Source organism: Armigeres subalbatus, chromosome 2 (genome assembly GCF_024139115.2).
Source record: "Armigeres subalbatus isolate Guangzhou_Male chromosome 2, GZ_Asu_2, whole genome shotgun sequence".
In the NCBI taxonomy this organism is placed as follows: domain Eukaryota; kingdom Metazoa; phylum Arthropoda; class Insecta; order Diptera; family Culicidae; genus Armigeres; species Armigeres subalbatus.
Genome location: NC_085140.1, coordinates 186,128,235 through 186,185,733, shown reverse-complemented (window position 1 = coordinate 186,185,733; position 57,499 = coordinate 186,128,235). Strand labels below are relative to the sequence as shown.

The window sequence follows — 57,499 nt, the reverse complement described above, 5'->3', positions numbered from 1 at the left end:
TTCGATGCACTGGACAAAATACGAATGGCGACGAGAAAAACGTCAAAATATACCGTAGTCAAAGCGGTAGAAGCACAGTTAAATTTACCATGAAAAATAGTACTACGAGAATGACAACCACATAGTAATGAGGACAATAATGTGGTAGTTCATAGAGATGATGAAGTCGTGTCTACCAAGATTTTTTTATGTACAGGTTATAATATGTACATGTTATAATATCGTCAGTAGATGGGAATAACCAGCGCGGGGGGGAAACATACATTTTCAGTGCAAAACGTAAACAAACGAACATAAATTCCATATAAAAATACAAGATGGCTTAGTTGGGGATATTGACAAGTCAGAACACCCCCCATAATAAATGCATCCTGGTGTCTACCATTATCGTGCATGGTAAACCTAAACAGGACTGTGTAGTTCATTCTACTATATAGATTTTTTTTCAGTGTGGCAACGTGATCTTTTATGATAATGCACGTGGACCTTGTAAAATTTGTTATCTTGCGCCATCGACAGCTCGCACTTTTTGACAGGTAAATCGACGAACCCGGCCATTTTGACTCGTCATCATCATTGGATATCGATCATTACATCATCATTTGGAAAAATGAATGATTAACGGTGGTCTCGAAGTGCTTCGGTTTTCAGTCGGCAGTCTGGAGTGTAAGCAGCGGTTTGTTATTTCGAAATTTTCGTACTAATTCTCCGAGTTTTGGGACTGTTCTATAGTGCAACATCTTCCGCATAATTTATTACGTATCATAAGATAGTTTGTGAGTCGAAATAGGTAAGAATAATTTGATAAACTTGTAAAAATGGTACCGTTAGATAAGAATTCCTGTTTTGCTTCGCAAACCAATATGATAGTATTGGGTATAGGTGCCAGGTCGGAGCTGTATATCTAAAAAGAAAATGACTATTGTTCTAGCTTTCAATTCAGAAGTGATGTGTTGTGTGCACCTTTTAAGTTGATTTGTTTCAATAATTTAGTAATAATTTAACATTTGATATGTACAATTAGGATTAAAAATAAATTCTCGTGTCCATTGAAATAAGTTACAAAAATTGGGACATCACCCTATCAGCCGAGACGCATAGAAAAATATGAGCATTACTACCGCAGGTGCATTTGCATGATGCATTTCAACTTGTTTTACACAGCTGTGCGATATTTGACTGAGTCTTATAAAACAAAAAGTTCACTTTTGGAAACGCATGTTCAACCAGCACGACGGAAATAATTTACAAAATGGTTTTTAGCTCAACAGCTAAGAAATAAGCAACAAAATAAGAGCGAAGAGTTCTACAACCTCGTTTAGTATTTTTTTAAAAGGCTAGTCGGTTAATTTTCATTTTTCACCGGTGGCGTTTTAGAAATTTCTAACGACTTTTTGCGCTGTTGAGCAATTTATGGATTTAATGATTTGTTCAGTAAAAATAATAATCCTCCAAATTTTTGAGCAAATTTGGATGTACAGTGGCCGTTCGATAACTTCAAGATGTTTACTTTTCAGTTAATGAATGCCGTTCGATAAGCAACACATTCTAGACGTCAGACGGTTGTCAATCGACGTCAGATGCAATAAAAGTGCATCCAAATGTGCAGCGCAATGCAGCTGTTATTGAATCTGACATCAGTTTGAAGTTTAGCGGTCCGATAACTGCAAAACTGTTGCAACTATCGAACTGCAGTTAAAAAGCATTGCAGTTAAATGACTTGCAGTTATCGAACGTCTACTGTAATTTTATTGTGCACACGTCATTTAAATAATTTTGTTTGGAATTTACTGTCGACTTTTATGTGAAGGACCGTTCCGTGAGGTGGCCCATGAACTATTTAAATATATTTTTTAAATTTTATATTTATATTTTATATAATCAATATATTGGCTACATGGAATACTTCTGCGACGTGATTTGTCGTTTAGAAGCGAAGTTTTGAAAAAAAAAACAAAAATGCTCATTATTGATATTGATGTTATTCTTTTACGTGTAAAAGTAAATTTACCACGATTCAGTATTTCCTTAAGAACTTTTCTTGCAAGTATCAAATCGTTTCGCAACAAAGACAGCCTGTTTCTTTATAAAATTATCAATGTTGCCGACGAGCTTGCCGATGTATGTTTTAAGAGTTTAGAGGGAAGCTTTTGGAAACGGTTAATTCCATGAAAGCTACTGTTTTGATATTAATTTTTATGCAAACTTCAAATTGCGCGTGTTCGCTTAAATTGCCATGAATTTCAACAACCTGCTGATCCGACTAGAAAACGAGGGATGAGCCGAACGGAATCACACTGATGAGTTCATATTTCTTTGAAAAACGATGCGCTACTAACAATCTAGCAATTTATTCTATTTTAAGCGATAATTTTAGTAAAACTCAATGAGAAACTAGTTTTCCATAGACATCGTAATCAAAATCACAATAAGAAACGGGAAACATATTCAAAACTGTCATCCTCGTTGATTATTTACGTTTCTATCATTCTCACACGCACACTTTCTCACTACAGTGCATAGCAAATAAAGGCTGCGTACTTAATACCAGTTTGATGCTTACCGAACGAGGTACTATATTTCAAGCATAATTTTTCATAAGGACGTATGTAACAAAAGTAAACAAAACGAGGTTTTTAATACAACATGACAATCACACACGACTTTATATAATACGCATCGACTTTACTGATTTTAGATCTTAAAATTCTTTAATTTAATATTTTTACGAATCGACGTATGTAGAATTTTCTATTTTTGAAGTTTCACTGTTACATACGTCGCTTTAACATATGGGAACTAAGAGCGACCTATGTACCAAAAAAGCAAAACAAAACAAAACTGCATTTGCGTCAATCGTGCACTATGCCGACCAATGTATGTACAGCATACCGGTGTATGTATAATTTTATCGTTTTTTCACAGGGAATTTGAATTAACTAAGCTATGAAATGAAGCACGCTTATTGAGTGCCATGTATTGATGCACGCCAGCGGAAAAAAAATATTGAAAAAAGATTTAGTTTTAAAACAGTTTTAGAAAAAGTTTTGCACACTTTTTGCAAAGGATTTCTCGAATCCTTATATAATTGTTACATACGTCGTTATGAAAAATTATGCTTGATTTAAACCTGGATTTTTAACCCGTATTAAATCTACACTCTGAGAAAAATCTATACTAAATAGATTAAAAGTCATTCTAACTGGCTATTCGCCTGGTTGACCCCGATTTCGTATAAGTGTCACCTAAACTAGCTTAGTATAACTTTGAGTTATTATGACATAGTATAGTTTGAGGCCATATTTTTTCTTGATGTAGATGGATTCTCAGTGAAATGTGTTGTTTTGTTTTGAAGAAGAAGAGAATGACGAAGTAAATAAAATACACATATATTTTATTATCCTTATCATAAGAAAATGCGACGTAATTAGCTTGGTAATTAGTTATTAATTATTATTGTCAGCATTCCGGAGACTACTTGGATGATTATCGTGATTAATTCGCGATTACATTGATGGTTAAGTGGCCAAAAAAAATTTGACTCAGTTAGTGGGTGAGTTTAGCACCGCATATCCTATCCATCCCAGCAGCTGATGACTTGTTTGTTTTTTTCTGGTAAATTCCTTGATGATTTACTAATCTTCCTGCAACCGTAATCGAATTTTACAAATTAAAATACATATCTCAATTTAATGCATTTTTTATGTGGTACAGATCATACCATGTCAGAAGTATGCTGCCGTGTCAAGCATATCTGTCCCATGTCAAAAAATATGCAACTGAGAAAAATGCGATTGAAGTTGGAAAGATATTTTTAGTTTGTAGCTAAATTGCTCCCCATGAAATTTTGATTAATAAACGTATATCGATGAAAATAGTGTATTTCTAATGATTTAGTATGTTTCTGGGAAGATAAACACTGTTTTTTTTTAGTGGAATTTATTCAGTGGGACATTTATGCTGCGAAATTGAAGACAAAATTGATAATTCCAAGCATATTTGTCCCAGTGCTACAGTATCGTCAGATTACCCCTATGCTTTAGCAAAGTTTAGTTGGGTCTGGATAACAACCTGTTTCAAATTAGATGCATTAAATCTTTTCAAAGCGTATTGTAGTAAAGGGCCGTACACTAATAACGTAAGTTTGGGGGAGGGGGCTTACGCTCCATAGAAAAAAAATATGGCTTAAAAAGCTGACATGGGGACGAGTAAAATCTGAAAACTCCAGAGATATTATATCTTACATAAGTATATGGACAAAAGAATTGGTTCCTATACATAATTTAATCCTGAAATAAGTTCTGGTCAGTGAGTGTAGCCATGGGGTGGTTTCTTGGACATGAAACTTCAGAGACAAAAAATTTTTAGAATTTTTTTTCGAAGAAAAAGTCTGGAAAACCCCCTCCATTTTCTGGAAACGCCACTGGTTTAGGTGAATTATGTGTTTCAGCTCTGATGGATTTTTAGAAGAAGCATCAACATCAGATTACGTGGTAACTCAATACCGCAATACTGCGAAGGTGTTTGATGATTCCTATAAAATTTATTTCAGATTAGCATCTGATGTGTCGAGTGGAAATCTCCACCTGTGTGTAGTGCGTGTGTGAACATTTGTGTCATGTATACGTTACACCATTTATTCGTACAGTTGTACTCGATGGGAAATTCGGCCCCATTGTCTAAGGCTATTGAAAATCGATTAGTCACTTTCGAAGCTATTGGAAAAATCTTGTATATATGTAAATTAATTGGGCCCAATTTTATAGCCATGTGATTAGAAGCACGACTACAAAGCGATGATGCTTAGGTATTTATGTTGGACTCACGGTCAAAAGGAATTTCTCAAGTGCAATAGGGTACAAAAAGTATTATCGTGTTAGCAACTCATCATATACGAATGCAAAACATAGTAATGCCAACCAGAAAAGAAGAAAAGTCTAAAATGAATACAAAGAATGCGAATAAAAATGAGAGACTATTCCTCACTCAAATTTTAATATAAATCATTCACATGTCATACTTCAATTATTACTTTTCAATTTTCATAATGCACAAGAAAGGCATCAACGATGTTAGGTGGATTATCCTTTTTACCCATTGAAATCATACTACAACCCATATTCTTTCTCTGAATGATTTGATAATGAAAATTGGCCTCTCTGAAGTAATTTAATACACAAGTATGAAATTTGTTTCAATGGGACAGTTATGCTTGGAAATTCTACAATGGGACAAAAATGACCTGATATTTTTCGCCAAGTTTTCGAACAAACTATATGTATTTATTTGTTCCACAATAAAATATACATTAATTTAGAACGTTTATGCATAAACCTTAAAATGATAAAAATCGACATGGGATGGATACAAGCTTGGGACGGTAAATGGTAACTTACCACTTTAAGAAGTTGATTTTCCATGTCCATGTCTGTTCAACGTCTGAGTCACCATCTTCGGTGCAAATGGAGCGAGTGAAATCAGGAAATGTGTATATCTCAGCACTTTCAAGCAATTTCCGTATTGAATTATTTTAAAAAGGTGAACTAAAGGTTTCCAGTTCTCTAGAACCATTTTATTATATGTATCTGGCGGTAATCTTTAGAGAATACGAAAGAACAATTTAAAATTTTCAGCGATATCTCTCCTTGAACACTTTACATTTTGGTAAAATAGTTGAGTGCCAATAATAACGAATACATTAACAATATATTTGGATACAAATCAACTAAAGATTTAATTTCAATATTCGGTAGTATAGATTTTAATCTATTGATAGTTTAAATTCGTTGAAAATGTCAACATAGGTTAAATTTTATTCTAACAAAAATTTTCTTTATTTCTGAGTGTAGTATTATCCTCGTTGGTGCTTCCCACCATAAAAATAACAATAACAATCTGGGCGATTTCTGTTTTAAAAGCTTGAATATTTACTGTACATCAAGAATTACATCGCTATGACATTTGAGCTGTAAATAGATTCTTCTTCTTCTTCAATGGCTTCACATCGCAATAGAAACATGGTCTGATCACAGACAAACAGACATAACACATGTAATATTTCCCGATAAAATTCATCGTCGCGCCAACACTGACGACATCTGTTGTTTACGTCGGCATTTAGGGCAAATCCCACAGAACCAGGTGGCGGTAAGGAGTAAACGCTAAACCTGAGTAAAACTTTTGATTATGCGCCGTGAGTCATCAATTGGCCAACTAATGATTATTTGAATTGACCGATAAATCAGTGAACGATGAAAGAATCTCGAGAGTTATGTCTTTTTGTCTGTGGTCTGATGTTATCAGCTTAGTGTTCTGTTAGCATTTCCACAGTATTGATTAAAATCCTTCTATATACCAGCAGCGAATAACGCGGTATGTCATTTACTATGGCGAGTGCTTGTGTAATTTTCCGCAAATATGTTAATATTTACATCTGAAATTTGAATGATTAAAATATTCTCCTATATGATAATTTTAACCTTTGGCACCACTTCTCACTTTTCCAGCTGTGCGACGACGGCCGTTTCCGCGGCTGCATGCGAACACATCAGTGGTGATCGATCATTAGCATCATCATCATCATCAATGTGACCGTCACCATTTTCGGCCATCATTGTCAGCATCAGTTTTTGGATCAGCAGCGGCCAGAGCAGCAGCAGTCGTCCATCTTTGAATATTGTCGAATGATCAAAAGCAGCCTGCTGTGTAGTTCGCGTTTTTTCTCGTTATTCGTTCGCATTCGTACGCCGTAAAGTGCTGAGGAAGGATCACGGAGGTTCTCTCGTCGGTTTGGGTCAAGAGTGAAAGCATTCGAGAAAAGTGTAGTGCAAATTGTGGATAGCAGGGAAAATTTCCCACCTTTCTTTTTTTTTTGTTCTCCATTTCGAATGGTCGTCGCAGTTTATGCGAAATCATCGCGGTGTCCCAGGGAAAACTATCATTTCCAAACAGGAAAGAGGAAAATAGTGTTTGCTTGAAAGTTAAGGAGAAACGTTTTCTCCGTTTGTGCAGCCAGCTTGGATCAGAAACCAGCCAAGATGAGTTGTCCAATGCCGGAAATCGGTTCCTGCATATCGTTGATTTCGAAAGCCGACATCCGATATGAGGGCCTGCTGTTCACCGTGGATCCGGATCGTTGTACCATTGCTCTAGCACGGGGTAAGTTCCAATACCAGTAGCACGAATAACGCTACGAATTTGTGTAGAAAGCTTTTAGTTTTGCAGCAGTGTCGAGGAGGCATTGAAAAGCAGCCATTGTGTTTGAAGGCTTCTTTTTGATCATTCAATTTTTTACTCGTGGTGCTGAACTTTACAGACTGCTACGATGATGACGGATACTATACCGATGAAAAGGGGGCGGAGGGTATCTAACCTCATTTCTTTCGGATGGCTTTTGTACTCAACAATTTGTATACGAAAGAAGAAGAATAAAACGTAGAACGCGACAAAAAGACTCTCGGGCGGAAGTTTGTTTTGCAAAGTAGGCCCTTTTCTATTCTGTTTTGAAGTGGCTTCTCATTGTTTCTACGCCGCCGATGACGATGACGGTAGCGTAACCCTATTTCATCATCGTCGTATGGGGCTGTAGGGGGAGTGCCAGGGCTGGTTGCGAGACGAATTTATTTGAGACAAATCGGTTTGATATTTACCATTTACCATCCCAGTAAAACTAAATGATTGTGCGCTTCGTTATACACACATAGTTAAGTCTTCAAGTTCAAGCCAACACACTACAGAAAGTATAACCAAAGACACGTTGATGTAATGAATTATAGAGGACGATTGTCGCTGTCGTCATAAGCAAAACATGTCTTGCATTCTTGAGTAGGCAAGTTTGCTGATATAGAGCATATTCGAAACATGTAATAAGGGCCAGGATACGAGAAACGTGAAATATAGAAAACATAACCACATATAACATTGACAATAGGGCAGCTATTTTTGTTTTCATTATAGAAAAACATGTAGATACGCAATAACAACATAATCTAAACTTAAATAAATCATTTCAAGCACACTACTCAAAAAAAAAATTAATAACATTCAAGAAATCCATCGATTAAAGTTGGGGAAAGTTTTTCCTCAATGGTTCTAAAACTTAACCATTTTTAAACAGTTTTTTTCCACTACGACTACGGAAATAATTATAAGGCATTCGCTGATTTTCATACAAAATGGTCATGTTTGAGGACCAAAATCACGATTTTTAGTGATTAGATTTAGGACATATTTGGCATCCCAGCCAAAGATGACCTAAATTTTCAATTGTGATTTTTCCTTTGTATGTACGTTTAATGAAAAAGCACGTTTCAGTTGGAAATAAATAATTTAAAAAGCCACTACACTTGTATGGTGCTCCATATAGAAGTGGTTGTTTTATAATCACAGTAATATCCCGATTTTATCACCCCCCTGGTGAATTTTGGGGTGATAAAACAGGGTATGTGACAAAATTGAAAAAAAAAAAATAATATTTTCTAGCTCTTTTTTTCTAAATTTATTCCACAAATAATATGAATTCATTTTATGCCTTGAAAGGCCTAATGCGGTGAACGGTACCCATTATTTCTTGTCGAAATTGCTTACATGGTGAATATTTCCCAGGTACTCAGAAGTTGTTCATAATAAACTACAGGCGGTGGAAGGTTATTTCGTATGAAAATCAATGTTGTTTTTGGTATTATTTACGAAAATAAAAAGAATGAAATTTTTTTTTGGGGTGACAAAATTGGGTCGAAAACGTAACAAAATCGGGAGTCGGGACGTGATAAAATCGGGTCGAAAACGTGATAAAATCGGGGGTAGACAAAAATGGGGGGCTGACAAAATCGGGTCAACACTGTATTTCCAACTAAAAGGTACGTTTTTCAGTAAACGTACATATAAAAGGAAAAAAATCATCATTAATTGAAAATTTAAGAGTCATTTTTGGCTGGGATGCCAAACATGTCCTAAATCGAATCGCTAAAAATCGTGATTTTTATCCTCAATCATGACCGTTTTGTATGTAAATCCTCGAATGCCTCATAATTATTTCCGGATGTATAGTATACATCAATGCATAACACGTAATAAAGAGCTGGTGATTTGATTGCCTTCATTACGGAATTTTGAGCCCGAGACTGATGCATCTCAAAGTAATAAAGGGCTGTCCAGCGTCCATATACAGGGTGTCGACTACCTGGAAAACCTGGAAAGTCAGGGAATTTTCATTTTGACCTGGAAATGTCAGGGAAAGTCAGGGAATTTGATTGAGGGTCAGTGGAAAAATCACAAAACCCTATTATTGAAAATGTATTTTATTGTGATTTTTTAACAATTCGAGCCACAGATAGAGTGGAATCAGGTTTAGCAGCATCTTCGTTCCGTCCGCAACGTTAATAACTCGACCGCGTTCCAACCAAATGGCTTGAATTTTTGTACATCACTAGATATCGACAAAAACTAACCATGTACTAAAAAACAAGTAATTCGGTTGTAATATGCGCTCGAGTAATGAATTTTGCGGACGGGAATAGGGGGTGCTGCCCAAATGGTTCTCTACCCTATACTAAATTAAGGACACTTATGACAATGAAACCCATTCTAATCCACTGAAAAAGGAACTATAAAGGTACTGAACGTCGGATCAGAATTCTAGACCAACATTTGAAAAGGGCGTTAATATATAGCGTTAAAGCTGGTCATCAGACTGCATAGCCGATAAACAATACTCGGAGGCAGTTACAGTTGACAACCACCATTACCATCAAGCTATAAAGCTTTTTTTTTGTGTTGCCGTTGGCAGTCTCTAGACTAAAAGTCTACTCCGGGCCCTCCTACATATTCCCCATGGCAATCGAGTTGGTTTCTATTCATCACTAAGCAATAACAGAGATTCCAAAGCCACGTTGCTCAAATGGTCACTGTTGAGACCTGATCCAAATAGTTTTTTTTAAGTCCCCTTTAATATTTTAGATTAAATTTCAGTGGTTTTGTGTCGGAGTCGTTTTGAATTTTTTGAAGTTTTTCCTTTTGAGTCATGTTCCCATCAAACAAAAGAAGTACGGAAAGTTCGTTCGAATACTTAATCATCAATCAAGAGTCATTCCTTATAAAACTATTTTGATGTACATCAAAATAGTTTTATAAGGAATGACTCTACATCAAAATATTATGATATAAGAAAATTTCATTTAATGCGATATATTTTGATAGATTTAAATTGTTGACTACTGCCAATATCAGTCAGTGACTAGTAACTAGTAACTATAATGTAAAACCTAATATATCACATTACCTTTTGATGAAAATGTAACGGCCAAATGTTTGAAAATTATCTAGTGAAAGCAGTCGAAACTGAATCAAATGGCTGAAATAGGCCATAGTTCAGAATTGTTCAACAAACAATCATCATGTTTGATGATTGTTTGTTGAACGGTTCTGAACTATGGCCTATTTCAGCCATTGAATTCAGATATTTGAAAGCTTGTTAAACGAAAACCCCGAATAGTATCTTTGTTGACCTGGAACGGCACTCTACAGCATCGGCATAATCCTTAAACAAGATTCTGTAGATAATGTTTTAAAAACATTTCGGGACCTTCCATTTGATGGTGAGCTTTTAAAGTCATTGGTCGATCTTCACGTCCTTAGGTGGTCAAATGAATGGTCCTGCAGAGATAATGACAGTGTATTAAAGCATCATATGGTCTACCCCATGTACGTAGGTGGCGATGGTCTCAATTAAACCACATTAAACGTTACTCGATACTCCATAATTATGCTCGGACGCAAAAGGAGGATGATGTTGTTGTTGTCAATAGTAATGTTTCAGTTTTACATTCGCTGTTTTTGATGTTTATAAAACAATTTTATCAGGAAGTATTCTGGTTGATCTTTGAGAATTTTGTCCAGAAATTACTTCAGAATTTTGACTGAAACATAAAAAAAAATCCCGTAGGATTTAAAAAAGCTGTCATGATAGTTTTTATCGATGGATGTTCAGTATATTTTTTTAAAAAGCTTCGCTCCAAAACTTGGTAGATTGTATCGTATTCACTAAAGTTTAATTTGAATGTCTTCGTGAAGGGATTCATACAAACAATATGCAAAGGAATCTTCTAACATATTTTCACGAGTTCTTCAAAAAACTCTATTTGATGTTCCTTATTAAGTTTCATTGCTTGTTGCAGTTGTCTAACATCTAGTTGATAGTAGTTGAACTTTCTATAAATAAAACAATGCTGGAACTCCAAGACCATATTTGAAAAACAACTAAAAATCGATAAAATAAATAGAGTACATAGGTGTAGCTCCCCTTAGCGTTTGAGACTAGTTAGGTCCCTTCTTAAAAAAACGACCTAATTTTTTTGGATATTTCTCCTTGGGACCATTCCTTTATTTAAACCGAAGGCCACAATCGACAAAATTGAACGACCTCAGTGTGTTCAGACCAAATTATTTCAAGTATTGCAGTGGTTACAATGTTTTGCTGGGCTTACTATAAGTGCTGCATAGATTTATTAGGGATTGTATTCTTGATGATCTGGAAGATTTCAAGCAGTCCTTAACTAGTTTTTTGCAATTCCTGATCATAATATCTGGTTTACAGTTTGTCTTTGAGTGATAAAACGGCTTACTTTTCCATACCAACGAAATGGGTGCTATAATGAACATTATGCAACTCAAATGGGTTGCATAATATTCATTATAACACTCATTTTGGTGCTATAATGAAAAACCAACATCAGAACAGTAGTTACATGACTCCATTTTGCTGAATTAGCTTCGGTAAGTGCTCAAATAGTGTATTCTATGCGCCCCGTAATAAATTAAATAGTTTGGTGGATACGACATCAAAAATTTCCAAAGTCAAGTACATTCATCGCTTCACGGCTTATCGAGCTATGCAATGTGGCACGGTAACATAAAATCTGATTGTTCTCCGCATCAACATAATTTATTGTCAAGAATGATCATGTGGAGTGAATTAGACTGTACAATTTTGGTACAGATTTATCAAATTAAAGTCCATTTTCGTCATTGCAAAAAATAGCGTGTGCAACTCGTTGCAAAACTCGATTTTTTCAGCACTCGTCAATGTTATCCAACTCGGCAAGCCTCATTGGATAAACGTACAACTCGTGCTGAAAAAATCATCTTTTTGCAACTTGTTGCACAAACTACTATTAGAAGTCCATATACTCCACAGACAGTGAATAAGAATTCTAAAAAGTCTCCGTAAGTATACTTGAGAGCTAATGAAGGTTCCTCGATGTTCACGAAAATACCAATCAGTAAGATTTTTTAACGGCATTAGAAGGTTTTCTAGAAGCTTCCACGATTGTTTGGAAACAGTTCAAAAGTCGTGTCAAAAGATACAAGATTTCACATTAATTTACAGAAAGATAATGAAAACTTCAACGATTTGAAGAAGTCCGTCAGTAGTATTGGAGGTCTATTGCGACTCCAGGGAGTCCGTGAGAATTCCCAATGGTGGATGAAGGCACCAGAAAACTTATAACATTAATTTTGTAAAGATGTGAAGTATGAAAATCTTTCAGGAGCTCTGCGTACTTGAATATTTGTGAACGACCAGAATTGCCTACAATATTCTACAAATCCATAAAGTTCTGTTTCTAAAAGTGATTAGTCTTCCAGTAGCTCAGGAACTCATATTGACTTCAAAGATTTACACATTCAGAGATTTTTATACACTTCTAGGAAATAAAGCAAACATTTTACATACCTGGAATTTTTCGAGGAATGGTCTGGAAAGTCAGGGAATTTTATTCTCAGATTTGAGTCGACACCCTGATACCACGTGGACAGTTTTTGGTCAGATTTATATATCCTCCTCCCTTTTAGGATGAAGATGTGTATTTTTAATTTGAAATCGATAGGACGGAGCCAAAGGTGCTGATTGAAAGAGATGGCGCCACAACATTTGGAGTAAAATGAATTTTCTTGTATGGGCAAATCACCCGTTCTCACTAACTACACTTCACCGCAATATGTGATCTAGGTAGAAAAGCTACAAATATTTTTTAGATTTTTTATACCTTTGTTGCATTTTGCAGCTCCAAACAATAAATGAGATCTGATTACAGCTCCATGCTAAACTCGAGCGGTTCACTACAAATTTCGTTATGACTGCTCTCCACCTAGTGTGTACGAAAGTAACATGCATAACTTACGCCATTCAGCAACAGTTGTCACTACTGTATATGCAAAATCAAATACGCAGCATCGCCACCGCTCGTTTGATAGTCTCAATATAGCAATTTCTACCACCAGGTGTACTAGTGTTTTTGAAATGATTTGAAAGGGCCTCAATCGGAATTTTAGCTAGAATGCCACTACTGGTCTCGTCCTATTCGAAGCAAATGCTACTTTGAACCCTTTATAAGGCAGACGAATCTAAACAATAAATTAACAAAACAACAATAGGACACAATGTTGACATAGTATTAAACTCAAATGTACGTTTGTCATACATTAAACAGTTCAGAATCATTGAAAAATTGGTGGCAATATAGTTGCCACTGCCCGTTAAGCGGGAAAACATTGGTGGCAATATAGTTGCCACTACCTACCCGGCAAGCGAGAAACATTGGTGGCAATATAGTTGCCACTGCCCGGCAAGCGGGAAAACAGGCAACAACAAAAATAAATAAAAGATTTTTAAAAATTAGGTTTTACGTTAAACCAGTCAAATTAAGGCACGTTACATTTTTTTGGGAAGAGTCCTACAGTCAAACCTCCATGAGTCGATATTGAAGGACCATCGACTCATGGAAATATCGAGATGTGGAATAGAACATCCTTGAAAAGCTTTTTGAGGGACCATCACAGTAACCCAGAAAATAATTTTTAGTATGGAATAATATCCTAGGGAATAATTTGCTTCCATGAGCCGATATCGAGTCATAGAACATCGACTCATGGAGGTTTGACTGTAGTTGGAAAACGCATTATAAGTGAAAACAATTTTTTTTGCGCTTTTGTTCCCAAAAAACATAATTTCGTCAAAAATCCAAAAACCAAAAATACAGAATAGCAAAGTTTTTTTCACGCTAATCACGTAATAATCTAACACAGGAGATTCAAAATAATTTATACCAACGGGAAAAAATATATCTTTGTCGTTTTTTTAACGAATAATAACTGAAAATCCTTCTTCCACTCAAAATTTACGATCTGTTCGTAAAAAACTGTTCTCAAATTGACATTTCAATTTTTTTATGGCTCAAATTCATCTGGGGTGTTACTAGGAAGCAAATAGAGATGTCGTTGAATCCCGATTAATCGATTAGTTACTAATCGATTACTCTTGATTCTTGTCGATTATTGAATCGATTAATCATTGTATAGTAATCGATTCAAAATTAATCGATTATCACAACGATGAATCGATTAATCAAAATAATCAATTAATTTTCGACATCCTTATGATGTCGTAAAATACTGATTAATCGATTAGTAACTAATCGATTACTCACGATTCATCTCGATTATTGAATCGATTAATCGTTGGCAGAGGCGTCGCGTGATCAATTCTTCAACCTGTGCACTACATTATTATTTCGAGAAAAACACATATAAGGGACCTGAAATGACGAACGAGTCATTTTTTGGCGCGTTTCTCAATATGTTTGCTTATTTTATTGCATCTAATTGGTTCTTAGCTACTATTTATTTTCTGAATTAACTCAAACTAAACTAAGCTTAAAAGTGATAGTTCTTAAAATTAAAAATAACTATAATCAGAATCGTTTCCAATGTGACAAATAAGACATATCTTTACGGAAATTATTGAGCTGGCACTTTCAATTCTGATTTGAGTTATTTCGAGGTTTTGAATAAAGAAAACATTCGCCATTTGACCCATTGACGGTATTGGTTTTCTCGGAAAAAAACTTCAAAAATAAATTTCTTTGAAAATACTGACCTAATTCGCTAATTCTGCGACAATATTTGTATGTAGATTTTTATCAGAAGATGAAATGTCTGTTTACATGTTAATGTTAAATGTCGAATATAATCAGCGTATTTGTAAACAGGCTTTATTGCAAACGCTTATTAACAGATGACTATTCTGTTTACATTGAGCTAATGTCGCGCTAGTATTATCGGACATTGTCGCCAGGATTAGTGGATATGTAAACGGGCCATCCGATTCAATATCAAATATTAAAAGCGCTTTTTCTTCGCAGTGCTTATTCAAAGCGGAACTTTTGTCATGGAACGCTTTGAGTGAGCTGAAATGCGCGCGCTTTACTCTTCTCTTTCGATTTTGTTCCAATAGCGCTCTCTTCACCGAATCGCGCATGCGCTGTTTGAAGCGATTCTCGACAGGCATCAAACCGTGTGCACTGCCAGCGGAGAACGCTTTGACTACCTATACATCGCCGATAGGATTGCCACATTTAAATCTGTATTTTTCTTCAGTAAATCTTGATATCTGCATCACAAGTCAAAAAATCTGTATTAAAAATCTGTATCCATCTAAACAAAGATATTTTAGTTACTAGATAAAGATTGTCGCTGTCGTCGCTGTCCGGAACATCTTTTGCTGGCGAGGATAGGGAGCTAAATGTCAAAGAAGGAAAATCCATACGATTTGACAGGTATGTACCACACATGTTTCGGACAGCAGAACAAAGGAACAGTAGCGACAATCTTTATCTAGTAACTAAAATATCTTTTATCTAAACCCAATTGAAATGGTTTTGAACAAACTTTGTTTTGAAAAATATGTAAATTTGATAATTTGTGAGTAAAATCTGTCGAGAATCCGTCTTTAACTATTGTAGCCACTTTAGTGGACCAACCACTTAGTCACACTAAACTGAGCAAAACTATTGTTTCTGGATATGTGAATAAAGGCTTGATCTGATTATCTTTTATTATTGCTTGAGCTTTTTCTGAGACCACTTTATTCAAATATAGTCTGAAGATTTTACGGACCACCATCGGGGGTGACAATGGGTCTGAGGGTGACAATGGGGTCATCGCTCTCACCGACAGTCTGGAGGACGTAGAGCAAAATCGTCCAAAAATGTCACTTATATTTTAGTCTTCTTGACCTCAGGTACATTCAATATATTCTACAAGCATTCTATGTAGTTGAAACAGTGACCCATTCTCACCCCCGACGACGGGAGTTTTCATCTGGTTTCATTCATCGTTGATTTTTGTGTTCTATGAGAAGTTAAACCGTTCACGTAAGGGCCACGTGCCACAGCCTGATATATGTAAGGACATAAACGGGAACCTTCTTACGAACGAGCGTGAGGTGATCCAAAGGTGGCGGCAGCACTACGAAGAACACCTGAATGGCGATGTGGCAGACGAAGATGGCGGTATGGTGATGGACCTGGGAGAACGCGCCCAGGACGTTATTCTACCGGCTCCGGATCTCCAGGAAATCCAGGAGGAGATTGGCCGGCTGAAGAACAACAAAGCCCCTGGGGTTGACCAACTACCAGGAGAGCTTTTTAAACACGGTGGTGAGGCACTGGCTAGAGCGCTGCACTGGGTCATTACCAAGATTTGGGAGGAGGAAGTTTTGCCGCAGGAGTGGGTGGAAGGCGCAATCACATTGCTGAACGCCGCCTACAAGGTACTCTCCCAAATTTTATGCCGTCGACTAGCACCAACTACAAGGGAGTTCGTGGGGCAGTACCAGGCGGGTTTTATGGGCGAACGCTCCACCACGGACCAGGTGTTCGCCATTCGCCAAGTACTGCAGAAATGCCGCGAATACAACGTGCCCGCACATCATCTATTCATCGACTTCAAAGCCGCATATGATACAATCGATCGGGACCAGCTATGGTAGCTAATGCACGAACACGGTTTTCCGGATAAACTGACACGGTTGATCAAAGCGACGATGGATCGGGTGATGTGCGTAGTTCGAGTTTCAGGGGCATTCTCGAGTCCCTTCGAAACCCGCAGAGGGTTACGGCAAGGTGATGGTCTTCGTGTTTGCTATTCAACATCGCTTTGGAAGGTAATACGAAGAGCAGGGATTAACACGAGTGGTACAATTTTCAATAAGTCCATCCAGCTATTTGGCTTCGCCGACGACATAGATATTATGGCACGTAACTTTGAGAAGATGGAGGAAGCCTACATCAGACTGAAGAGGGAAGCTAAGCGGATCGGACTAGTCATCAACATGTCGAAGACGAAGTACATGATAGAGTACATGAAGTCAAGAGAAGACAATGGAGCCACCCACCGCGAGTTTGCATCGGTGGTGACGAAATCGAGGTGGTAGAAGAATTTGTGTACTTGGGCTCACTGGTGACTGCCGAAAATGACACCAGCAGAGAAATTCGGAGACGCATAGTGGCTGGAAATCGTACGTACTTTGGACTCCGCAAGACGCTCCGATCGAATAGAGTTCGCCGCCGTACCAAACTGACAATCTACAAAACGCTAATTAGACCGGTAGTCCTCTACGGACACGAGACCTGGACGATGCTCGTGGAGGACCAACGCGCACTGGGAGTTTTCGAAAGGAAAGTGCTGCGTACCATCTATGGTGGGGTGCAGATGACGGATGGTACGTGGAGGATGCGAAAGAACCAGCTTCATCAGCTGTTGGAGAACCATCCATCGTTCACACCGCGAAAATCGGAAGACTGCGGTGGGCCGGGGACGTAGCCAGAATGTCGGACAGTAACCCGGTGAAAATGGTTCTCGACAACGATCCGACGGGCACAAGAAGGCGAGGTGCGCAGCGGGCAAGGTGGATCGATCAGGTGGAAGATGACTTGCGGACCCTCCGTAGACTGCGTGGTTGGCGACGTGTAGCCATGGACCGAGCCGAATGGAGAAGACTCTTATATACCGCACAGGCCACTTCGGCCTCAGTCTGATTAAATAATAATAATGATTTTTTATAAACTGTTAATAAAACCTGCCGGAGTCAATATGTTCTGTCTTTTCAAATTAAGATTTTGCTAATATGATAATGGTCTGTAATAAGATCAGTTTGGCGGAGATTTTAATTTTATAAACCTCAAATATTAATGAAAACAAGTATTTACTGATAGCAAATTATTTATATAATTTTTATTATAATACAGTACTGAAACTGTACTCTTCAAGAAATCTGTAAAACCTGTAATTTTGCTAAAAATCTGTATATCTGTATATACAGATTCTTGGTCATCGCTCTACCCCAAAAATCTGTAAAATACAGAATAATCTGTATATGTGGCAACCCTGATCGCCGATTGCGGTTACAGCAGATGATCCTTCTTCTTCTTCTTTCTTTTACGAGTTGTCTTCACTCGTGGTCATGATGGGCCAGTGACAAGGACTGTATGCCCAGTGGTTCTTTTAATCAGTTAACAGAGCCGAAGCGCACTCGAGCGTTTTATGTACCCGATGCGACATCTTTCAAAGATCTAGGTCGCACTGTCTAATGAGTTTCACAATCTCTTCATATAATATAACATTTTTTGTTTTAAATATTCCATTTAAACTGGTGTATGCCCAATCGAAGCTGTATTGCATTTTCTCCAGCATTCAATACCGTGGGCATTTCAGGATAAGATGTTTCGCTATTTCATCCACGTCACACCATTCGCATTTTGGGCTGTTGGCGATTTTGATTCGGCCTCACCACTCCTTGGCCTAGTTATGCCCCGTCATCAATCTATTCAGCAACATTATGTCTTTTCTTCAAACTCCTTTCCAAAAACCATGAATTTCCTGTTGTATTTAGTAGAATTCCTTTCATTTTTCTTCGGAATATGCTTTGTACCAATTCGTTGGTTTCTGTTTCATTTCAATCTTCAGGTTTACGTAGATTTCTTTGCGAAATAGATCGTGATTCAACATTGCTGCCGTCTAGTCCAGACCGACTCGTGCCAACTCGTCCGCAATTTCATTCCCGGAAATCCCTACATGGCTGGGAATCCACTGGAATGAAGTTCCCCATTTCCTTGCTGCATCGTTAATCTCCACCAATATTGTTTCTGCGATTTTTGATTCCGAAGCGTCTGTGAGCATGTTACATGCTGTCATTGAATCCGTGAATACCACATAATGGTATAGCTGATTAGCTTCAACAATCTCCATTGCTATTCTCAGAGCTTGAAGCTCTGCAGAGGTAATGCTGGTATTCCATTTCAACCTATAGCAGTATTTCATTTTTTTGGTTTCTACGTAAACTCCAATACCACAGGTCACATTTTCTTTTGAAGCATCTGTAAAGATTCTTCCTCGTCCAGCATATTTCCCATTCATCACACACAGAGCAGCCTGCTTTAGTTTTATTGGTGGAATATCCTTCTTCGATCCAACGATGCCATCCAACGTAGAACATATCTCTACACTTCCTGGCGTTGAAACGATGTTTGGCATGATTTTGTTGAAGAGTTCTCGGTTTTGTTGATAGATTTTCTCTTGATAAGACAGTTTACCATCATCTTCATCGTCTATTGCAGAAGCATATTTTAGCTGTTCAGCTACAATGTTCATTTTTTCAAAACATCTGGCTATGGTTTTTCCTGTGATGTATTCTAACCGGTATTCTAGACGATGTTGTCCAGCTATAGCAGTTAGAGCATTAATGGGTGTGCTTCGAGTGCATCCCGTGGCTCTTCTCAGGCATTGATTATTCGTAATATCCAGTTTTTTGCGATTGGTTTGTCTTGCATTATATGTTACCGAGCATCCGTATTCGATAGTGCTTCGGATAAGTGCATTATATATGTTCACAATGGTTTGGGGATGGCTTCCATTTTTTATTCCACATATGACCTTCAACATGTTTAGTCGATCGTTCATTTTTGCTCGGGTCTCATTGATGTGTTGCCCGAAACTCAGGTAACGGTCAAACGTCACTCCGAGATAACGATGACTTTTCACTGTCTCGATCGGGCTGCCATTCAAGTCAACAGGTAGCGTGTTGTTGTTGTTCGTAAACAGAATTATTTTGGTTTTTTCCGCGTTTATTGTGAAATTTAGTTCCTGCACTCTTTCACTGAACTGATCGACCGCTTCTTGCACTTTTTCCTTCAGCAAATTGGTATTTTTTGCTTTGACAATTATACCAAAATCGTCTGCAAACTGTACCAATATCACATCCTCTCCTAAGTCGTCATGAAGCTTCGCGGTGAACAGGTTGAAGAGTGTCGAGCGTTGAGATTACATTCCCTTAAGAGACTGATTGTCCTAGAGACAGATCCTGTTCTCAACTGCATCAACACCATCCGACGGTTATGAAGGAAACTAGTAACCCTGATAATAATTTCGCTGGGATTCAGGTATGCACTAAGAATTGCTTCTAATTTATCGGTTTTGACCGCGTTGAACGCATTCGACAAGTCAATACAGACCAACGCGGTTAGATAGCCATCTCTTTTGTTTTGCTTGCTGCAGTTTACTACACATGCTAGGCAAATATTTGTGGACACACCTTTTCTGAAACCGAAGGAAGTTAGTGGAAGAATCTTCCGCTGTTCAATGAAGTCTTGGAGCCTGTGTAGTACCGCTGTATTGGCGACTTTTGTCAGTGTTGGCACCAATGATATAGGTCGTTTTCCCGAGACCGTATTTGGGTCTTTACCAGGCTTTGGTATCGCCACCACAATTATAGTTTTTAGCGTGTCTAATAGATAGCCATTCTTCCACATGTTATTCAGATCCGCCAATACATTTATTGTTGCCGCCGGACTTAGCGATCTCAACATTTCGTACGTAATTCGGTCTCCCCCGGGGACTAAATGTATTCTCTTGCTGTTCAAAATTTCGATCCATTTGTTTGTATCTAACAGATCATAACTCGCTGCGACGCCATAGCCTTGCTGTGGGTGGCCGTCTGTTATTCCAAAATGGACATCCATGAAGTTCTCCGCCAGATCCTTATCCTCCCACAACACATTATTTTCTTTGCGAAATGTTTTCCCAGTCAAGCGTCCAATCTTTCTCCACAGTTCCTTAGATGTACAAAAGGGATTCACTTCGTCTGGGAATTCCTGTATTTTCTTCGATACTTCTTGTCGCTTTGCCCTCTGGAATGCGGCAGCTTTCTTCTTGAAATTTATCAGCGTCCTCTCGTTCGATGTTTTGTTGAACTCCCTGCGTGCGGCACACTTTTCCTTCCATGCATTATCTACGTTCTCAGACCACCAGAATTTTGGTACTTTTTTGTCCTTTCTACGATTCGACTTATTTACCACCTTAGCTGTTCTGAGTAAATCATTCTCGTTTTGTACATCACTCCCATCCAAGTTGGACCATTCTCCAAGAATCGCCTTGGTGTTATACACGTAGCGCGAGTTTCCTTTCGGGACGCCTGTGCTGAATGCTGTCTCAACTGCCAAATGATGGCTTCCGATACTGAAGTCCAGTACTTTCCATTTGAGGTCCATATACATAGCTGGTGAACAAAAGGTCACGTCGATTGCTGTCGCTTTCTGGTTTAACTGCACTGGAATAAAGGTATGTGATCCGTCATTTAGAAGAAGAAGATTCTCACCATTGATCAACTGCATTAAAATTTCCCCTCTTTTGTCGGTTATTTCGTTGCCCCAACCGGAGTGGTGGGCATTCAAATCTCCTCCGATAACGATCCTTCGGAAGGATCGAAGTGAGACGAATATATTTGAAATATCGTCTTCAAACGTCGCATTTGGAATCGATGGGCTTACGTATAACGACACCAGAACAATGTCGATAGTAGCTACTCTCAATGCCACGACTTGTGTAAAGTCAGATACTGTGGGTAGTTGAATTTTAAAATAGTTGAAGCAGTCTTTAAGCAGTATGGCTACTCCTCCGTAGTTATCATACCGAGAATGATTCAGTTGATGGTAACCTGATATCCGATACTTAATACTGTTTTCCAGCGCATCTTGCGTCCACGTTTCAGATAACAGAGCTACGTCATAGTCAGCTGCTGTTAATACTCTTTGTAGTTCACTCTTGTTACTGTGTAGGCTTTGAACATTACATTGTATGATCTTCAGTTCGTTATTTGCTCGATCGAAGGTGATCAAATGATTGTTCTAGATAGATCGAAGCACTGCTTCGAAATATCTTTAAATTTCTCCTCTACGTCGGCAGGTAGTCCCTGATCCATAAACATTGAATAGAACCTTATCACCTGTTCTTGGAACCGTAGGTTTACTTGTTCGGTAGTCTTTTCAGATAGGGGAAAGTGGGGTAAGATGGCCATATGGGGCAAGACAGCCAACGTTAATTATGCCTTAAGTGAGCATTATATTCACATTATTATTACAAGGGATGGTTTATAATAATTCAAAAGGGCTATACAACTGAAAAATGCACTTTGACAACCTCACTTGTTCTTGTAATATCGATTTGAGGATGGTTTAGTTGAAATTCGAATTTTCTTATAATTTTCTAGTTACATAATTTAACAATTGAAGCCTAAATTACTCATTTTTCAGGACAAATTGATATTTACCGGAGCTTTTATATAACTATAGCCTATATACAATAATAATTTGAGGAGATTAACAGTAATTAGGTTCGATAGGATATAAATCTTTGGATATACGTAGGTTTGGGGCGGTATTGCCAACTGTATAGGAACAAGGTCATCTCCAGGATTAAGAGTCGCCTAACCCTTAAATGCATTAAAAAAATGATCAAAATAGTTTCTGCGTGAATCAGAGATGATTTAAAACAAAGGATATGGTTTTAACAGTAGAAGTTAGTTTTAGGCAAATTCTGATATTGTCGTAGTACCAGTTGTCAAGAAATCAACATGAAAAACGACATTTTTAAACGAAGCATCATTTGAACATAATCCACAGAAGTGCAAGAAATGTGTCCCCTATTCTAAATAAATTTAGCACACTTTTGATATAGTTTTTGGTCCATGCTCGTCTTGCCCCGAGGGGGTGGTCATATTGCCCCACATGGTAAATATAGGCATCATAACAGCAGCTTTTTTAAAACCAGTTTATAAGATACTGAAACGTTATTAATCAGTGTTTATTGATACTTATGTCAAAGACGGGTCATCATAAAGGTGTTTTATGGACAAATCAGCAGAATTTGAAGGAGTGTCACTATTTTACAAGGGTTACCGCTTAGCATGGCCATCTTGCCCCACTTTCCCCTACTTCCTTCATCATCTTGGCGACATCCTCATCCGTTGTTTTATGTGGATTGTTTAGACCAACACCGTTTCTTGATGCTGCTCCTGTTTGGGACCCGGACTCTTTTGTTGAATCCTCCGCTTCTGAATCTCCGTTTGATTTCGGTCGTTTGATTCCTTTCTTTTTGTTCTTCTCGTTGGCTTGTTTTGGTTTCCAAAGCTTTACCGCCGGTTTGATGGATTCACGCGGAATGTTCGACTTTTGCCATTGCTTCCTCAGATTGTCAGCATTCGCCTCCACGGTTTCCGCAAGACTTGGGAACTCTTGTATGTTCGACAGAAGCTTAAATGGGTTCTGGCTGAACATAGGCACCTGATCGCGCGCTTCGATGTAGGTAAGATTTCTCTTAGCTCTCAGCTCGTTGATGTTTTGTTGTCTCTTCCTTTCTGGGCAAACACCTTCCGTTGCCGTATGCTTCGCTGATTTACAGTTAGCGCATTTCACCGGATTATCGCAACTCTCGTAGTCCTCCTCATCATCATGTTGCTCGCTGCATTTGTTACAACGACGCGCTCCTCTGCAGTTCGTTGTTCTGTGTCCGAATCGCAAACACTTTTCACAGAGGTCCACTTTCCTTACAAATGTCAGCACTTTCGCCGGGCAGTCAAACAGCTTGACACGATCCGGCAGTTGATTCGAGCGGAATGTAACACTGACTCGGGCCAATGGAATCCTTTCATTGTTGGCAAACCGATGTAATCGGCTCACCCGGAGAATCGGAAATTCGGAATCAAGTCCACTTTTTATGTCGTCCTCCGACAAGTCAACTGGTACCCCAGCAATTACACCGGTCATCGATACCAAATGGCTTGGTACATAAGCCTTGTAGGTGACGTTCTGCGAGTTAACCTTCTCTACTAGTAGGTTGGCTTTGAGGAAATTGTTGATAATCACCATCACTTTGAAGCGTCCGACGTACTTCATATCTATGATATGACCGCGAATTCCGTCGATTTTCCGAAGCATGGCACCGACTGAGAATTTGTTGATATTTCCATTTTTCCCACGCAGTTCTACATAGACCCTGTATGGAGCTGCGTCTGTGAGATTGTAGGTGATGTTTTCCCACTGCTGGTTGCCCGCATGGCTGAAGTTACTCCTATTCGTGACGTCTAATTGCGAGGAGAACCTAGCGGCTCCTTCGGAACCAGATGGTTCCTGCATTTTGCACTTAACCTCACTTCTACACTTTTTTCTTTCTTCCCCTATAACAAAATGGCTGCCTTATAGCAGCGGCGTCCTTTCGCCAAATCAATTTCTATTTTCACTACTTCCCCGTAATAATTTTCACTGCACTATTAGCTTCCTCTTATTTTCTTTAACGATTTAACACTTTCTAAATTTTTCCGTTTTCTTTTCCCGTTATTTAACACAACCGATTCTCAAGACAAGATCAAAATCAACCGATGCACAGCAATAGCCAACGAAGAATGGCAGATGATCCACACATGCAAAATAATGCGTGTATGATGCATGACAAAGCGTTCTCGGCTGAAAGTTCCGTGTTGAATCAACATGTGGTGTCGGTGGGTCGGTTCAGTATCGTAGAGAAAAGCATAACGCGCCCCCATCGCAGCATTTGGTTACCTCACATAACATGCCGCCTATAAAAAAACCATGCGTATTTTCCGTTTATGTATCTAATAGTCAAGTTTGCTTAATAATTGAAATATATGTTTGGATTAGAAAGACAAGAAATCTATCGAGAGTTTGAATGTTGGGGATAACATTGCCACATGTGCAGTGCACAGGTTGCACATGCGGACGCGACGCCTCTGATCGTTGGGTAATAATCGATTCAAAATTAATCGATTATCACAACGATGAATCGATTAATCGAAGTAATCGATTAATTTGCGACATCTCTAGAAGCAAATAAAGCCTACATGGGAAATTATAAGCAGAGCTCTTGTTAATAAATAGAAAAAAATATAATTTGTTGGTGGCAATATAGTTGCCACTGCCTTATAAAGGGTTAAGTGGCGTCAACGGTTAGATATGGATGTATTTTATGGATGTATTTATAAAATGATATCTACTTTTCAAACTATAATAAATTGAAAACATGTCATGGAAAATTCTAATCCATTTTCCTCATTCGAGCTCATTGCGACATTGGCCCTCATAAAACAAATGGGCCGAAATGTCAGTTGAGGGGGTTAGGAGCAGAGGGGTGTAAGTAACATTTTGGTCAAAATTAAGTTTACTACAGCAAAAAGTGATTTGATTCTTGAGATTTGCGACAATATGTTGATATAGTTTGTATGATGGTTATACAAAATGTGAAAATTTTTGAACTTTCATACAATTCGTATGAAGTGACAATATATTGAAAAACTTTGTACTCATTTTTCTCAAAACGAACTTTTTGTTACACCCCTTTGCGTGTTACCCCCTCAGTTAAAACACGTGCATACTTGAATACAACATGATTCAACTGCCGTCATACGCATATTTGTCCCATGTTTTCTGGGATTCCCTATATACATGAGACAGTTATGCATATAACGGCAGTCAAGTTCATGTATGAAACAGAATTAAATCGTTGAAACTAGACAAAATTTGAAATTTTCTTCTGGAATCGCCCTCTAATCCTTTTGGATAAGCTGAAATAGTGGAAAATAGTGGACTCCATTAAGTTTTTATCCTTTGATTCACGATCTCCCAGAGTTTGTTGATGATATGACCATTCCGATAGGTTTTTACTCTGAAAGCACTGTTTACCGATTTTCGCGGTATGTTGTACAATGTCGTTAAATTGCTCAACCTTCCGGGATTCGCTTAGTCCTGAATCACTCATGCAGTCTTGCCTCCGTTGTGTACGACAAGCGAGCTTTTTAGGTAGTGTTGTACGACGGTTCACCGTCTCGCAGAATAACACCTTAGTATATTGCCTCTACATGAATCGACCCATAATTTCTCAATTACATGAATTAAACCAAGGCCATATCGGGAAAACTGTCACATTTATGGCGAATTTGCGACAATATCGACAGTATCCAATCATTTTCCAATCGCTTTCTGTACAGGAGATATTCCGTCGCTTTCAATAATGTCGAACAGGGTTCGCATTTTTCACTCACCCACGCGACAACATATGTCTCAATCATCCATTTTATCCGGATAAGTTACAGAGTGATAAACTCTTGTTCAGGGATTGAACCCTAAAGAGAAATAACAAGTCTCTCACCTATCATCTCTGTATACATATACGATATGTAGCATACCGCGAGAGACTTTTTTCGCAAGCTGTCTTGATAGAGAACAGATTCGGAAGGCTATACCCCATGATAAATTTCTTTTAGAACGCTCCAAATACGGGGAGCACTGGCTCTGATGATGCATTTCAACTTGTTCTACACTCCAAATACTCTAAACGTTGTTTCCACCTGAAAAAAAAGTACGGTGTCAATCCCTTGCACTAGCTATTCTTGGGACCTACTGTGATGGCCTATCGTCAATCACGTGGACATAGATCACGCAGCCTATCAAATTTGCAATCATTACGTTCAGCGAGGTTCAGCGAACGGTATCGGCCAGATTATCATCCACGATTGCTTCACGTTGAGCAAGTCAGCGTTCATCATACGGGCACTTCGAAGTCATTCATACTCCAAGCCATCGTGAGCTAAAAGGCCTGAACGGAGGTTAAAAACGCGCATACAGATAGGTACCGAGAACGAACCCTTTCTTCATGCAGGAAGGCTTTGTTTGCAGGACTGATTTCGGCTACGGGCACGGGCGGACTGATTTCGGCTACGGGCGTTCAGATCACCATTAAGACGGTGTGGAGGAGCAAGGTGCACGAGCGGGCGTGGATGCGTCGCTCATCTCCGATGCGCACTTGGTGGAGCGAGAATTGGAGATCGGCATCGGCGTGGCTATACGAGCGGATTCACGCATCGAACGGAACAGGGAGGCTCGATCGACGTATGTAGTGCACCACAAAAGTGTTGCGTGTTGGTGCGGGACGACTGTCGAGTCGTCACATCAAAACAACAAGTCACAAATCGGCATTTCGCAATAGCAGATTTAGAGTGAATGGAAATATGGGCCCGTGAGTAAACAATGTTTACATTAGACATGCAATGCTAGGAGCTTCGAATAGGAATGAAGAATAGGCAATGTGAAAGATAATAAAAAAGCAAGATGATGATTAAAAAAAAGACAAACCTTAGGTCGCACTAACTGGATACTAAACACCTAGCATTAGGCAACGGAAGGACATTTACACAACTCCCAGTGGACCAGTGGAGAATTTTCCGCTTTACGAAAAGTTTTCTCCTTACTAGGGTGGGGATCGAACCCACATTCCACAGCACGCAAATGCCATGAAGCCATGGTTTGGGCTTTGATTGTCTTCCAATCAAGCTAGTCGGTACTCACAAACTTCGAACACCATGTTAAAAAGTTAAAAACGGGTGTCCTACGAAAGGCGGAATACGAAAGGCAGAATGTACGAAAGGCGGAACGATACAAAAGGCAGAAACACGAAAGACGGAATCACAAAAGGCATAATCACGAAAGGCAGAATTGCATTAGGCTGTTTTAACTTACATTTTGAGCCAACAGATCAAATAGCCTGATTCTCCTTTCGCTATAAAAAGATATACTTTGGCCGTTGATCGGCCAGATGCATGTTTTCTTGAAGTTTAGTGGGGAAACCTGCCGTACTCCGTAGCTCAGCAATAAGGCATTTGTACGAAGCATACCATGCTGAAGGTGACTGAAATCGAATCTCTATACGGTTTGTTTTTGGGTTGCAAATTTTCTCGTCTCGTCGAGATTTCAATAGATAGAAAGGGGCTACCCCGTTTTGATATTAAGCCGTTTGGCATAATAGTCGTTTCGCATAATGGTCGTTTGGCATAACGCAATGAAAATTATCTTATTTTCAATAATCATATTCTTTACGCAACTTAAAGCTGAATGAAGAAGGAAAGATGCATGCTTTGAAAGAAGGCATCAACAACTCTTTTGCATTATCCCGAGCATTTCGCATTATCGCCTCAAATAAAAGAAGGCATCATCAACTCTGTGGCATAATCATAAGCAATCGCGTAATTTTAAAGAAGGAATGATCTCCCCTTTTGCATTGCTCATTATTTGCATTATCCCGAGCTGTTGCGTAATTTAAAAGAAAGAATATTCGCGTGCTTTTAAAGAAAGGCCACATCACGAGTTTCGCCTTATCTACAGTGATTACAGTGATTTGAAAATGTGATACAAACGAAAATTCAATAACATAGAATTACTTAAGAAAATTATTTTGAGCTTTTTAGTGGAATGTCTTCACTTCACTTCATAAGACGAGTTTGTACAATCCCATTTAATTCCACAACTTAATTGTATCTTGACAGATACGTATTTCGACCTCAACAGTAAGGTCGTCTTCAGTGTCTCGTACTTGACAAGACGATGGGATTGTACAAACTCGTCTTATGACAATAGAATTACTTTTACTTTTACTTTTTGGGGAATTATACGTTCTGAGAAATGGTGGTTCTGATTATAATGTTCGGTGAATAAGTGTGCGTGTTTTGTATATAATGCGAAACATTTTTAAACTGCAGGTTACGGTTCGTAAGTAAATTGATGAATATATTTTATTATTTTTTCAGCATATACTGTTATTGACAAACGCTCTATATTGTCGAATAGAGCTCCCTATTATTCACCTTACCCACTAACACAAATTTTCCTTCCCGAGACATCTATGAAGGTAGTATGGGTTCCCTGCATCTTCACTAGTAGATGTTGAACTAACATTCCCTCCCTTCCTCCCGTGATTGTAAGGACGTAGCCAGGTATACAACTGCTACTGTATAGGAAAAGGTACTAATCCCAAGTACCAATTTGCGACAATATACAGTAGATTGCTCAATTGAGCATTGTATAGCCACCCACGATTTGTACAATCACATATGTTATGCTATGCTAATTATATGTTCTGAAAAATGGTCTTCTCGGAATTAGTAAATATATTCTGGGAAAAAGATTCAAATAAAATACATTTTTTGACAGTTTTCTGGGAAATTGAATAGAACCTAAATCCTGACTTACGAATTAGCCTGTCTTGGTACAGTGATCACCACGTTACTATCCAAGCCGTTCCTGGGTGGACGTTAGGCAGAATAACAGCGATTTCAACAATGCTTGTTCTCTAATATGGCCCTCTGCTAATCTTCAGTTTCTATTCATTTCACACTTGCCGCTCGCTTGCGGTGTCAATCGAATCTGTATCTGTAATCTGTAATTAGCTATTAATGAAGATGGAATTTCTAACAAATCAAAACAATCCAATCCAATTCCAGAAGAAGCAAGTTATGAATTAATGGGCAGTGCAGGTATTTAATGTTGTGGTTATTATTTGAGAATCGTGCTAATCTACGGCATAAATATTGATACTCTCATTAGGAGCACGACCATATACCACCAGTGTGGATAGTTGCTCTTGCTCATATACAATTTCAAAAAATGTATGAACAATAGTGAACCTTTGCCGCTTATTTACACTGACCTTGCTAGGTTTGACATGACTATTAGGTTTGTTAACCTTTTAGAGATTAGTTGAACAAATACCCTCGTTTGAAATTTGCAAATCGACTGCAATCCTAAGATTATATCATAATTGGGCGATACATGATTACTCTAATTGCTTTCGTTCATAATGTTTAGATAAGAACATGTAATGCAACGTCTACCAACGAATCTCTGGATTAACAAATATAATGTTCGTGCAGCGCATAATGAATAATAGTCTTTAAAACTGCAAATAAAGTGAAGCTTATGCATTTGACTAACATAATCCATTTCTTTCTGTTCAATTCCAGTAAAATCCTACGGAACGGAGGATCGCGAAACGCAATTTCCGATTGCCCCTCAGAATCAATGCTACGATTATATCCTCTTCCGCGGGTCCGACATCAAGGACATCCGCGTTATCAACAACAACCCGGTGCCGAACGATCCGGCCATAATGCAGATGCAACTGCCACCGCAGCAACCGCTTCCGCCGATGCAGAGCAAACTCGGCCAGCCCGGTTTTCAGCCGCAGCAGGGCTTCATGATGCCTCCCATTGGGCCCGGCGGACCCGGGCCGATGGGTGGTCCACCACCCGGTCATCAACCGATCGGTCAGCCATACTCGTCGTTCGGCGGATTGAACAATCTCGGAGGTATGCTTTCAAACGATTTGGTTAGTAAGAGTCCATTCCCTCCCGGTGGGCCGGTCAATCAAATACCAGGGCAGCAGCAACAGCAGACGCAATCGGGTAGCGGTAGCGCCGTTACTGGCTCCACTGTTGGTAGTGGATCCGCCAAAGCTCCGGGCTCCGAAATGGCTAACCTGCTGAGCGCGGATCAACCGCTTCAGCAGCCAGCACCACCGGGGCCTGTGGGATCTTCGTCCTCGTCCGTCATCCTCGGAAATGAGCTCAAAGATCAAGGTGGGGATCTAAGCGATGAAAATGGACTTTTCTTCATTTTTATCAGTCGATCATATTGGGTTTTGTAATTTTCTCATTTGTTGCTATTTGTATTGTTTTTGAACATGTATAATAGTGTTACTTTCTTTGTTTGAATTACATAGTTTCATAAACCTTCTTCTACATTCGATGATGATCATCCTGTTTGGCTTTTATCTGCAGAAATTATAACTAGCCTTAGTGATCGAATGCTTTCCTTTGCTTTTTTCTTGTTGCCCTTTTGCAAGTGAAAAATTGAAAAGAGTCCAGTTAACGACCATTTGGCATACTTTGAAAAAGAAAAGCAATTGCTTGGTTACATAAAACTTTTCACTAAAATGGGAATTTACGGCTATGACAGGCTTTGTTCTAATAGTAACCATAGGGGTTTTCTGGGAACAATTACGATCAAATTTATTTTGCCAATTGATTATTTGCATATCATAGAATGTGGTGATCGGGTTTCGAAATGTTTGATCTGCAAAACTAGAATAAAACTTGCCAAATCCGTAATATTCCCTATGCTGACTACACGAAGTATTCAAACTATTATTATGCCCAATGGCCATTCAAAAACAATAATTATTTATTTTGAAATAATGTCAAGAAACAAGGCGCTATGTATTGTTTATACTGGGGTCGCTTTTTATGCGATCAGATTTTATCAATTTCTCGGTCTACCTCAATTTCCACAGCTATCAAAATACTTCCTGATTTTTCTTTGAGTTTTTGTGTTTTTTTCGTGTGATCAATTAAATGTTTTAATAAATACAAAGGCCAGAAAAAACAAAAACCGCGTAAAAAGCGTCCCCAGGGTACAAACGACCCATGCCAAATTATCTATTGTCCTATAGGATCAATAAACAATTTTTACGATAAACAAAAAAAAAAACAAAAAACTAATGCATGACTTGAATCATGTATGTCAATGAGCCTGGAGGTTGTTTCTTTTTCTTGGTTTATACAACAATAATTCCAATTTTTAATTTATATTAATAGTAAACAAAATAAACCATCAATGTATTTCACAAAATAAATTCTCTTTCGGATATTTGTTCTTCAATTGTACTTATATTGAAATTGCATCCTACGACTGCAACGAAGGTTTGCCATACGCTTACTGTCTTTGCCTAGGAATAATGTTTTACTATACATGAACATGTTCTGTAGCCGTGATTCGAACTAAGCTACGACCTGCATGGCTTTAAAAAGGGTTCACTATATAAATTATGTATTTAATGTACATTATCAGTCATTTGTGTTACATAACTAAAAAAAAGTTTATAAATGAAACCTTCCTAGTTAACTGTAGCACAACGAAAATGTAGTCTTTCAAAAACTAATAAAACAAATCCTGTTGATATTATGTAGGTGTTGATTGCATGTGTATTGAAAATAAGAACATTAGAGCATATTACACTGGGGTCGCTTTTTACGCGCAATATGGAATTTACACTGATGTTCTCCCGAGGTTTTTTTTCATTGATTTTTTTAATGCACGGGTATAAGTAAAACCCGATTTCCGATGAACTCTTATTCGAATTTTGCGGTTTTTTTGAGCGGTGTTAATTTAAATGTTTCGTATCCCCCGCGTAAAAACCGACTTCAGTGTATTTAGATAAAGGCCCAATCATACAATAATTGATAATTATTATCTTTCATTTTATCTATCTACTAAAGCATTTTCAATCATCTCTATTGAATATTTGCCATCATCCATCATTCCGTTGTATTTTTTTATATGTAGTTGTATCAGCTACGTTACCATGAATAATTATTCATTTATCTTCTAGCAATCATATTTATTGCTTTGCTGCCTGCTTGCTACTCACAACGTATTGTATTTGAGTTTGATCTTTAGTACCCGCCATTCCTTCCGAATTACTTAAATCACATTATCTTTCAATCTTTTTCAAACAAACTGAGACAAACATGTAATGTAATAAAAATCGCTTTTAGATTTGATTAGCGGTGGGGCTGGTGGTGCTGGAGGTGGCGCTGGAACCAGTGGATCTCGCTCGACGACGCCGAGCAATTTGCTGTCCCGCAAAAGCCCAACCGTGGATATGGGTGTGCAGACGAACCAGCAACAGCAGGGAGCGGGCCAGCAGCAGCAAAACAATCGTGACGGCAACCGCAGCGGAGGCGATGGTGGTAACTTGGATCGTGGAAACATGCCGATGCGCAACCGGAACAATAGCCAGCGCAGCCAAGGTGGTGGACAGCAGCAACAACGCGAGAGACGCGACTCCGGAAAGGTCGATGGTCAAATGAAGGATAACTATAACAAGGTAAACAAAACATTTCAACATTAGGCCTAAGCGACTCGATTATTTTTTACTCTGAAAGTATCTGAAAAAAATATATATTTTTCATTATTTTAGAACATGCAGAGACAAGGAAATGGTAATCTGAATCGTGGCTGGCATAACAATCGTGGCAATAACCAGAATATGGGCAATAACATGCGTGGTGGTCGTCCTCGCGGACGCGGAGGTCTGCCGCAGGTAATGTATCTTATTTTTTATATTGGCTGACAGGATTTGCATGAAGTAATTATATTAGTAGATCTAGGAATACGAATAAAATTAAAATATTGTTCTCTTTAAGAGCCCTTTTTCGCTACCAATTGTCATCTTAATCTGTTAATCATCTGCATTGTTAAGCTTCTTGAAATTTGGAGAGATCACTTAAAAATAATTAATCTCATCGTTAGTTGCCTAAGTATTTGTTACATTAGCGTAAGATTGCATCATTGCTTCCGAGTTCGTAAAAAAATTGTGAAGCTGCTGGCTTCAAACATAATTTGAAGTTAAAGAAAGCAGAATATTGTCATCCACCAATGTCGTACATATTCAGACGTACAGAATGTTAGCTTACGGTACGGTAGACGGTACGGTCCCGCAGATCGATCACGATCAATGGCCAACCAACGGGAAGTCAAGTATCTGGGAGTGGTGACAAAAAGCTCAAGTTCGACTAACATATTAACTATATCGCCGAAAAAATGATCGCTCTTCCAAAGCGCTGTACTTTCTGCTGGATCGCCGGTCAAAGCTACACGTCAGAAACAAATAACTGGTGGTCGGGTGCATCATCCGGCCTATACTAACCTATGCATCTGCGGCGGTCTGGGGCAACTACGTAAAATCTTCATAGTTTCCTGTGAGACGTCAGCAAATCCGCTCATCGAAACACTTAAGGGGTCGTACACTTATTACGTAAGCAATTTTTCTGGGTTTTTCGACCCCCCCCCCTCTTCCCATGTAACATTTTTTTCATACAAATGAATTTTTATTTATATGGAGCGTAAGATATCGCCCGCCCCCCCCCCCCCTCCCCCCCTTAGTGCTTGCGAAATATGTGTACGGCCCCTAACCCCTGTGATATTATTAGCTTTAAGACAATTATAGATCTATGGTTTTTTTGTACTCTTTTTCTAATTGTAGGTATTGAAATCCTGTTTTATGTCTCTGAAATTAAATTGAAATACTCTCAGTTGAAAGGCATGTCAAATCTCTGAACTACAAAAGTAAATATTGTAATAGTACCGTTGAATTAGGGACATAATGATAAAACCGTTGATAAACTTGATTGATTACATATGACACTCAGCAGTGTCCAGTGGATAATTTTCAAGTTTCTCCATACTGGGTGGACTTCAAACTCGTGTTCCATAGTACCGGAATGAGTTCAAACAATTGAAATCCCGGGTTTATTTCCGTGGAAATTCTGGAGAATATATCAGGAAAATAAAAAAAAACTGCCCGTGCAACTTAGTGAAGATCCTTTAGTTACGTATCGCTAAAACTACCCATTTTCAACCCTCCTTCCCCCTATGTCTCACTTTTTGTGCGAAACATTTGGATTATCACACTCTACCTCATCCTCCCTCCTCTAAGCGCTACGTAATTCATAGATGTTCGCTAAACTCTAAACTCTTTTGTGGAATTTCCGAGGAAATTTTGAAGGATTTCCCGAGGAAAACGTTTCAATCAAACTACAATTTAAACAGGGAAGGGCTGTTTGACCGAATGCCATTCGGCCAGAAGCCATTTGGCCGAAGGCCACAAAGGCCGAAATTGTCATATAGCCAAAAATAAATAGGCTGAAAATGTCGTTTGGCTGAAATGGTCGTTTGGCAGAAAAGGCCATTTAGCCGAAATGGTCATACGACCGGAAGTATCGTTTGGCAAAACTGGTAATTTTGACGAAAAAGTTGTTTGGCCGAAGATGCCGTTTGGCTAAAATGGTATACCGTGACCTGCCCTAATTCCGCGCATCGCCTAATACCGTGGTTTTCATAAAAAATCAGAACCTGGCTATCATGGACATCACATTATTTGGTGAAATGTTCAAACATAATATGTTTGAACATTTCACCAAATAATACGATGTCCATGATAGCCAGGTTCTGATTTTTGATAAAAACCACGGTATTAGGCGATGCGCGGAATTAGGGCAGGTCACGGTATACCCCATTCGATTTTTTCAACACGTTTGAAACATGTACACCTGTGTTCAGAATAATAGTAGCGGAAGTTGTTTTTCATACAAAATGGTCAACTTTTTGACCAACTATAACTTTGTACCCCGATGATTGATTGAGCAGAAATTGTGGCAGTGTTGAAATTTACACCATTTTTTTCGAATGATGCGTTAAAAATTACGCACTAGGTCAAATTGTTCAAAATAATAGCAGTTTTTGTTTTGGAAATATCAGGAACAAGGACGGAAATCTTCGTTTTACTACCAGTTGCATCGATGCTCAGTAGGCAGCTTCGTCATTGATTCGTGTTTGTTTTGATCAGACGCACGGCGATGCAGGCACGAACATCTCGCAGCATGCTGTCAAACTTCCATACCAAATTTACCGCCCGATCTTCAATAGCCGATTGATAATCGAGCGTAAAAAATGAATATCTACCGGGGCTGAAATGAATATTTTGAATTGCGGTTAATTTGCCCCACTAAATGTTGATTATTTTACTTTATATACTAAACAGATGCATATATTTGGGCGTATTCTACGAGTGGAGTGACGTGAGATTGCTCGAATGACGTGAGAAAAGTCGTATAGCCCCATTTGAATAACATGGTCACCTCACGTGAGAATTGCTAAAAGCGACTCACCTCACGTCACTCGACTCGTAGAATAAGCCCAATTTTATGAATCTGACTTCTAAGTGTTGAATCCATGCACCGCAGTATGAAATGATATTCATATTTTGAGATTTCAAATTGAATATCATTTCGCCAAGCTGAAGATTCATTTTGACACCGCACAAAACAACGCTGACACCGAGAGTCGACGCTTGCTGCTGTTCGTGCAAACACCGTCCTATCCATTCGCACATTCAAATTCGGGAAGGACTAGCAACGCCGTCCTATCCAATCGCACATTCAAATTCGGGAAGGACAACAACTAGCAACTGATTGTGTGTTGGATGTCAGCTGTTTGAGTTTAGTTGAAATTACCTTTTCTGTCCCTGAACAGGAAAATAATTGTTTGGAATGTTATCAATTTGAATTCAGGTGCTGCGAGACATTATTCAGTTATATTATTGTTCATTATATTATTCGAAAAAATTGTAAACAATTGGGGAATTTGACATTTCTCGCTTAACTTTTCAAAAGGACCTAAGTAACATTTTTTTCATGAATTAATTTGAATAGCACAATCAAAAGCTTTCATGTTTTTCTGTTGATTGCGCTATTCAAATTAATTCATGAAAAAAATGTTACTTAGGTCCTTTTGAAAAGTTACGCGAGATTTGAATTGGCCAAAATATCAAAAATAAAAACTGCTATTATTTTGAACAATTGAACCTAGTGCGTAATTTTTAAACACGCCATTCGAAAACGATGTCGATTTTCGGTCAAATTATCTGTTTGGCAGATTTTTTTTGCCAAATGACCTGTTAGGTCAAATGATTTCTGCAAAATTAACAATTTGACCTATGTCCGTTTCGGCTTTATGTGGGTATCGGTCACATAATTTTCGACCCAATAACCACTCGATCAAATTAAATTCTGCTAGATAACTTTCGGCTTAACGTGTTATTCGGCCATTTAAACAAATGGCTTCCCGCCGAAAGTTGTTTGGCCGAATGTGTCAGAAAAGTCAGAGTCATTTGGCCGTTCGGACGAACTGGTCATTGGACCCCGAAAAAGTCGTTTGACTGAATAGTTTGGTTGTTTAGCCAAAAGAGCTATTTGGCTGAAAATGTAATTTGGTCTAAATGGATATTCTTCTTCTTCTTACTGGCATTACATCCCTCAATGGGACATTGCCGCCTCGCAGCTTAGTGTTCATTTTAGTGCTTCTACAGTTGTTAACTGCGAAGTTTCTAAGCCAAGGTACCTTTTTTGCATTTGAATGTTCCCTGGAGAGATCCGCTACTACTTCCTCACTACGAGAGCCATTGCAGGTGATCAGCTTAGAACCTCTGTGTATCCGAAGGGATGTATGCAGAGCATTAACCGTCGCCGATATTTTGCAAGGAAGAATAGATTGTGACACTCTTCTGCGACAAATAAACATCAACGCACAACCCCGACAACTGCGGAGTAACCTAATGCTAAGACATTTTTTTCGTCGCACAAACTATGGACTGCGTAGTGCTCTCTATGATTTGCAGCGTGTTTTCAATAGAGTGGCGTCGGTGTTTGATTTCCACTTGACGCGAGATGTCCTCCGCCGGTTCTTCACATCATTTTTCACCGACCAGAATAATTGACGCACATATACTATTGTGATTGTCTTGTATTTTAAGCTCTTGACAATGTTTTTAATGTAGTGATGTGATATTGTATTAACCATCATTGGGGGCTGAATCAAGTCTGTTGATGTAATAAATATATAATAATAATATAAAATGAGGTTAAAACGATGATATTTTTATGCCCAGGAGATCGAGACAATTTTTAATAAAAAAATTGCCTAGACCGGCACCGGGAATCGAACTCAGCCACCCTCAGCATGGTCTTGCTTTGAAGCCGCACGTTTTACCGTTTAGCTAAGGAGGGCCCCTAAATGTACAAACGGTCGATAATATCGTTCGGCTTTGACCTGAAAAGTTCGGTTGAATAGGCCATTCGGCCGAAATGTTTTTTTTTTTTTGTTGCAAGGGACATTTGGCCGAATGAATTGACATTTTCGGCCATATTTGGGCTTATTCTACGAGTCGTGTGACGTGAGGTGAGTCGATTTTAGCAATTCTCACGTGAGGTGACCCGTTCATACTACAGAAGAACAAAAATTATATTCGTTCCGGCCTTATTCGGTCGAATAAAATACCAAAAAACTTCCCGCTAAAATTCTAAACAGTTTTCCGCGAAAAAGTAAAAATTCTGAAGAATGTTGGCGGAATGGTGGAACTTAGAAGAATTTCTTTAGGATATTCTTTAGATTTTTCCGTTTGAATTCAAAGATCTCTAGTCGTTTGTCTCTTTCTGTACTCCACAAACTTGCACTAATAAAAATCCACACATTTTTATTGGCAAAAATCTAAAGAAATTTACAAATCAAATAAATGTTATGTGTGCGTTGGTTAATCCGCTTTAGGATAATCCACAAAAAAGTTATTAGTTAATAAGGGTTATGTGTGTTTCCACATATACACCATGGGAATCCACATAGCCATTATGTGGGAAATGCTATATTCAAAATTTATGTGTGCCACACATAAGTAAGTAATATGATTGGATTTTTTTCAGTGTATAATCGTGGTATTAAGATTCCTTAATCATCTGTTCAAGAAAATGTATTTACAATAACCATTCGATAACTATAAGCAAAACTTCTTTTCAGGAGAATGGGACTACTTACAAAATGAGTAAAATTAGATGCATAAAAAGAATAAGTTTTACACATTTTCTCAGTTTTTATGCATAAAAGGATCATTTGTGAATAAATGATAGTTATAATTCTGCATATTTATTCCTTTGTGTGTGTAGTCCCATTCTCCCACAAAAGAGCGTACTTTGAAGTCATAATTGAATACTTTATAGTCAAAAGAGCATATTTTAAAGTCTTTTGTGTGTAAACTTTTTTAGCAGTGTAGGGTGATTGACAACCGCCGAGGGGTTTCCCAATGCATTATGATCAGGTTTACATGAAAATTGAAGACTACACCACTTAATCTCCTCGCAGTCTAATTTTTGTTTTGTTGACGAACAACGATCTTTTATTAACAATACATAATTCATAAAGCCATTAAAATCAATTAGCTTAACGCTAATTTAGCTATCGTAACTTTAATACCATTTCTTTTTTCGAAATTCCAGGGAATCAACCGTGCAAAGAATCTGCTTAAGTTCGAAAACGACTACGATTTCGAACAAGCCAACAGCAAGTTCGAGGAACTGCGATCTCAGCTGTCCAAACTTAAGGTGGGCGATGAAGCAAAGCCAGAGCAGGTATCCTTTTTTGTTTTCTTAATATTTTCTTTTGCAACAACATAATCAAATACACTTCGTCACATATTCCTGCCACTTATGATACTCTTGTATGAATTTTAATATGTTAGAGTGGCTGTAATGGAACGAATAACGAGATTTTCAAAGTGGTTTGGTTTCTAAACATCCAAATCGAAGTAGATGAGTATGATGCTCATTATATCAGGAGCCATCTTTAACCTTGACATTATTTTTCCTTTTGCTTTTTATATTTTAACCCAAAAAAACTGCGCTCATGAAGTTTAACTGTTGTAGTATGTATAATTGCATTAAGGTACTGCAATTTTCATTGGTTGAAAGAGTAAGCAACATCAAACCAAAATTCGGCCCTCTTATAAAATCTCCAGATTTGGAGACTTCTAAAATCTTGCTTATTCGTTTCAATCCTTTGTATGTGATTACACACACCACAAAAAGCTGATAACCAATTCAGATATTTTGTACACTTCTATTATACACTATTTCTCTTCCACGTTGTACAAAAAAAATCAACAGGTAAACACCGAACAGTTAGACAAGCAGAAAGATGATTCCGGCAACGAAACTGGCGCCGGAGAGCACGAACAGGAAGATGAGGATCTCGTGTGCTATGACAAGGCTAAGTCATTCTTCGACAACATCTCATGCGAGGCGATTGAGCGGGCCAAGGGCAAGCAACAACGCACAGACTGGCGGCAGGAGCGCAAGCTGAACACCGAAACGTTCGGTGTCGGATCCACCCGACGTGGCGGGTGAGTAATTCTGTTTTCTATTAACGAACTAAAACTGCCCAAGCTGGAACTGTTATGAATTTATGGACAGTAAATTGGGGTTTCAAAATTAAAAAAAATAGAATCAATATAAACCCCTTACCACACTTTAATTGCGTCCTTGGATCGAAACCCTTCATTTGAAAGGAATGAAAGCTTTTTTTTAGAAAAGCTCGTTTGCTTCGTTGCAAGAGTATTGGAAGCATCCTTCTACGTATCACGGAAGCCTTCTTCCAACCAGCTCGGAAGCCTACTTTCTAGAAGCTCTGAAGCCTTCTTTCAAGAGGTTCGGAAGATCACGAGACTAATAATTTATATAATTATATTATTTATAGTAATAAATACAAAAAAAGGTTCGGAAGCCTTCTTCCAAAAGGCTTGGAAATCTCCGTTCAAGAGGCTTGGTAGACCTTTAAAGAGGCCTGGAAGCGCATCCTTTCAAAAAACTTGGAATGCTCCTTTCAAGAGGTTCAGAAGTCTACTTTCAAGTGGTTCTGTAGTCTCCCTTTAAGAAGCCCGGAATTCTTCTTGGAAGTGTACTTTCAAAAGGCTCAGAGGCGTCATTCCAATATGCTCGGAAGCCTTCTTTTAAGTGGTTAGAAAACCGCCTTTCAAGAGGCTCGGACGCCTGTCTTTTTTAAGTGGCTCGGAAGCCTCCCTTCTAAAGGCCTCTTTTTGGGAGGCTTGGAGGCCGCTTTTCAAAAGCCGCGGAAGCTTACTTTAAAGAGGTTAGGAAGACTCCTTTCAAGAGTTTCAGATGCCTCCACTAAGGGCCAATTTCTTCACCTTCGCTTAACTCTTAAGCGGTGCTTACCCATACGTTTAAACCTGGTTTGGCGCCTAAGCGGAGGTGAAGAAATTGGCCATAATAGTCATACAAGTCCTGTATGAAGCCTGTTGTGGAATTGATGATGATGATCTCATCATCAAGATCTCTGTAACATCCCTGTCTCGTAGGAGCATATCTGGCCAGCCCCGAAGCGTTGCGCGTATTCACGGCAGGCTTGGGCATACGGGGTGGCAAGGTCAACATCGAGGCGCTAAATCTGCTTTTCCTGTACTCAGGGAACGTTGTGCTGGAGGCTGGACAACAATCGTATCTTAAATGTATTATATTCGAATTAAAAAAGAATTGCTTAAGTATTCACTTCATTCAAACGAATAATATGAACTGAATTAGACACCACTTTTAGATGATTGGAATTGGGGTGTTTTATGATATGTTGTTTCATTATCAAACATTTCTCTTCTCACAGTTACAACCGACGCGGCGGTTATTATAACCGTGGTCCGCACAACTACCGTAACAACCACCAATACCGTGGCGGTAACAACTACCGGGGACGCAGTAATAACCGCCCCAATCAACCTAACGGTCTTCCTCACAACACCAGTCGCCTCAATACTAACCAGCAGCAGCAACAACAAGCGCAACAGCAACAAGCATCTCAGCAACAGCAGCAGCAACCAGCTGTTATAGAGGTTGCAGCAGGTAAGATGATATAGCTTCCGATTAAATTATAGTCAGTTTGTACGAAATAAAACTATGTTACTAATGAGCTTTGAGTGCACTTAAGAATAATTAAAATACCTACGGCAAATGTCAGCTGCTTATTCAATCTATGTTTTCCCTTGTTTATTTCCCAGGCAAATAATGCTACAAAACAACAAAGGATGTACTTTTACTTTTAAAAAGCTGACCAGAGTTCCGTAGAAGCTTATCACCAAAAACAAAAAGACCAAGCAGTAAAAGAAAATTGAGAACATGATGGGGTCCTGCTGCGGCAAAGCTGTACTTCCCGGAAGCACAATTTGCAGCCTCTTGAACTCGGAAGCTTTTGAAATCGATGTATCGTTAATTACCACAGTTGGAAGGAAGTTGTAAAAATGAGGCAAATTGTGAATCGTAATGGACTCGAGAGAAGGCGTATGGAATTGCTCACATAGGGTTAGATATATATACCGTAATGCTGCTCGCAGCACCGCTCGCTGCGGCAGCAAAGGAGAGTGTGCGAATCTAGAAGAGAAGCTATTAGCATTTATCAAGACAAAGGACCATCACCAATAGTCGTTGTTTCCGACGGCGCGTTTCAGGGAAAACAAACAAAAATGAGGACAACGTCGAACGTTTGTCCCCACCCCCAAACCGCCACTTTCCCATACTGAACGAAGCCAAATGGTAACGAACGATTTGTTTGCGTGTGAAGAAGAATAGAGAATGCAACTATGATAGCTGATATGGAACTATTTGTGGAATCAAAGTGGAATCGCCTTCTTTCCCTTCGATTCAGTCTAACCGCCACGTGCGAATAAGTTTGCTCGCGTACAGATGAGAGTAATTTTTCTATTGCTGGCAACAGAAAATGCGTGTCATCATCATCGAGCCCGAGGAAGATATGGATGCTCTTCCGAAATATAAAGACAAACAAATGGACCACCAAGAAGAAGTGCTCCGAGACAGGACGAAGGGGAATAGCAGCCGCAATTGTGTAGTGGAGAGATGTACAGTTCAAGAAGCAGAAGTCATCACAGGTGAATCAAATGAATTTTAGGTGAATTTAGAATCATGGAATACTCTCCGGAGGTGAGCGTGACAGCAGGACTTCCATCAGAAACAAATGTGCGGAAAGATAGGAGAATAGGAACTTTGTAGAATTTTGATGTCACGAGCGAGGAAGTGAAAGGGCAACTTAATTGCGTTAAGAATGAACATAATGATTAAGCTAATATTGAAAAGCTGAGCGAAATTCTCTCCTTGAGCAAATGAGGAGAACCAAAAGTGTGAAGAGAAATGACAAACGTTGAAGCAAGGAGCAAAATTTAGGATTAACTTAAAGAAACATCGACGGATGTCACCGTGGTAGAAGCAGAATCGTTCCAGGAAATGAGATGAGGGATGAAGTAGATAATTTCAACGAGAGGGGCCCGAGAGCAAATACCGCCGGACTTTTCCCGAGGAAATCGAAGATTACAATTTATATTATTCATGCCAATATAGTAGTAGCGTTACTGAATTGAATATTCAAACGGTGTGTGATAGAGTACTTACGAAGGCGCAAGGTGTGGAAATATTTCTTTATTGTTTACCAATTTCCTCACTACACTGCTTATTTCCTTATTATCATTTTCTCTTTTAATTTATAGTTTCTTTTTAACCTAACCAAAAATGCATGCATTTTCCTTCAAGCGAGGAAACCCTGGTGCGGTTGAGAATAGTTATCTTTTGTTTCCTACGACTTGTTAAACAAATTGGTTTAGTTTGAGTTAAGTGGGTTCTAGTTTTGGCGATATTTTGGGTTTCCGGCGGGCGTGATTCCGGGGCTCTCTCTCGGCAAGCAACTCGCAAACGATAGAATGTTATTTCAACAGGTATACCCGTAATCTCGCATAGCATTTCGTTGGAGAAGAAGATTGTAAGGCAGATTTTTTTTTGCTGGAGAAAGGAGTTTGAGAAGGTAGTGCAGAATTGAGAGAAATATGTAATAATTATGATTATGATAATAATATTGAATAATTATAAATATTATACGATGAAAAAGGAAGTGAAGTTTGATGGTGTAATCATTTCTCGGAAGAGCGTAATACTATTGAATGGGTTTAGCGTGTCTTTGATGGCGGTTGCTGTTTTGTGACTTATGGTAATATGTGATTGAGATGTTTTTTTTTTACATTGGAAGATAAATGTGATCGGACATATTTTCTCGTGATGTATTTTATAGGAGCGTTACTACAGAAAGTGTTCTGGATAGAGTTCAAATAGGTACAAAAAAAGCGAGGTGAGTAGTGAGCAAGGTTGATCGATCAGGCCTCCAGGATTTATTGGTAAACAAAATATCAAAATAATAATGTTTGTTCCGGCCATATTTGCGTATTCTCCGTAGATGTGGTGTGGGTCGGGTGGAATGGACGCTGCAGACGCCACTATGAATAAACCAAATAAAATGAACTACAAAAAAAGAATCCTGATCGATTAGTTTTTTGATTCACTATGACAAATTGATTCAATTTTCAAATGATCTCACGCTTTAGTTAATAATGACAGTATGTTGCGATTAGAAACATGAACGCAAAACAGGGAGTGTTCCTGGTCAAAGTATGTACATAAGTGCCAGAGAACGACGATGAACGCATATTTTTCCATTCTTTGCAGTTACACTCCTGTCTTTAATACTCGGCGCGAGTTTTTTTTAATCCAATAAAACAAGGTTTGTTTATTATTTTTCAATTTTAACAGTTACGCTTCAATATTTGTTTAAATTTCTCCAAAAATGGTAAAGTTGTTGTTTTTAATCAAAATTGATATCACACTTGCTTTAATAAATCAAAACAGTTACCATCTTCAAATCAGTCTAAAACCAATCCCTACACAAAACACATACATGAACAAAATTAGCTAAATCCTAAATATCTGAGAGTAAAAATCAGATGCAAAAGAAACAAATCGAGCATCGACTTAAAATGAATATAATTAGGGAATATCCAGTCGATCAATAAAACTTTATATTAACACTATTAGTTTATAAAAAAAACTACTCGGACTCGTTTTTTTACACTATATATTATATGATAGCAAGAAACTGTGAAACTTGTATCGGGAATGAACGCATAACTAAACGATGGCTAAAATTTTCGGATCGCCGCGGGCGCCTAACCAACCTGCACATGGACGCGATGGCCGGAATGATTCAATGAACTAAATGGGAACGATAAAAACGCTAAGGATCCAGTAAATGGAAGAAGATGGCTAAAAAAGAGTAACGACGAGTAGTGTTTTCTATTATTAATATTATTATTTGACGAGAGAAGAGAGACGAAGGGAAACGACGGGATCCGACCGATCGGAGATACCTATTGACTATATATATAAGAATTTGTATGAAGCCAGAAGAGGAGCTTAGAGAGAGGGAGTGAGGAGACAGTGTAGCAATGGGAAAGGGAGAAATCATTTAAACTAGCACGAAAGTGGATTATAGAGAGTGCTAACCGCTTGAAATGGAGAAAAAGACGAGAGTACAACAAGATAATGAAGTCCACAAATAGGCAAGCGCGTGCAACGGCAAGGGAATCGTATCCGAGCAGGAACACTATTTTAACAATAATCCCGTGCAGCGTACACTCAGAATACACCAAGTCAGTCCATAAATACACCACCTTAGTAAAAACGTAAAATTGACGGTCAAACGGAACCGATAACAGCACTAACACAATAGACATACATAGAACCGTGATGTAATGATGTACAATATAAAGCTGATATTAAAATGTAAGGACAAAGTGAGGTGACCTGGACGAAGTGTTTTCGGAAAGAACCGAATCAGTTTACTAAACCAACCTAACAAACCCAAGCCAAAATTGGTCCAATACAAGTGCGCGCACAGTGAAGTTAAAGCAGATATTGCTGTTAAAATCAGAACGCTAGAGATAGAAAGATTGTAGCAAAAATAACAACAACTTTATATATTTCGGGTCAGCTGGGATGAAAGTGTAGTCTGAATTCTGTTTGCAATTGAATATGATGAATTGCGTGGGTAGCTATGAAATTCTAATTTTCTTCTAGGGTAGGACAGGGCAAGATGAGCACCCGAGGATAGATATTAATGCCTTCAAACCAAGCATTCCTTTTTACGCAATACAATACTTTAGCACTGCAACCTTTTTTATCATACATTCATTAACAGCTAGAATAGGGAAACATGATTCTAAAGGAGAAAGCAAATAGGTGGTCAGTTTTACGTGGAAAACACTCTCACAACACGAGGGCACTTTTCTTGAAAAATATATTTTCTTTAATTGGACACCAATACATCACAAGAATGCTTATGTATTCATATTGTTCATCTATGTTCAAAAAAAGGTTTGCTTATAGTTATTACAATTTGAATTCAAAAATTTTATAAATCAACTTGGTTGATACTCACAAAATATTTTACACTTCTCATTGTTTATTTTTTGGAATCAACCTTTGCGATCATTTATATTTTTATAAAAATTCTGTGCAAGTTTTTTTTAATTGTAGTACCAAGTTGTTTATTATTGAAGCATGAGAGGTGTCTATCTTGTTCTTGTCTATCTCTATGAGCTTAATTTTTTATGTTTCAACAACAATTTAAGCATCCGTTTTTGTAACTTAGTGATAGGGTTTATACCTATTTCTTTTTCTATACTTTTTTTTCTTCAAATTTACATCCTTCATATTCATTATTTCCCTAAAGAAGTGATACTTTGCTTATCTATCTTTGCATAGTATGTGAATCAATAATGTTTGTGTTTTTCACTTTCTACACAGCGAATACTTTTTTAAAAGTTGTTCTATCTTTGTCTAACTTATTCTAGGTGCATTTTTTGTATTGTTGCCGATAATCATATAGGGGAACTATTCCGTTTCTCATCTTACTAAACATATATTCAGCTCATCGCAAAACAAACAAAAAATACAGTACCAATCTCGTCGCTTCTTTTTGCTAACATGCACGCCCACTGCTGAAAAAATCACAAAAATAAGAAACAAATCAAATTCCTATCCATTGCTTTCTTTTGATGGAATAAGCATGGGAGCTATGAGATGAAATTCCGAACAGTTCCCCTATACGTTTGTCACTCCCAAGTCAAGTCCATAGTTCATATATCATTATTGTTGAGCGCAAACAAAAACGACTGAAACCCTTAAACCCGTTTTTTACTCTTACAAACGTGTTGGAAAATTATTTGAATTTATAAAATTGACTTAAACGTCTTGCATGGATAGTGGATAAGCAAGTTTATCACGAGGAACTCCATTGATTTTCAATAACATAGTAAACGGGCGTCTTGGATACTAAAAGAGTGTGTATAAAATCCGACGGGTAGGGGTAAGTCGGGCAAGATGGCCATCCTAAGCGGTAATCCTTGTAAAATAGTGAAACTCCTTCGAATTCTGCTGATTTGTCCATGAAACACCTTTATGATTACCTGCCTTTGACATAAGTATCAATTAACACTGATTAATGACGTTTCAGTATCTTATAAACTGGTTTTAAAAAAGGTGTTTTTATGATGCCTTATCATATGGGGCGATATGGCCACAACCTCTGGGCAAGGCGAGCGAGGACCAAGAATTATATCAAAAGTATGCTAAATTTATTTAGAACGGGTGACACATTTCTTGCACTTCTAGGAATTATATTTAAATGATGTTTCGCTTGAAAATGTCGTAATTCATGTTGATTTGTTGACCACTGGCTGTACGACAATATCTAAATTTGCCTAAAGCTAATTTTTACGATTAAAACCATATCCGTTGTTTAAATCATCTCTGTTTCAGGCAAAAATTATTTTAATGATTTTTTAAATGGATTTAAGGGTTAGACGATTCTTAATCCTGGAGATGACCTTGTTCCTTTACTTACTTTTTACACAGATGGCAATACCGCCCCAAGTCGACATATATCCAAAGATGTATATCCTATCGATCATAATTACTGTGAATCTCCTCAAATTATAAGTGTAGATAGGCTATAGTTATATAAAAGCCTTGGTAAATATCAATTTGTGCTGAAAAATAGTAATTTTGGCTTCAAACTTGCTGTCTTGCCCCATATGGCGATCTTGCCCCACTTTTCCCTACGTACACGCTCACAGGCAGCATCATTAGGTCAGCGTATCACGCAGAAAACATCTTGTTTTCCATTCGATATCAGAGGAGCAGCTGTGCAGTGCTTAAAGGTCTCAAGCAAGTGTCCCGGACGAACCGAGTAAAATATGAATCGTGAAGTCAATAATAGATTCTGATGTGACACGTGATACCATTGTTCAATACGCTGCAAAAATCGATTCTATAGGTATGTCCTGCGTGTCCAAACGTCTTGACTAAACTAATCAATCATTTTCTATATAAAAAGTTATCATAGGCTACCCATTAAAAAAAACCAATGCTTAGACCATCGGTAGCAGAAAAATCTGAAATTCAATTGAATGTTCAACATATGAAATCATATACAAAACTATGAAAGCCATGCCAAGCTACAGCAGATTATCCTCAATAACCCACAAGCATCGGAATAGCTCCTACCCAACTTTGCTTGATGGGTGACTGAATAGGAAATGGCAACCACAAAAATTTTATCATATGGACAGTATGTGCAAACAGAAAACAAAAGAAAATAAGGCAACAGCAAAGAAAACAATGAAAATATCAAACATTATAACTTTATGGCCGAAAAAAAGAAAAAGAAGATTGAAAAAAGAACAGAACACAATTGAAAAGAAATACAACAAATAAGAGTTAAAAAAATATATGAACTCTACCCTTCAAAAAACTAACACATTTTTTCCAAATTAACTGCTCTAAAAATATCCGAAATCCGACCTACTGATGAATTTTCAAAATAAAAAGAAGAAGACGTACGATGGTAAGTAACAACCAAATCCTCTATGGCAAAGTATAGGATAACGATTTGTAATGTATTAAATTCAAAATTAATTAGGATAACAGTACCAATAGTGGAGGTATTAGTAGATCCACAAAAGAAAATATTTTTTTTAAATGATGATTATGGGAAATTTTCAGCTTTAACCTTAGTAAGATGTTGGGGTCAATATGACCCAAAACGAAACTTCAAAGTAGAATAACTTTTTACCTGATAATCCGATCGTTCTGAAATTTCTTGACTAATATTTTGTGGAAATGAAGCATCTGACATGAAACAAGTTTTTTAAGTAAGATGTTAGGGTCATATTGACCCAGAAATGTAAATGCTTATAAAACAGTCAAATTATAACCGAATTGCAAAGTTTATATACCGTTCGAAAGATAAACTCATCAATATTGTAGCTATGTGGTGATATGCTGATTCTGGAGACAATGGCCACCGGGAAATGACTGGGCCCTCCTTAGCCGTGCGGAAAGACGCGCGGCTACAAAGCAAGACCATGCTGAGGGTGGCTGGGTTCGATTCCCGGTGCCGGTCTAGACAATTTTCGGATTGGAAATTGTCTCGACTTCCTTGGGCATAAAAGTATCATCGTGTTAGCCTCATGATATACGAATGCAGAAATGGTAACTTGGCTTAGAAACCTCGCAGTTAATAACTGTGGAAGTGCTAATTGAACACTAAGCTGCGAGGCGGCAATGTCCCAGTGGGGGATGTAATGCCAATGAAGAAGAAGAAGAAGAGACCTTGTCGGTCATATAAGGGGAGCATAAAAATCGCTCCATATATACCTTTCGATGGCTAATTCTTCATAGATTCTCTTAAAACGGTAATGTATGGTCCATGAGAGGGCTTCCGACGAAAGTGGCCACTCCCGGTACATGCAAGGTGCCCCCGGGGAGTCCGTAGGGATTGTACGACATTTTGCGGTAAAACATTCCGCGGTTAACCATTTCGCGGTGTACCAGTTCGCGTTCAGTACCATATCGCGGTATAACATTTCGCGTTTTATATTATTTGGCGGTATACCATTCCGCGGTTAGTACTATTCCGCGGTGAAACTTTTCGCGGTCAATTTGCAGGTTTAATTTTACTAATGTTACAAGTAGTTCAATAATGTGTTCTTTAGCTTTGTGAAGCCTCAGAATTCACCTAACTATTATGTTGGATCATTGAGTTTACACCAGACTCATATAAATTCAAATCCCAACAAAAAATATGTTTTTAACCAAAACATATTTGCAAATAAGACTACCGCCACCGCACCGGGGATGACAATGGGTCTGGGGGTGAGAATGGGTCATCGCTTTCACCGGCAGTCAGGAGGTCGAAGAGCAAAATCGTTTGAAAAGGTCTCTTATATTTTAATCTTCTTGCCCTCAGATGCATTCAATCCAATCTACAGGCATTCTAAGAGGTTGAGACAGTGACCCATTCTCACCCCCATTTGACCCATTGTCACCCCCGATGACGGTATGTAAAGAATGCGAAACAACTTTGCCTTATACCGGGCAAATGCAAACATTTAAAGAAAGCAAAACATAACATTTTTGCTTTATACCGGGCAAATGCAAACATTTAAAGAAAACGAAACAACAGATTTTTCGTTATACCGGGCAAATGCAAACATTCGAAGAAAGCAAAACAACACACTTTGCCTTATACCGGGCAAATGCAAATATTTAAAGAAGGCAAAACATCACAATTTGCCTTAGGGAACGTCCACAAATTACGTAACGCTTATAGGGGGGAGGGGGGGGGGGTTTGAGTGAAGTGTGACGATCCATACAAAATTTTCAGAAGCTTCATACAAAAAGTGTGACATAGGGGGGGGGGGGGGGTTGAAAAATTCCAATTTTTGCGTTACGTAATTAATGGATCTTCCCTTATACCGGGCAAATGCGAACATTTAAAGAAGACGAAACAACACATATTGTCTTATACCGGGCAAATGCGAACATTTGAAGAAGACAGCACATGATATTTAGCCTAATACCGGCTAACATTTAAGGAAGATACATTTTGCCTCATGAATAATTTTCAGTCATTCCATCTTCTGAGTTCTACCAGAATACCATAGCCTTTTAAGGTATTAAGACAGCGACCTTTACCATATGATATAGTGTATCTTGATGACAAAGTTCACACATCTAATATTGACAATAATGTATATGTCTTTTGGAGATAACATAAAATAATGCGTAAAAGAAAAGAGAAAAATACTTGAAAGGGAAACGCAATGAAAGAAACGGCCATATAAAGAAGAGAAAATTAATAGTTGGTAGAAAAGATTGGCAAACTCTTAAAAATACAAAAATGTTAAAAAGATAAGCTAAGCTTGAATACCGCGAAACGGAGCACCGCGAAATTGTAAACCGCGAAATAATATATACCGCGAAACGGAATACCGCCAAATTGTATAAACCGCGAAACAGATTACCGCCAAATGATACAGACCGCGAAATGGTTTACCGCGAAATGTCGGACAACCGTCCGTAGGAAAGGACATTTCCGTTTTAGCACCAAAATATGCCGTGCGGTGGCTCTTTCGTCATGATTTTCCACAAAATAGATGATTATGCGCTTGAAATCAATAATTGACCACATTGGCCACTCTTGGAGCCAATGAGGTGCCCTCGGGGAACCCGTAAAAGAGGACATTTCCGTTTTATCACCAAAATATGCCGTGCGGCGGCTCTTTCGTCATGATTTTCCACCAAACAGATGGTTATGCGCTTGAAATCGATAAGTGATCACATTGGCCACTCCTGGTACATGCAAGGTGCCCCGGGGAACCCGCAGAAGGGGACATTTCCGTTTTAGCACCAAAATATACCGTGCGGCGGCTCTGTCGTCATGATTTTCCACAAAATAGATGATAATGCGCTCGAAATCGCTAAGTGACCACATTGGCCACTCTTGGAGCCTATGAGGTGCCCCGGGGAACCCGTAAAAGGGGACATTTCCGTTTTAACACCAAAATATGTCGTGCGACAGCTCTTTCGTCATGATTTTCCACAAAATAAATGATTATGCGCTCGAAATCGATAATTGCCCACATTGGCCACTCTTGGAACCAATGAGGTGCTCTTGGGGGACCCGTAAAAAGGAATATTTCCGTTTAAACTCCAAAATATGCCATGCGGTGGCTCATTCGTCATGATTTTCCACAAAATAGATGATTATGCGCTCGAAATCGATAATTGACCACATAAGCCGCTTTTGGACCTTACCAAGGGCCCCCAGGGAACCCGTAGAATGGGACATTTCAGTTTTAACACCGAAATATGCCGAGCGGCGACTCTTTCGGTGTGTTTTCCCACCAAAGAGATGGTGTTTCGCTCGAAATCAATAAGTGACCACATTGGCCACTCTTGGAACCTATGAGGTTCTCTTGGGGAACCCGTAGAAAGCGACATTTCCGTTTAACACCGAAATATGGCGTGCGGCGGCTCTTTCGTCATGATTTTCCACAAAATAGATTATTATGCGCTTGAAATCGATAAGTGACCACATTGGCAACACCTGGAACCTATAAGGGCCCCCCAGGGAACCCGTAGAATGGGACATTTCCGTTTTAACACCGAAATATGCCGTGTGGCGACTCTTTCTGTGTGTTTTCTCATCATAGAGATGGTTTTCAGCTCGAAATCGATAAGTGACCACATTGGCTACTCTTGCAGCCTATGAGCTGCCCTCGGGAAATCCGTAAAAGGGGACATTTCCGTTTTAACACCAACATATGTCGTGCGGCAGCTCTTTCGTCATGATTTGCCACAAAATAGATGATTCATTCATTTATTTAGTCTACATCTAAACAGATAACACTGAATCAACAATTTGACGCCACAATACACGGTTCGAGGCCGCATCTCTCCATCCTCGTATACGCCCCACGCTCGCCAAGTCGTATAGATGATTATGCGCTTGAAATCGATAAGTGACCACATTGACAACGCCTGGAACCTATGAGGGGCCCCCAGGGAACCCGTAAAATGGGACATTTTCGTTTTAACACCGAAATATGCCATGCGGCGACTCTCTCGGTGTGTTTTCCCATCAAAGAGATGGTTATTCAGCTTGAAAACGATAATTGACCACATTGGGCACTCTTGGAACCTATGAGGTGCCCCCGGGGAACCCGTAGAAAGGGACATTTCCGTATTAGCAACAAAATATGCCGTGCGGCGGCTCTTTCGTCATGATTTTCCACAGAATAGATGATTATGCGCTTGAAATCGATAAGTGACCACATTGGCCACTCTTGGAACCAATGAGATGCCCACGGGGAACCCGTAGATGGTGACATTTCCGTTTTTATACCGAAATGAATAAGTGACCACATTTTCCATTTTGGAACCTATGAAGCACCGCCGTGGAGCTCATAGAGGAGGACATTTCCGTGCTTACTCTCACTCACTTAAAATCTATTAGCGACCACATTGGCCACTTTTGAAACCTATGAGATGCTTCCGGGGCCCTCCTTAGCCGTGCGGTAAGACGCGCGGCTACAAAGCAAGACCATGCTGAGGGTGGCTGGGTTCGATTCCCGGTGCCGGTCTAGGTAATTTTCGGATTGGAAATTGTCTCGACTTCCCTGGGCATAAAAGTATCATCGTTGTTAGCCTCATGATATACGAATGCAAAAATGGTAACCTGGCTTAGAAACCTCGCAGTTAATAACTGTGGAAGTGCTTAATGAACACTAAGCTGCGAGGCGGCTCTATCCCAGTGTGGGGATGTAATGCCAATAAGAAGAAGAAGAAGAAGAAGAGATGCTTCCGGGGAACTTGTACATATATATAGATATTTTTATCTTTATTCCAAGTCCAAGACATGCCGTGTAGCGGCTCTTTCACTTTTCCATCAAATCGTTGGTTATGCTCTTAACATCTAATATCAACCCGGTGGAACCCCAGGCCCAGTTTCGGCAATTGTGGAGTGCTGCGAAGAATCTAAAGTGTCTGTGCACCAGAGTGTAAAATAATCGATTTTTGTTTTGAAGACCACCTCTTCACTTGTCAGCTCACTTCCAGGCACATTCATTTTCGGTTCTGGACTGTCAATATTCAGTTGAATATTAGTCATTGAATATTTATGCACATTAGACTGGCCCAGATTACTATGGGAAGAAAAAAATGTTGTCGAATTCCACGGGGCACCCCCCAGAATTGTGTCTTTGGGTGAGAAAATCAATCTCTGAAAATTTCAGCTCAATCGCTTGTTGCATAAGCTGGCGCATTTGATTTGAAGTTTGTATGGGGACTTCAGCCAAAATGTATAGGAAAATACACCTCCGTCACTCATTCGATCTGGAAATTGGTTCTGATTGCTCGATTGACCTCAGAATTGCAAAAACGGCAATTGGTATGCTACAGAACAATTTCACAGAACATTGCATGATAATTAAATGAACTTTTATATAATTTTCGTCTGATTTATTAGGAGCTGATTTGTGGATTTTTGGGTTTTTTGATCGAATCGCATCAGCCGAAACCTATATAAAAGTTCATTTAATCATCATACAATGTTCTGTGAAATTGTTCTGTAGCATACCAACTGCCGTTTTTGCAATTCTGAGGTCAATCGAGCAATCAGAACCAATTTCCAGATCGAATGAGTGACGGAGGTGTATTTTCCTATACATTTTGGCTGAAATCCCCATACAAACTTCAAATCAAATGCGCCAGCTTATGCAACAAGCGATTGAGCTGAAATTTTCAGAGATTGATTTTCTCACCCAAAGACACAATCCTGGGGGGTGCCACGTGGAATTAGACAACTTTTTGTTTCCTGGGCCAGTCTAATGTACATTCTACAAATCGATAAATTATCTGAAATCTGAACACGTTTTTATTGAGTAAAGCAATTTATCACACAGAACTGAATCCGATTTGAATCCGCGAGGCCCTTTCAAAGGTAAACATCAAACACCCTTATTCTTGTTTACGTACGAACGCGCTTTCGAACAAATTATGATGCGCATTCTCGTTTACGCCAGCAAAATCAAATGGGGAAACGATTCGAACGAACTGCATTCGTTCGAAAGTTTCGTTCGTCCGTAAACAAGAATATGGGTGAATATAAACAATGCTAATTTTAAACCGTCTAAGACGAATTAAGTACTGTCCATTTAATTCCACCAGTTAATTTTCGTTATCTTTGCAGATACGTATTTCGACCACAACTGTGTGGTCGTCTTCAGTGTCTTGTACTTGACTCGACTTACAAGACACTGAAGACGACCACACAGTTGTGGTCGAAATACGTATCTGCAAAGATAACGAAAATTAACTGGTGGAATTAAATGGACAGTACTTAATTCGTCTTAGACGGTTTAATACATTCCACTAAAAGAGCTTAATATATTTTTCTGAATGCTAATTATGTTTTTTTTCTGCACATAGTAAACACACTCAGTGACAGTCGAATGAATGAGTTGGTGCAGTAGTCGTTTGACTATGTTTGCGATGTTTGTCAAAATTCGGACTGAAGTTGCTTCATGAAGATGAATATTTTATGCTCTGCTGTGCACACAAAATCTCACTCACTTTTTAGGAACTTTTCCCCAACCGATTTGCTCGCATTGAATAGCATTCGACGCAAAATCCTGCCCTATTGTTTCCTATTGAAAATTGGTCAGATCGGACTATGGGCTCCGAAGTTATGGCCAAAATACTAATTTCAGCACCTGCATGGGAAAATCACTTTTCTGGCACTTATGCTCATCCGATTGGCTTGCAATAAGTTGCGTTCAGCAGGAAATTTTAGAATGCAAATAAACAAATGTGAAAAATAAGAGCTATCTACCTATTAGTGTTATATTAGACTTTTCTTATATAATAAGGGACCGACTGTTTACTTCGATGATATTTACTTCCAGGGTGCAGCAGCCGTAAAAAGTGTAGACAACAACCTTCCGTGCACCATGTTTACGGTACTCGTCACTGAGTGGCGATACCGGCGTTTCTATCTACGTTGTTAAGCCTGCTACTCTATGTTCTGAGATTTTCACAATTTTCACCATGAGCTCATGGAAGAATGGTAGTTGGAAATCGATAAAATGTATGGGAAAATCAAGTATTTTGCAAATTTATGGAAAATGGTGGTGTTTTAGAAGAAAGTAGTGAAAAGGAATGAAGTATGAGGTGAAAAGATTATCTCCTGCACTTAGTTTGCACTGATTAGTAGTCTAATAGTGATGAAATTTCAATTTTACTACCATTGAAAAAACGCCATCTTTTGCATTAATCGTTTTGACTGGTACCTTATTCTCAACCCTTTTGAACGAACGATAAAGACACCATCACCACTAGGTAGATTAACTAGATTTTTTTTTCTACCAAATAGGTCATTCATTATAAACTTAATATCTACAACCTACAAGGTACCCGCAGGAGTCTCACAGAAGGAGAGATTTTCTTTTTTATATCAAAATGCGATCGGTGAAAACCTCAGACTTCTATATGAGTCGATATTGAAGCGACCATCGACTAAGGGGCAAGCCAGAGTAAACGCGACGAGCGATGCGACGCGACGCGACTCACGTAAAAGAATAACAATCATTATCAACAGGCTGTCAAATTGCACTGTCGCGTCGCGTCGCATCGCACGTCGCGTTTACTCTGGCTTGCCCCTAATGGTAATATCGAGATGTGGAATAGAAAATCCTTGGAGAGCTGTTCGAAGGAACCATCACAGTAGCCCAGAAACTATTTTTTAATTTGACTCAGTACTCAATTTCAAATGAAGAACAATTTCAAGCGCATAACTAACTTTTTGCGTGTGCTTAAATTAAAATTAAACTAACTTTTTGAAGACTTGTGGCCAGGGTAGACAATGTGATCTAGATCGATTTCAAACGCATAACCATCTATATGTTGGAAAACATGGTGATAGAGCTGCCGCAAGCGGCACAGTACATTTGATAATCATGAAAATGTCCTCTCCTACGGGTTCGCAGGTCACCTCAAAGGTTCCAAGCAAGAGTAGACAATATCACTAATCAACTCCAAGCACATGACCATCTGTTTGGTAGAAAATAACAAAGAAAGAGCCACCGCACGGCATATTTTGGTGTTAAAATGGAAATGTACTCTTCTACGGGCTCCCGGGGCACCTCATAGGTTCTAAGGGTGGACAATATGTCAATAATCGATTTCGAGGGCACCTATTTGGAGAAAAATCACGACGAAAGAGCCGTCGCATGACATATTTTGGTGTAATAATGGAAATGTCATCTTCTACGTGTTCTCCGAGGGAACCTCATAGGTTCCAAATGTAGCCAATGTGGTCACTTATCGATTTCGAGCGCACGACCATCTGTTTGGTGGGTGCACCTCATAGGCTGCAGGAGTGGCCAATGTGGTCACTTATCGATTTCGAGCGCATAATCATCTATTTTGCGGAAAATCATGACGAAAGAGACGCCGCACGGCATATTTTCGTGCTAAAACGGAAATGTCCTCTCCTACGGGTTCCCCGGGGGCACCTTGCATGTACCAGGAGTGGCCAATGTGGTCATTTATCGATTTCAAGCGTATAACCATCTGTTTGGTGGAAAATCATGACAAAAGAGCCGCCGCACGGCATATTTTGGTGATAAAACGGCAATGTCCTCTTTTACGGGTTTCTCGAGGGCACCTCATAGGCTCCAAGAGTGGCCAATGTGGTCAATTATCGACTTCAAGCGCATAATCATCTATTTTGTAGAAAATCATGACGAAAGAGCCGCCGCACGACATATTTTGGTGCTAAAACGGAAATGTCCCCTCCTACGGGTTCCCCGGGAACACCTTGCATGTACCAGGAGTGGCCACTTTCGTCGGAAGCCCTCTCATGGACCATACATTACCGTTTTAAGAGAATCTATGAAGAATTAGCCATCGAAAGGCATATATGGAGCGATTTTTATGCTCCCCTTATATGACCGACAAGGTCCCCGTGGAAGTCGTTTCCCGGTGGCCATTGTCTCCAGAATCAGCATATCACCACATAGCCACAAAATTGATGAGTTTATCTTTCGAACGGTATATAAACTTTGTAATTCGGTTATAATTTTACTGTTTTATAAGCATTTACATTTCTGGGTCAATATGACCCTAACATCTTATTCGTAAGTTTTTTCTAATATCCGAAGAAGGTTAATGAAATAATAACTTTGATGATAAATGTTTGTCACATGATCGATATTTGCATTTCCCCTACACAATGTGCTCATCATATGTTAGCAAAAAAATCGTCGAAATTGGTGTTTCAACCTTTGGTGGATAATGGAA

General features: G+C 38.8%; 1 protein-coding gene across 1 annotated transcript; it reads left to right on the top strand.

Annotated features, from left to right (window-relative positions):
* The first annotated feature begins 638 nt into the window (after positions 1-638).
* Positions 639-48,111, top strand: LOC134211375 (protein LSM14 homolog car-1). The gene is made up of 9 exons (XM_062688174.1): positions 639-790; positions 6,507-7,158; positions 29,972-30,316; positions 32,564-32,895; positions 32,989-33,111; positions 38,894-39,025; positions 39,560-39,795; positions 41,070-41,305; positions 41,461-48,111. The coding sequence occupies exons 2-9, from the start codon at positions 7,038-7,040 to the stop codon at positions 41,466-41,468; spliced, it is 1,533 nt and encodes a 510-aa protein (XP_062544158.1). The 5' UTR covers positions 639-790; positions 6,507-7,037; the 3' UTR covers positions 41,469-48,111.
* Positions 48,112-57,499: the final 9,388 nt, after the last annotated feature.

Excerpts from the sequence above, each read along its gene's own strand:
- LOC134211375 (XM_062688174.1), top strand. The coding sequence starts at position 7,038 with ATGAGTTGTCCAATGCCGGAAATCGGTTCCTGCATATCGTTGATTTCG. Across the intron at positions 30,317-32,563 it reads CGGATTGAACAATCTCGGAG|ATTTGATTAGCGGTGGGGCT; the intron begins GTATGCTTTCAA and ends AATCGCTTTTAG. Across the intron at positions 39,796-41,069 it reads GGATCCACCCGACGTGGCGG|TTACAACCGACGCGGCGGTT; the intron begins GTGAGTAATTCT and ends CTCTTCTCACAG.